The 72,089-nt window shown below is 36.1% G+C and overlaps 3 protein-coding genes across 3 annotated transcripts in view; 1 reads left to right on the top strand and 2 right to left on the bottom strand.

Annotated features, from left to right (window-relative positions):
• The window catches only part of CCDC191 (coiled-coil domain containing 191), a 21,944-nt gene extending 19,292 nt beyond the window's left edge, over positions 1-2,652 (top strand). Inside the window, exon 16 of the mRNA XM_015816858.1 lies at positions 1,401-2,652. Within this exon, the coding sequence (XP_015672344.1) occupies positions 1,401-1,533 (133 nt within the window). The 3' untranslated portion in view covers positions 1,534-2,652. The remainder of the gene's footprint in view (positions 1-1,400) is intronic.
• Positions 2,653-6,889: 4,237 nt separating this feature from the next.
• On the bottom strand, positions 6,890-12,552 carry ZDHHC23 (zinc finger DHHC-type containing 23). Its single transcript, XM_015816857.1, has 4 exons — positions 12,325-12,552; positions 10,504-11,208; positions 9,224-9,391; positions 6,890-8,160 (listed from the first exon to the last, which is right to left on the bottom strand). Exons 1-4 carry the CDS (start codon positions 12,468-12,470, stop codon positions 7,893-7,895), a joined length of 1,287 nt encoding a protein of 428 aa, XP_015672343.1. The 5' UTR covers positions 12,471-12,552; the 3' UTR covers positions 6,890-7,892.
• A 6,866-nt stretch (positions 12,553-19,418) lies between these two features.
• On the bottom strand, positions 19,419-56,405 carry GRAMD1C (GRAM domain containing 1C). The gene is made up of 17 exons (XM_015816862.1): positions 56,283-56,405; positions 52,295-52,379; positions 48,571-48,674; positions 48,083-48,178; positions 46,321-46,401; positions 38,276-38,394; positions 37,559-37,679; positions 35,011-35,182; positions 32,682-32,825; positions 30,827-30,945; positions 30,079-30,221; positions 28,938-29,041; positions 25,261-25,437; positions 24,316-24,373; positions 23,297-23,407; positions 21,186-21,288; positions 19,419-19,992 (listed from the first exon to the last, which is right to left on the bottom strand). Exons 1-17 carry the CDS (start codon positions 56,403-56,405, stop codon positions 19,915-19,917), a joined length of 1,938 nt encoding a protein of 645 aa, XP_015672348.1. The 3' UTR covers positions 19,419-19,914.
• Between the last annotated feature and the right edge of the window lie 15,684 nt (positions 56,406-72,089).

Below are 72,089 nucleotides of genomic sequence, written 5' to 3'. Positions count from 1 at the left end.
TTCCTTTGGAATTATCTGAACATTGTGTGCATGCATGCATGCATTTTTTAATGATTCTTTGTCCTGGAAAACAAGATGCAAATCATGCTTCTAGGATATATAATTTAGATGCAACTTATATGTTAAACTGAACTTTGTGTATACAAACCAGCCAGAAACCATATAACTATACCACTAAATAGAATGAGCCATACCAGTTAGAAAATCTGGTTCTTCCCTTCTTCTAGTAATGTGCTTAGGCTGCTGGCTGTTATTGGTTACTGTTCAGCCCATATTTTGCTCTACAGAAAGCTAATACTCCTAACAATACGATATTATTTAAAGGTATCCTTTATACTGAATTCAATGCTTTTTTTTACATTTTAACTTCTGCATAACACAATGTAGAAGTTTGGTTCTAGCATACGTCTATCCTCTTGTTATTTGGTGCAGATGCTGAGAATCACCAGCTATTGAATAAATTTGACAGAGAAAATAATGGAACCAATACCATGGTGGGGAAAAATTAAGATTTAGTAAACTTAATTTCAGTCCATTATATGTATCAACACTTCATCTGGAAAATCCATATTCAATTATCATCATAGAAAAAAATTCTAAGCAACAGCCTTTATATAAGACTTAAAAACTAAATAAAGTTCCTGTAGAGTTGTATATAACGCTTCATGGGAACAGCCATGGACTTTTTTTTGTAACAGAATAAATGTAGTATGCCATCACTGCTTTCTGAGGTGTTTTTTAAATTTCTGAATTAACCCCTAGCTTTGAATTATCTGGATATCTCAGGTTTGACTGATAGCTCCTAATTCAAGAAAAAGCCAGACAGATACTGTCACTCATTTACAGATAACTAAGTTTATCCAAATAAAAATCTTGATATTCAAAATGTATTGTATTCAGGTTTTTCTTGCAAAATGCTGAGGTTTACTTATCGAAATTTGTCTTGCATTGTTTAGAAGGCCCATTCTCATTTGGGCACTGTGTTTAATGTTTGGCTAAGCATATGTCTAATGGTAGATGCTTTTACTAATATATAGGTTTTGCTCAATACCAAACAGAACACAGGCTTATTTTAGACTGAATAAAATCAGAATCTTACTATTCAGAGGAAAAAGTGGTATTACAAAATAGAGACAGAATTCCAAATCCTTTTCTTTTAAATTTTAAAACTAAAAAGGGGATTAAAGGATTATCAGAGCAAACCACAGAGAAAACTAAAAGTATGTCTCAGTCTATTTGAGTGTATCACTTACTTTTAAAAAACCACAAATAAAAGTTATAAATGGAAGAGAAGCATTTCTGCATAAAGGTCTTTTATTTTAAATATTATTTTGATAAACATATGTGTGCCTGCTTACAATTCTACTGCATTTCCCCCTTTTATACATTGTGTGATACAGGAGAATGATACTACTTGCATTCAGTGCCTGGCAACAGTTCCCAGCTCAGATGAAAGAGGAAAGAAAAAAAGAAGAAAGACTAGAAAAGCTAAGAAAGAGAGTATCTGAAATTTTGCCAAATTTCCAAGCATGACAAAAGGATTTCAGAGCAGAGGACAAATGGAACTTGGAAAGGAAAAGACGTCCATGTGACCAATACTCTCTTGAGACTGACTCTGTAGCACCATTTCAGTAAACTCATTCCTGTGTGCCTTTTTCCTTCTATCAACAATTATGGCAGCATCTTTGGTTTGCAAGGAAATCCTACTGAATGTCTTCTTTGCAATCAGAATCAGCCTTAAGAACAGAACTTGTCTATTGCTGTTCAGCTGTTAAAAGCCCACAGCGTGAACATAGTAATAGTCCTCTTTACCTACATTAAGGCATTTTCTTGTTGTCTATGCCAAACAGCTGTAACATAAATGCAAAAACAACCAGTTAATCAATACTAGCTACCCTTGGTCTTATCCCTAGTTGCTGAGAGGCAATCAGTTTCCACAATACACGGATACACTTCTATGATCTCTGGTAATACAAGATCTTCTCAAGGGAAATAGCTTCAGCCCCTTCTATATGTAATTGTAAAGGAAGTCTAGAGTTGGTAGAAAAAACTAACAGACAGTGATTTCATTGGTAAAATATGTTTACAGTAGAAATCTTGCTCATTTCTGAATCTCCTTTCCTCCTTTCTAGATAATGGCCTTATTGCATGCAGCTTTTTTTTAGTTTCACATCTGTCACAAAACCAGATCATATAGGCAATTATTTTATAAAATGCTTACTCAGTTTAAGCATAAAGGTATGGAGGGTTTCTTTGTCCATTAGTGATGCAAATATGATTTTACTCTCAGATATATAAGGTCCATGTTGGTCCTGGCTTTCAAATTCAACTAGTACACATATATTTTTGGTAGTAGTCGGTTTGGAATAGAAACTTTGGCTATTCTGGGATTATCAGAAAAATGTTATAGGAATTTTTATAATTAAGACGCTGTCAGTTATGAGACAGCAGGTTTCAGGAGTTACAGTACAAATGCTCAGTGCAACTGAGGTAAATAACAGTATAATCTTATATATTTTTGTGTTTTAATTTCTATAAACCATATGATTTGTGAATACACTTGAAGGCCTTTCTCTGCTGAAGAAGTTAATTGGCTGCATCCAAAGTTGTTCCAGTATTATAATTAAACTTATTAAATGTTATGTTATACATATATATTTTTTAAATCTACGGATGCGGGTAAGAAGCCCAAATTATGTCAACCCTATACTAAAAAATACAATCATCTAAGTAGTCCACTTCAAAAAGAATACAGTAATAAATAGAACTTAAAGCTATGGAAAAAAACTCAGCAGTGATCATCTCAATCAAAGCAGGATCAGTATTAGAAATCTGCAATAAATCCAAACTAAAATGTAGTAGGAACATTTCTTATAGTTAATATTTTGTTGAAATAGTATCTTTTCCCTCTGAACAGGTTGCTGATAATCTTGGGTTTATATAGCCTACTTAGAAAATACCACATCCAGAGATTTACAAAACTAAATGTACTATTTGCATTGAAAGTTCACCAACTCGTAAGGTAATCTCCAAAGCCAGGCAAAGTATTTTGACAATTAAGGTAATTTATACAGGTGCCTTTCACTGGCACAGTGTACAGTAATAACTATTGTTTCAGCATTCACAACACACAAAATCAGCTGCCTAAAAGGGTCATTGTTCAATCTATTTTAAAAAGTGCAGTAGTCAATCCCAGATCTGAGGACTATGGTAAAGATATATGTGCTATATTTACACATTTGTAAGTTAGACACTTTTAAAAGAGAAATTTATGTTTCTCACATTCCTGTGTATCCTTCAGCCATCTGAAGCCCTGGGAATTTGCCAGTTGTCAGTCTGACAATCCTTTGTTGCAAGCCAATCATTATTGACCTCAACTTCTTTATCAATGTGGTTACTAAGAGTTCACATGAGCCTGTTGGTTCACAAACAATCCATGTATAAGTCCTCTAAATCCAAAGACCCCTTTGCTGGTCATCCACAAGTTTGCTTTGCCTCAATTTTTATAAGCAAGAAATTTCTTATCTCTGTTGGAATTTATTATGAGAAGGTAAACATGAAGTTTACACAAGTAGATAATAATCTTTAGTATGTATCTTATTTGCATATGTCCAAAAAAGATGTCAAATATCCCTTTAAATAAGATCCCGTCCCCACAGTTTGACGGCCGGACACCCGGCCTGCGCAGTGCACCTTCGGGCGCCCACCCCATTGCCAGCAATAGCAAAACCGGTCCTATACATTGCGTGACGTCATGTGTCGTGAGTTTGACATGCCTGTTCTAGGGAGATTACTTCCCTATTAGTACCCTAATTTTTTTCAAATAACTTTTGACTGCATAGTTAGTAATAATTACACTTTTTATTTCTAGCTTCAAAAATTCTGAGTATAAAACATCAGTTTAAATTCCCTACATTCCCTGCAACCTATTAGCAATTAATTTATCAATATACCTATAAAATTTAACCCACCTTCCCACCACCCTCATATTAAAAAAAAGATAAAAAGAACAAATGAAAAGGATAGCCACTGTGGTTTATTGAATCATTGTTTTTAATGGTGAAATTGTGCTATAGCTTTATTCACTTGAGTAATTACATATATTTTAAACATTTAACATTGTATTAATGTCAAACATTAAAGTTATAAAAAATAAATACTGCACTATGCAATCAAATTTATAAAATATTTCAAAATTAAATAACCAAAATAGTTCAGATAGAAGCAATTTTGTAATATTTATCACATATTCCAACTTTGAAAAAAATCTAAGAATTGTAAACCAACAAGAAAGCAAATGTCCTGTTTTCTTAACATTCTCTAATGTACAGTGAGATGGAAAAAAGATTTTGGAAAAGATAGTTATTTATATATGCCAAAAAACCTTTATTTCTATCCTGCAAGGGCAAAATACATTCATGATTTGATTAAAATCAGAGAACATATTAGATGTTAGGCAGTTATTACTTGCTTTAGAAAACATTTTCATCACAAATTATTTTAAAGACAAACTAATTTGGTATAAAAAAGCACCATTAAAATAGTTTGTGTGTGTGTTGATCCACTGAGATATATATTACTTAAGTCAGAAATATGGCAATGGACTTATAATTGCATAAATGCAAACTAGCAGCTTCTGCTTCTCAATGAGCTCACAGCAAGTTTCATATTACTAACATTTGATCTTGATCAATGAAAGCAACACAGGAAGCCTACTCCTTAAAAATTCACCATAACCTCTGGCCTAAAATTCACTGAGTAACACAGAAGAGATTTTAAATAGAAAATGCTGTTATACAATCTTAATTGTTTCAGAATTGTAGAATTCCAAAGGCTAGTTGGTATTTATCAAATTTAGGCACTGCTATCACAATATCTAAGTGACTCTGGGTTCACTCTAGATTATATTCTACTTTGTTGCAATACACAATAAGTGCTTAGGAATCTTTGTTAGCTTAATTGTAGCTACATTGAATTGTCTTTACATGGCAACTCTTCTTTCAAAAAATTGTGCTTTATGTTTCTGACATTCAGGAGACAATCCTTTCAACTTTCCCAAGGAAAGCTAAAAAGTTGGGGATTGTGTTTTTTTAATACATTCCATTGTTCCTTGCAACATTCCTTCATATTGTCAATGTCTAGCTTATCCAGATAGCGTTCTGACAGCACACACTGCGACATTGCACATTTTAGTGCTTTGGAGGGGGAGGGAATCCTCTTAAGCATATATCAGACATGTCAAACTTACAACGTCACGTGACGTCGCACGACGTATTGGGACTGTTTTGCCATTGCCGGCAATGGGGTGGGCGTGGCTTCCGCATGATGAGTCCGGCCCATGGGCTGGCAGTTTGACACCCCTGGCATATATCAATAATTTCTTCAGGTATGGCTATCTACACTAAAACATATTTTTGGTTGTATAGTTAAATATGCACATTTCACTATTTCAAGCAAATATTAAAAAGAGAAGCTGGAATTATATGCATGTTTTAAAAAATTGAGGATTTTGGTTCTTGTTACTGGCTGACTACTCAGAAGATTACATTTTATTGGACTTTAGCATGTACATAATCCTATAACAAGGTTAATATCATCTTCTTAGTATACATATGTTATATATACAACTGCTTTTTTCAGTATAATTGGACCTTTTTTCACAATTTGATTGCACTGTAGTTTATACAAATCATACTTGTATGATTTAAAATGTTTAAAATTCAGTTTGATGGATTTTTTTATAAGGCCCTAAAATAAGAAACTACATTTAGGTTGATCCATAATCAGCTGTGATTTTAATCACCACGTTAAACGTTATAGGAAAAAGTTAGTTTTTATCAACAACTAAAATACTAAAACTTAAACCCACAAAATTCCCGAACGAAAATGATTGATGAAGTAAATAAATAAATGATATACTTTCGAATCTCAAACGACAACACCAATTCTGTAGTCCGATCTTTCCCCTCTGACACTCAAGACAAGAACGGAATATCTGTGTTAGCCTGCTGGGTGTCCTGGCTAGTCAGTATCTCAGCCCTGGGAAGGAGGTAAAGGCCACTGAAAAAAACCTTGTCAAGAATGTTGCAGGGACTTGTCTAAGCAGTCTTCAAGACTCAGACACAAATAAATGAAGAAAAAAAATATTTATATGCCATCTGACTCTCGGCAACTCTGGGCAGTTCATATACATTTATAAACTACTTAAATTCATGCAGAAATAGCTTTTGCAATTCTGATCTTACATTGTTCATTATGAGCCATTTTGAGGCAAGGAATATTAATTAAAAGCAATTGTATTCTCAAAGTAAGGGGGTAATGGAAAAAAAACTATGCAACTTACAGCTTTAAAACAAGCCCATCCTATAGGCACTTATATATATCTCTGTTCTAATGCAAAGATATTAAGGAATACAATATTGGAGAACTCTTCCTTTTTTTTGGTAAAAGCATGAAAATGACGGAAGTTCTCTTTTTAATTCCTTGTGCCCATTAACAAAATTCAGGATTTATAATAAAGTTTTAAAAATTCAAATGTTTTGGCTACAATATATCATGATTAAACAACACTGAGAACTTTCTTTACTATCCAGTTAATAACTCTCTTTGCGTGAGGGGCACATGACATGGATTTTGTAATTTGTTATTTTGTATTTTAATTTGACTTGTTTTCTCTTTTAAAATAATGTTCAGATTCATTAGTTTGGAATGTAGGAAAGCTTGTATACTATGGTTGTAAGGATTGACTAGATAGCTTTTAACATTCCTAAACTGAAAAGATAATATACAGAAGATACTATCTGGATACTATCTCCTGATAAGAAAAAGTTTCTTAGTGTCAAATGGTGTCTGGTTATCTAACTTCAAACAAGCTTTGTAGTTGATTTACTGTGCAAGGAGGGGTTACTCTTATCTTATTCAACCAACTTTTCTCTTTCATTTTTCTTTGTTGTGTTAACTATAAAAAGGAATGTAAAATGGGTCTCAGGGTTCTTTTTCAGAGAAATCCCAGTTTAACAGGGTACCCTAATAAACTGCCTTTAAATGATCTTCCAACATGGTTGCTTATTAGGAAGGTAAACTGAGGCAGAACCTATGGCCAGATTTGGCTATCAGCATCAGAGAAATGCATAAAATTAAGAATGCAGCCTGTTAAATCTGGGGTATGAATCCAAAGAAGACAGGGATCCCACATAGAAAAATCAGAACCAGAAAATAGCATATTAGGACCACTCATATAAACAACCTGCTTCTCCACAATTCATAACTGACATAGGAGATTGGAAAGTTGTGGTGTGAAACTCTTGTGCTCAAAGCTGAATACCTTTGCCTTCACAATAAATGGTCCCCTTTTGAATCTTTAGTCAGGTTTCTTGAATCTTTCCTGGGAGATGTAGGGGGCTGCCGTACATATGAAGAAACCATGTATTAAAGGCAATTCATTCTGTTGTAACTGTATGACCATGCCTCCCTCAAATCTATGGCTTCCCAGCATAATACTCTGACCACGTGATTCATATGTCCATATATGCCACAGAATGAGCTGAGAAGAGAAAGTATGAGCTGCCTTCAAAGAAATGCTAAAACCTCAAGGTCATAGCAACCTCAACAGGGAAGTCTCTGCTTCTTTCACCTGTGATGGTTGTTTTTATATTTCCATTCCCTCACCTGACACTAATAGGTATCAAGTGAAGAATATAAGCAATCACGATCATACTGAGGTCTTCCTACAAAACATTTGGTATGTGTCTATTTCTGAGAAAGTGATATTGCAGTTTGCTATATGGCTTTAAACTATCCTCATATTCCAGTCTTCATTTGCAGTAGATGAGAGCTATTTGCCCAGAATGCCTTTAGGTACATAATGATAACATTAATAATTAAAAACTCCTTCATACAACATTTTCAGCAGTCTGCTGCAGATCAGATGAGCGCAAGGTGAAAAACTGGATCCAATTGTACAAAAAACCTCGATTATATTGGTCCGTGTCCACCACCATACCCCATAACAACTTCCGCCCAGTATTCTCCCGTAATGCAATACGAGCTTCCCTTTCAGTCATGTTATAGCTGATATTCAAGAGCTGAAGAAGAAAGATGTAGCTCATACCAGAAGTTACAATGGCACAATACCATACACTGGTGAATATCAGGGCTGAACTAAATGAGGAAGAGAAAGCAAGAATATTCTGTTTTAATATAGGCATGATTAATACAAAAGTTCATGAACAAAACTAATTTTCCAATGATAGTCTGGAGCATTCTCCTGCTTCTGGTAAATTTCAGTAGCAAGTAAACCACGTGAGTAACTTTAAAGCAGTGACTCCCAACCTTTTCTATACCCTGCACCTGTAGAAGGCTTCCGATACATTCTCGCACCCCTCACAAAATATATGCATATACAAATATATGCATATACACTATAATTTTGAAACTAAACCCAAGTTTTCGCACCCCCTGGAATATTGTCTCGCATCCCCAGGGAGAGCACCCCCAGTTGGGAACCCCTGCTTTAAAGCACCTAACTCTATATTTGTTAGATTAAATATGGGAATAGAATGGATATTCTTATTCTATTCTAACAATGTACAAGATGGAATTATTTGTAGTGACTCTCTGCCACCAAAATCACTTCTCCCTCAGAAGATGTGTTTGTTTCCCTTGTTTTAATATAAAACTGATCTAGGAGGATACTTCCGTCCTTCGGTATGCACGTGTTATCTTGCCAGTTGCCCTATTAATGCTATTGTCAGTGACTTTTTATTAATATTATCTTACTCTTTTTAGCACACGTGTCTATGACTACTTTCGGGATGAAAAATATATTTAAATGACTGCAAATAAGTGGTTTACCTTTTTTTCTCCAGAAATAACTTAAGTGAACTCAAGATTTTAACCCAATACAGAGTATAAAAAAAGTAAGCCAATGTGGAAGCACACCCCATATAAATGAAGCTAGAGAAATATACCCTTTTCCTTTAAAAAAAAAAAAAGGTAACAAAGAAGAAAGTATGAGAGCTCTCACTAACAGACAAAAAGAGACCAGGACATTTGAGATGAAGGAAATTTCATTGCATCATCTTGGAAAGCAATTACATTTTCCTTATGAAAGTGCAAAATTTCTCATGTAAATGAACAAATAAAATTATCATAGAATTCCCATAATTTTCTTTTTAGGGATTATCTTGACTTGATCCTATCAGTTAGTAAGCATTTCTCTCACCTGTATTCTCCATAGACACCAGGACAGTAGAACAGAGCACTGAGGGTGTTTTTTCCCGTACAAATGGTATCCAAAGTCAAAGAAATCCCATATACTGAAGTGAGCAGAAACAGGAAGAGAGCAAGGACAAAAGCTTGATGGTTCTGTTCTCCAACACAGTTGTTAATCCTCCAAGAAACAACGGGAAAATGTGATATGATAGTAACATGATTTAGAAAAAGCTAGAATCTAAAGTACCCATTAAGTACTTGGCTTCATTTTTTAAAATCTGAAATGTCTAATCACAGTTTACAAAGTAAAAAACAACTACTTGGCTAATTTGGACAAAATAAAGGTACAAGTCTAAAATCATAAAAGGAAGCAGATCTTTCTTGGGGGGGGGGGGGAGCAGGGTTCAAGAGACACTTGTATAAAAATAACTCAGGAACAGCATGCTGTACCCCTTAAGAGGAGCTGCTAGGAAGAAAAAAAAACCTCATTGCTGAAACAGGAACAGCCTCAACCAATCAGAAAAGGTGAGACCAGAATTGCTTATGATCTATATTCCAAAAGATTGTAATTCTATTTATATGCTTCAAAGACTATGTGCTTACTATTTAACAAATGTCTTGCACTAATCTTTATAAAATAAACTTGAGTAAGAATTGTCCAACTTAGCAGATGCTGCACACCATTCACTGTCTGCTTACCTTAAATGGCCCAATCGGTTCTTCTGTTCACCTCTGCCAAGTTCCATGTCAATTTTTTTTTGTAAGGAAATCATTCCAAATCTGTGATAGCCTTATATCCATGGCGACAATTTAAATCATAGAAAACAGGCCCAAGATGATGTGTGCAGATAACTCTGATTTTTCGCCTTACAGAAGCTCTGAAAGAAATCATTCTGGTTTCTTTCATGTGAATTGGAAAATTAGTGATAATGCTCTGATTTATTACATCACCCTGTTTATATCACTAAACAGGGTGATATAATAGATATTCAAAGTCCCTTATCTCTTACATCCTGATGGTATGATTTACCTGCAAAAATCCTGTATTTCAATTCTGCCACTTCTAGGTAGTAATGGGAATGCTGCTATTTGTAATTTTGAACAGAAATTCTCCAACTAATGGCGAATACAGGAAAGCTCAAAGATAAAGGCTTTTCAATCTGTTCAACAGAGATAACAAATCAGTGGAACCACTCACATACAGATAAAGCCAAGGTAGAGAAAAATATTTCAGAGAGAACTACAGCTTGCTGGCAAATAGAAGTGTAAGGAAAAAACAAAGGAACGTACCAGACACAGTGATGATCCAGTCTCTTCACACACCTGCCACATATTCGGCAGTGCCCGGCTCGAGCTGGTCTCACCAGCTGACACTTGGTGCACCAGTCCTTTGCGCCCTGACCTGTCCCTGCTTCCAATGTTGTGGAGTTGCTCTCAGTGTCATTGTGTATAGCAACACCAGAGGCAGGTACTCTGCAAAGCCCACTGGAGTTTCCCAGGCCATTCTTATTGAACATGTTATTACTGCAGCTATCTTGGCAAAGTGTTTTGTCACTGCTCATTTGGCTGAAAAGGTAGCCAGGATCTTCCTTGGCTCGATGTAAGGCTGCAAGCATCAAGATTAACCCACAAGTAAGAAGAGCCACCTGACTGTATTCCACATGGCCCCGGGGAACCACTTCCAGGAGAAATACATAGTACATGTAACCTAAGGAAAATAGCCCCAGGCTTAAGAAGAAGAGAGTCTGACCTTTCTTCCTATGTGTGAGGTAGTAATACCATAGTACTAGTATAGGAAGTGATATCAGAATGACGAGGGCCAAAAGAAAGTGCAAAGCTGCTATGTGAAGGGAAAAAGGAAGCAAGATGATTGGCGGGAGGAGGCTGATATCGATCTTTACAGCCCCTCGAATCCATGGAAAACGGAAACGATCGTTGAAGGTTTCTGTGATTCTCTCTAATATTCCAGGAGGTAAAGATTTGCAAGTCATCCACCTGTTAGGAAAAAGCACAGACTCTGCTCATATTAGACCAAACAGAGCAAGAAATACATTTTTGCTGTCACATTAACTTGTACTGCATCAGAACTTTATCTCCTGTAAAAGTAGAATCTAAACATGCATTTCTAAGGACATGTTTATACAAGAAAAAGCAGTAGCACCTTTGGACAATCACCAGCTGCAGACAAGTTTCTGTTCTTTACATCACACACAAGAGAAGCAGAGCCATAGTCCAGAAGAGAACACATGACACATACCAACATTTCTATCCTACCGTCTGCTAATTGATTTGGACCACAACTCCCATCACTTTCAAATCTAACAGTGATTGATACTGTAATCCAACAAACTTGGGGGATAGTGGTTTAGGAAACACCCAACTATGCTATCAGCAAACATACAGCTGGTGAGGAGTTCATCTTGTGCTTTAAAATTTTAACCTATGCAAGGCAACAGCATCCCTAGCCAACAAAGTTATTTGTGCAGAAAGAAGGGACCTGTAGATCCAATGAATCAGAAAGGCACCAAGATGGGAAGGCGGAATCTTTTTTTTAATCCACCTGGACTACCAGCCATGTGGGTTGGACCGACATTCTATCCTAACAGGTAAGATGAGATGATGAGATGAGATGAGAAGATAAGATAACCTTTATTGTCATTTTTATACTGTGGGCACAATGGCACACATCAAAAAGGAAATTTAGTTGCCCGCTCTCAAAGTAAAACACATACCTGACACACACCTAAACATACTATGAACAACATATGCATAGACCCACATCCCTACATATACGTAGCAAATAAATATTAAATATTGTCCATCTTGAATATATAACGGAAGGAGGAAGCTTGAGAGTTTGCAAGGTTAATGCTGTATGGAATGAAACTCTGGCTGAATCTGGATGTTCTGCTTCGGATGCCACGAAGCCTCCTCCCAGAAGGTAACAAGGAAAACAGGTCGTGAAGAGGATGTGTAGTGTCCCAGATAATCTTCTAAACCACGTGAAAAACCACGTGGCCAGTGAAATGCCAACAGCAAGGAATCTCCCCGCCTCCTCCCTAACGAAGTCCCAGCTTGAGGAAATTCTCAGAAAGAGCCCCCACGCCTTACCTTTCACAGCACTCATCGAGGTCCTCACATTCGCAGAGACACGCCGCTAGGTGGCTCCTTTGGCCCTTCCGATCGAGATACTCGCAGCAACAGAGCGTATCTTCCAGCTCCACGGCTCTCGCTCTTTTTCCCGCCCGTTTGACCATGTTTCAGCCACGTAGCAACAGTAACAGGACCTTCACCTGACCACGGTCCGCATTGAAAAGGAGCGTGAGAATGGGTGAGTAGAGACACCTATGTGAGATGTAAAAAGCCCAAATTTTGATACAATACGAAGACAAGTCTGGTTAACAAAACAAAGGTTTATTGGAGAATAACATAAAAAGAATAGAAAGAGAAGAGAAGAGAAGCGTTTGCAAACGGGCCTCCTGGATCCTTCCCTAATGGATTGGTTTCCAGGAGCACCCTGGCCTGGTTTCCAACTCTGCATCTTATAGCTCCTCAATGCATGCCACATCTAAGAAGCTCTTTCCTCTTTATAATGTCCTTTGAAGTTGTACTTAGTCATCCTGACCTCTTCCACCCATCTGCTGTTATCTCGTTTATTTGTAATTTTCACCTAAGGTCAACATCCCCCTCTTTGATAGTAGGATTTCTACTCAAAAGTGTAAGTTCCTGTGTCCGGAGGACTTTTAGGCAGGAAACAAGTAAACATTTGGTCATTTATTGGCATTGCATTGTTACATTTGCGTTACAGCGTTACATTTGTACTAGAGAGACAGTTTCATATAACGACATTACATTTCTGCAATTATTTCTACAATTATTAAAAGAATAACTTTTACTTCCTTCACCTACTTTCCAATCAGACCGAGAGGAACGTTCAACTCTAAAGAAGTCGGGTGAAAGTAAGCCGCCGAAGGCTGAATTTTGAAAAGAAAAATAAATTCGCGCAGACAAAAGATGTTAACTCCATTTAACTACCTGGGACCGAGCACCGAACAATACAGGCTTCTTGCAGGGATGGACATTAGATAAAACACAGGATTCCTCCCCGAAGGACACGCGACTGAATCACCCTGGCCGTTCTTATCAAAGCAAAGCACCACCGCTACCACCTTCACGGAAGCAACTCTTGCCATGTCCGTGACTCTCCCGCCCCGCGAGCCTTGTTGCCATTCTGACTCCCAACTCCGCGAAGGCAAAGAAGGGAACGAGGAAAGGCTCCCAGCCCCGCCTTTTCTTGGCCACGACGATTGGTGGGATTCTCTAATACCAGGGGTAGGCAACCTTGGCTCTTTTATGACTCGTGGACTTCAACTCCCAGAATTCCTGAGCCAGCCATGCTGGCTCAGGAATTCTGGGAGTTGAAGTCCACGAGTCATAAAAGAGCCAAGGTTGCCTACCCCTTGCTCTATACGGTCCGCCTCGAAATTTTATTTTAATCACTCCTGCTTAAAAGGCACGACCCCCCCCCCGTCCCTTCTTGCAGTTCTCCCCTAAGTGGCCTCACGGCAACCTGAAGCTTCCGGCTTCCTTAGAACGCCGGTCTTTTCCTTTCCCTTTGTGACGTCACGGAGATCGGCCCAATGCCGGGAAGGATAGCGAAGGTGTGGTTTACCTTGATCTCAATTAGCGCCGAGTCTTGCTTTGTGCAACAGCTGTGAGCGTAGACTTTAGAGCAGTGTTTCTCAACCTTGACCATTTTAAGGCATGTGGACTTCAACTCCCAGAATTCCACAGCCAGCAATGCTGGCTGTGGAATTCTGGGAGTTGAAGTGCACATGCCTTAAAATGGTCAAGGTTGAGAAACGCTGCTTTAGAGAACTCGTCCGCGATAGTGAAGAGTCCACTGACTATAAATAAAGAGAGCGGAAGTACAGTCTATGGCCAACTATCTTTTGGTCTGGTGTTCAGATCCAACCCATGTACGGTAGTTAAATTACGTCGTTAGGAGCTAAAATGCGTTGAATTGCTCCACGATTCGGCTCTTACTACTTTCATGCTCCAAAAGTTTTTGCTCCCGAGTTTCGCCGACCGATCGATTAGGTCCGCTTATTTTGGCTGTCTTGCATTTCCCCCCCCCCCCCATCAGATGAGTTAGGTTTATCGATTGATGCTTAAATTACTTCAGCAAATTTATATACTATGCCGTAATTACAAGAAGGATATTGGACGGATCGATTACATCTGTGACAGGCAAAAACTTTTCAGGCATATTTTGCTAGTGGCTGGCAAAAAAGAAACAAATACTGTAATTATAAGGAAGAACACAATGCCATAATAAAAAACAAACAAACCTATTTTGACTCAGTGGTCAAAACATGAATTTATTCTCAGTTCTTAATATTCACGCATAAAGGCAAAGCTAGTGGTATGTCTGCACTTTGTCCATTTCCTGCCACTAAGATGCACTACAACAGAAAAATCAATTTCTTTTAAAACAGTTCAAATTATAAACTAGTGATAGTTTTAGCCATGCCTTTGATAATGTAGGTGGATGGGTTAAGATCTCATTTCCTATTTTATGAATCCTTTCAAAAGAATTAAAACGATCTTAATGTACCATTTTTTTAAAAAAAAATGTAATTACAGGTTAGTTGAACAACCATTATGTTTATACAGGTAGTCCTTGGCTTACGACCACAGCTGAGACCAGAGTTTCGGTGGCTGAGCAAAGCAATTATTAAGTGAGTCACGCCCAATTTTATGATCTTTTTTTGCCATGGTTATTAAAGTGAATCACTGTAGTTAAGTGAATCATGTAGTAAGCAAATCTGGCTTCCCCCATTGACTTTGCTTGTTGGAAGACAGCTGGGAAGGTTGCAAATGGCAATCATGCGACACCAGGATGCTACAACTGTTGTTAATACCTAAGATAATTTACAACAGTCGTGTCCAACTCTAGGGATTAGGGTTAGCTGAGGAAGCCAGCGTTGGCCAAAGATGCTTCCATGGTCATGTGGCCAGCATGACTATACAACAGGGGTCCCCAACCCCCAGTCCAAGCATGCCAGAAACCGGGACGCACAAACAAGCAAAGCTCCATCTGCGGGATGCAGGCAGTACATGAAACCATGCCCCCTCCGGTCCGCAGAAAAACCTCTCCATGGAACTGGTCCCTGGTGCTCAAAAGGTTGGGGACCTCTGCTAAACAACAAAGTGCACCAAATGCTGTTAACTTCTCACCAATTATATCTGTTTATCTACTCAACTTTACATGCTTTCAAACTGTTAGGTGGATAGGAGCTAGGGCAAGTAATAGGAGCTCCAACTGCCAAGTCCCCAAATTTTGATCAGATGATTGTGGGGATATTGTGAGGAACAGTTGTAAGTCATTTCTTTCAGTGTTGCTGTAACTTGAAATGGTCACTAAATGAATGATTTTCAATTAAGGACTACCTGTATTCTGTTTTTTAAATTTCCATGAAAATGTTTCTATTTACCCATACATTTGGGGGAAGATAAACAATATGACAATAGATCCATGTAACAGAGGTAGATTATCAATATTTACTTACAAAATAACTGATCGCTATGAGTCCCTGCCCCTATTATGAAATGGCAGTAAAATAAATGCAAGTGATCTAGCTTTCTTTCACCTGTTCTTAATACAAGACAGCTATTTAATACTGGTAGATGGAATATGGAAACGTTTAGCCTAGGTCCGTGATATAAAGTAATAATTACATGAACAAATTCAGGATTAGCTGGCTCAATAATGTTTCTATATTTACCAAGTAGAAGCCTCATTTTCTAATTGCTTTTGGAATGGAATGGAATGGAATGACAATTGGAAGAAACCCTGGAGGTCTTCTAGTTTCAACCCCTATACCATTTCAGACAAATGGCTGCCCAATTTCTTCTTAAAAACCTCCAGTGATGGAGCACCCACAACTTCTGAAAGCAAGCCATTCCACTGACTGATTGTTCTAATTGTCAGGAAATGTCTCCTTGTTTCTAGGTTGGATCTCTCCTTGATTAGTTTCTATCCATTGCTTCTATCATGTCATCCCTAGTACTTCTTTTCATTAGACTAGACATACCTAGTTTCTGTAAGTGTTCATGTGTTTTAGCTTCCAGTCTCTTAATCACCTTTTTACTCATCTTTATACTCTTTTCAGAGTCTCAATATTTTCTTACCATTACTTGCGTATTTTAATTTGTATTCCTAATCTGTCTTTTATGGTACGGTTTTTGAGAGGTTGGACTGTTTTTTCCTTTTGTGTAAAGATAGATGCAAAGAATGAGTTAAGCAGTTAAGCAGTTCTGTTAAACCAAAAACAGATAACAATAAACAATGTGATATATTGTAGAACTAATTACATCGTCTAAAATCAAACAGTATTGCAAAAGGAATGCCTTTGGTTGGCCTGAAAATATCACCTTGTTGTTCCTTAGCAAGGATTTTTATAAGTACAAATTGGGCATAAGAAGGGCATGATAACTGAGAAGGCTCTATGGCCATTTCCTAGAAGGGAAAGCAAGGGATGGATCTTTTAGTCATTGTGGCTCTGCACAATGTCATCAAAAGTCATTTTTTTCATATTTGTTTTACATTTTGACCTTTTAAGCAGGAATAGGAGGTAGATGTCAAATATGTGCCTCTGAAGATAGTGACAGCAGGAATGATTAAGCCATGATCCCAATGCAGAAGGCAGGACCAAGATGTGAAATCTTCTAGAAGATGAGGTTTGGCAACTCTGCCTAGGGGCCTCAGCTATTCACTACACCATAAAACTTCAATTAAGACTAACACAGAATACCTACAAATATTTCAGGACTCATTTTTGTTTGCTTTGGTGCCTTCAAACCAATTTTGTCTCACGGCGACTGCCTAGACCAGGGCTTTTCAACCTTTTCACCCATTGTACCACTTTTAGGATATGGCAATATCAGAGTACCACCAGTTGTCTAGCAAGGTGTCAAAAACTTGATGACCAAAAAAAAAAAAAAGGAAAAAAGTGATAAAGTACAGGTAGTCCTTTACAACAGTTTGCTTAGTGACTATTCGAAGTTACAATGGCACTGAAAAAAGTGTCCCCCAAGCCACAGCCGAGCAAGACACCTGCCTGCCCGCCCGGCGGTGCTGTTCCTCCTGTCCGAGGTTTTCATTGTTGTGAGCATTTCTGTTGAGGATTGGCAGCGGGGGTGGGGTGGGGGTGTTTGGTTTTTATTCCCCCTGTCTGCTGGGTGGTTGCAGCAGGTTTTGGTCACTTCACATGACCCTGGGACACTGTGACCATCATAAATATGAATCAGTTGCCAAGCATCTGAATGTAAATCACAAGACCCTGGTGATGCTGCAACATTCCAGCTGATCGGCGCTTCTTCTGGGCTCAGCAGAAGTGCCAGGATCAATGCTGAGCTCCAGCTGGAGCCTGGCGCTGATCCTAGTGCTTCCGCTGAGCCCTGACAGTCCTGAAGAAGCGCCAATCAGCTGGAAAGCGGCACTGATCCTGGTGCTTCCGCTGAGCCCTGACAGCCCTGCAGCTCCAGCCATCTCTTGGTCAGGCTTGTGCGGTGCTGCGCCGGTTCAGCTCATTCCCCTCCCCCGCTACTTTTCTAGGATGGTCGCGTACCACCTGCCAGGTGCCAATGTACCACAAGTGGTACCCGTACCACTGGTTGAAAAGCCCTGGCCTAGACAAGTCTCTGATGTTTTCTTGGCAAGATTTCAGGAGTGGTTTGCCATTGCCTCTTTCCTAGGGCTGAGTGCGTGTGACTGGGCCAAGGTCATCCAGCTGGTTTGGTGCCTAAGGTGGGACTAGAGCTCACAGTCTTGGTTTCTAGTCTGGTGCCTTAACCATTACCCCAAACCATTAATTACCTGGTTTTCTGATAACACCCTTCATTTAGAAGCAACTGTTTGTTATTTTATTAAATTATAATCTAAGAAATTGTGTAGTAGTTTACCCTTATTAATACATTGCCATCCACATTAGTACAAGTTGTACTGCGATTAATAATTTTCAAAATCCGGTTCGTCAGTTAAAACTTGTTTTAAATATAAGAAATAAAAAGGCACTTTTGACAAAAGACAAATGAAAATTAAGGCTCATAAGCAGAAATCTTAAATAAGATTACTTCCTCTTAACAGAAAGATACATAGCATAATCAAAACTACACAGTACTGTATGTTCATAATTTTATTTGCATCACATTTTCAATGTTTTTATTTTTTATCAGAAATGCAGTAGTGGCCAAAATTGTGGGAATCTTTTGGGGAAAGTGTAGTAGTACCATAAAAGTATATATCAATGGAAAGATAATTTAATCAAGAATGTAATGCAACAAAGTTTGTTCAATTATCTGTACTGTATTCTATGAAAAGTTATAGCCAAATAATCAGAAAAAGGAAGCACAACTTGCTTAGGTTGATATCAGGTAGCTTTCCTTCATCTGATTGTAGCCAATGAGCATGAGTGTTTAGAGAGCCAATCAGGTGTCATCTTGTTTTGGCAATGAGCCAATCAGATCACAGTAGGATTCAGTTATTGATGTCATGTATTAAGCTGAGAGGAGGACATTTGTCAGTGTGCTATGTGATCGCTATCAAATTGTTGGGTTTTTTTGTGTTCTTTCATTTAGTGAGCTTGTAAAACACAATAAAATTAAAGTAATAGTGCAAAGAGTTGACTGGTTGCCCAGAAAGCGATGTAAAATAGTATTATTAAGTGAACAAGGCTACAGTTATAAAGAAATTAGAAGAAAATTGGTGGAAACTTAACCAAAAGTTTCCACAATTTTGGCCACTACTGTACAATTAGAACATTTTCATGGGATAATTTTCTTAATCAGAACAGAACACTTACATACATATCACAGTCTGCATCTCTAATTGTTGCAAGAGACATGATCCCCCAGGCCTTGAAAGCTATAAAATGATAAATCTATTCTTACAAAGAACTCTCCAAAGTTGTAATATGTAAATCAGATTATACATTAGTTACTTTTTAAAGATATGTAGAGTTGGACATTTTTAAACATGATTTCCAGGCATGAATAAAAATTCCCTGAGAAATTCTGAGAATTGAAATGATAGTGACTAAGAGGAAGAAATATTATAGTACATAAAACAAACTCCGCCCCAAACAGAAAAAGCTACATGTAAAAATTAGATTTATTCATAGATATCTGGAACCAATAAGCCAAACATTGCAACAATTTATTTTTGAAGATTTGTTACATAAATACAAGGAAGAAGATGAGAAAAACTTTGCATGTGATAAACCAAACATTTTGTATTGCATCTTTCATAACACTTAAGATTGTTCCCATCTAAATCCAGTGTTTATTTCTTTATACAGTGCGGTGCTTTGCTGAAGTGTATATCTGCAATGTATATATAATTATCAGCTCTCATTGTGTTCTCAATCAGTCATTTCCATCAATATTCACAGCTCAAGAAAGTGTTTTCACACACACACAAACATAAGAAACACACATATAAGACATCAAGTGGGTCAGGAACATTCACAAAGATTCACAAATTCACAAGAAAATTCTTTTTTAAAGAAGCTTATTCCAGAACAATATTTATTATATGTTAAAGTATTGTGATGAAAAAACTGTAAAGAAGCAGCTTTACTATCACAGCAATATATTTTTTATTGTATTTTCATTTCTTAGTAGCTGACTTTGTTGACATCAACTTTCAGGCTTCCCGTCTTTGGTTGTGTTTAGATGATCAAAACTACGCTGGAGCATAGACAATGAGGTCTTCAGCTGGAGTGATAAAGATTGCACAAGGATTACCCAACAAATTATACTTTAAATCAGAAATGAAATTATTTCCAACCCAAAGCAGTTCTAGGTTTCACAGGAAAGTATTTTTACATTCTATTTTCAGTTGGAGCTCTAGGTAGTGCTATTTTAATTATCAACACTGTCTCAGACTGAGATAACATCATTATTGTCCATCATATATAATACCAATGAAGGTCAGCCAGCATTTATTTAAGCTCTAGCTTTCTTCTGCACTATTATTGGTACCAAGGAAATTGTCTATTAAGAGTTCAGAACCTTTTAAGAAATCTCCCTAATTCTAACCAACACAAAATGAAAAAGGGAAAGGATAAAGGCTCTGCCATCTCTCTGATTTTGGCTTTACCAATCTCAACCTCTGCCCCCACTGTCCTGCTATTGATAGACTCTCCAATATTCTCTATGCTTAAGGACTTCTCTAGATCTGCTTCCTTAGCCTACCTTCTTATTTGTCAGGATAATCAGAAGGAAGACCTTTGATTGTTGCAAGATCACTATATTGATAGTTGGTCACCTCATATCCAAACTGCTTTTAAAAGCTGCCTCTTTCTGATATTGACTGGTTCTATGCCATCCAATTCTTTTAGGGTGGATTGCCAGTCATTAGAGCACTGAGCTTTTCATAATCCTTTTCTGCCTTTCACCCAAAATCACACCCTCCATTTTATCAGTTAGGCGGGCATCTGCTGAGGTCATTTGGCCTCAGATTTTAGCAACTATTATTGAACCATAGGAACTTTTCTCCTGTTCATCCCCAAAGAAGATTGTACAATGCAGCCTTCAACATTATTCTCAAATCAGCGGACTCAGTACAGCAGTGAGTTCATAGTGTTACAGCTAGGCCATTATTGCTAAATATAATAAGAGACTTCTGAACTAAGACAGTTTTTATACCATTAATTTACTATAACCATCAAGAATTTTTAGAAAATAAATGAAAAGGTATGTTGTTTCTTAATCCTCTAGATCAGTGTTTCTTAACCTTGGCAGTTTTTAAGAAGTGTGGACTGTAATTTCCAGAATGCTAATTTGGGAATTCTGATAGTCCATACATCTTAAAGTTGCTAGGATAAGAAAAGCTACTGTAGTTATTTATAATGATCTCTGTCCTTACATATACAAAGGCTCAAAACAATAAGGACCAGAATACTTACCTGTTCAAGCAATGCTATAGACTCCTTTAACACCCCTTTCATATGTTGGGCTTGATTCATGTTACGATGAGTTTTCTCCTTTGATGCCACGTTAAGGGCTAGACTGAGGAAAGAACAGAACATTGAAATATAATATATTTGCTTCATCAAGCATATAATTTAATCATGCGCTCATCTCCATATTAATTTTACTAGAAAAATCAGCAGTGAGACAGTTGCTAGATTATCACATGGTGGATAGAATTTTAGTTTTCTTATCAAAAATATTAAGGCTGAAAACTTTCAGAGAGAGAATATTACCATTTTGTACATTTTTTTTCAAACCAAAGATACCGTTCTATTATGAGTACCATATGGGTGCACCATCATTTCCTATATTGCTGTGAAAATAATTGATTATAGGATCATTCAAAATGACAGTCAAGTGATTTCCCAAGTGAAGTGCCAATACTGCCATAAAAATAAATATTATGCATTCAAATCTTCCATGCATTATCTAGTGAATTTATGTTAATGACAACAGTTGTACTCTCTATCATGACTTCCTGGCCTTCCCCATTACTAAGGACTTTCTCACTTGTGAAAAAAATACAATCCAAGCACTCTAAGCATGCAAGTTTTCTTTTTTAATAAAAACAAAGCTTAACTGAAAGGAAATTCCCCTTAGTACTGTTTCCCCAGAGTTGGATCGTTTGAGTGTGGCTGAATCAGAATTTACTTATATATTTATACACTATTTCTTCACTATCTCAATTTCTCTTAACTAAGAGCAATTTACAAAAAATAACAAATCAAAATTAATACAATAAAATACACAAGTCAGTCCCAAAAGGTGACTGGAAAAGAATGGTTTTCAGAGCTTTGAAATGTGAGCAAAGTGGACGAGACCCGTATCCTGACAGAAGAAAGGTCTAGATAATGGGTTTAGAATCTTCTACAGTTAAAATCCCAATATTTTTTCAAATTCTTTTCCCCAAAATGGAAGGTTAGAGATTGTGGATGCTATTTAATACAGCTGTATCAAGAGATAGTTACTTTAGGAGAGGACACATCTCTGCTCATTCAAGGTAGATGTACCTACCCTCTCTCAAAAAGGTTTAGATCACCTCTCAAATCCAGGCATATGCATACTATCTGGCATTAATTTTCAAATGAACGCAAGTCCTTTTATCCATGAAGAACCTCACATAAATATCATAGTGGCCGTTCTTTCTCCTTTCTACCAATAAAGGTTAAAGGTAGCATTAGGGCCACTAAACATCTAAAAATGCAGTAACAATGGAGATTAGTAAGAATACTTTGCCAATATTATTGCCAAAGAATATTAATAATCTTGAGTACATAACCATGTTAATTGCAGTCATAATTCATTTTCTGCAGCATTGATCTAAGCTTCATTTTCTGGAACTCCTTATAGAAATGAGGAATCCCTTTGGTATCTGTAATCTAGGACAGATGGCTTGGGGCAATTAGTCACCTCTGAGTTCCAAAGTACAATCCGGTGGGCAGCTGGAAAAAAAATCTAGACATCCCCAAGATACATCTGAACTGATTAGGGGCCTTCAGTGAAATATTTTAACTGGCCCACCACCAATCAAGCAAAGTGGCAATATACAGATGCATCAGGGAATATTAACAGTTTTCTGCCGTGGATGGATCAGTGTCCTCAATTTTTATGATAAATCATCAACCAATACCAAAAATTAACAAAACTCTGCAATATCAGTAAGAGAATATGGTAGTATTAAAGGAGACTTAATGCTTTTCTTAGATGACTGCATAGCAAATCTCTGACAAATAAAATACCATCCAGAGGCCATTTCTGTTGAATCTCAGTGGAGAAAGGTATCCATTAGATATCCTGATTGAAGAGCTTGATGGGCTTAATATGTCTAAAATCACCTGGAACTGGTTTGGTAGCATTCCAACTTCAATACAGATCATCTGAACAATTTTAAAGTATTTTTGTTAAGTTGTTCATTTTTCACTAGCTTCAATTTTCAGGTGAACTGCTATTTGTAAATCTAATGTTTTCAGTAACTAGATATTAGCCCACTGTGAGTATGGAGGAAGAGACAAATGACAAAACAAAACAAACAAAAAATACTCACGTTGTCGACACTTCTTCCTGAAGTTGAACATGGTACAATGACTGAGCTGCATGTTCGATCTTTGACAATTTCAGGAACAGTGCCACATTCAGAAAAACCAGTAGAACTAAACTGAAAGAAATCGACTCAAATATCAGTGGGCTAAATTAACTTTTTCTACATATTTGTTTGTTAAACAAACCATAAGCCATGGTAGATGGTATCAGAGGCCTCTGAGAGGTCAAGGAGAATGAGAATGGTTGCACTATTCCCATCCCATTCCCGCCAGAAATTTTCCAGAGGTGCAAACAAGGCTCTCTGGGTCCCATAGCTGGGCCTAAATTCTGACTGAAAGCGGTCCAAGAAATCCCTTTCATCCAGGACTCCTGGAGCTGCCAAGCAACCACCAATTTCATCACCTTTCCCAAAAAGGAAAGATGACAGACTGGATGAAAGTTGTCCAGGCAGGTGGGGTCGAAAGATTTATTTTTTTTTAAGGAGAGGACAAATCAGAGCCTCCTTAAAAGATCCCGGGAATGTCCCCTCTTGCAGTGAGGAATTTATTAGTGCATGAACCCACCTACCAGTCACCCTTCTAGAGGCTCTCACCAGACAGAAGGGATAAGGGTCTGATTGACAAGGGGTTGCATTAAAATTGCAGAGGACTCTGTCTACTTCTTTAGGTCCAACAAGGTCAAACTGTTACCATATTAGTGGGCAAGATATCTCCCTAGGCATCTCATACAGACTTGCACTAGAATCCAAGCAATCTTATCTGAAAGTGTTCAACAAATTCTTCTGCACAGCCCTTAAGATGATTATCTGAGCCCCCCTGGCCTAGGAAGGATTGGGTGATCCACAACAGGGTTGATGGATAATACTCTGCAGATGCAATAGGAGCAGAGAAAAGGTGTTGTTTCAGCACTTTTATCGCCATGCAATAGGTCTTAATAGCAAAACAGCTCTAAGAGTCAGAGTCAACCTTCATTTAGCTGCTGTAAGAAGGGTTAAACCAAAAAAAGTAACAAGCAAGTACTTACAAAATACTCATTCCCACTATGATGGTGATGGTTTTATTTGTAACATTCTTCTTTGTTCCTGTTAAGCAAGGAAAATATCTTTACAACATTCTAATTTTGAAATTCAATTAAACTGATTTTACTAAATCCCTTTACTGAAGATTTGTCTCACCCAAAGCAGAAAAACGGTTCAAGGTTTTGCCTGACCTGGATGCTTTTTGAACATAAGAAGCTAAAAACTTGCTTGACTTAAACTCGAATCTGGTGACTATATGGACAGGCCCGTGATATTTTTTTGTAACAGTACAGAAATGGTTTGTCTCTGTCTTTTTCTATGTTGTGTTTTGTTTTTAAATTTCCTACTCTAGCCTACAGCTTCATATTTTGGTTAGTCTCCCGCCCATAAATTTTTCGGAGCAGCCAAGATCACTAAATGCTGCTACTTAAATTGTCTAAAATTAGAGTTGAAGGGGCAAAGGGAGATGGTACATTAAATTATGCCATATGGATTTCAACACATTCAATTATCTTTTAAAGCAGTTAATACATGGCCAAGTCTCATTCAATCTGCTTTAACCCATATAGCAAGAAAAGCTTCAGTATTCTGGAAAGTAAGTAAAACATCTTTCAATTTGACAAAAAGGTTCATAATTATTTCAGAATTTAAACATGGTGGTACTAGAAAGAAAAATACACACATATCTACATAAATAATATACCAAGTAGTTTATGTCAATTATTCAAAATATAAGGCTTTGTATCCCAACAGCATTTTCCTTGAACTTTATTTACAGTTAGCTGCCCTACACATACTTATATTGAAATATTCTGGATTTTTGCATAGGGACAAGCAAGAAAAGCCTGTATGACACTTGTGCAGAAATACTATGACTTCTAGTACTAAAATGAACAACGCCTTCAGTTTCATAAATTTCTGGAAAAAGAAGTATTTCTACTTGAACTCACCTACATTCCCAAGAGCTATTGTTGTTTTGTCTTCTATAGAATCTTGTATAGAGTGTTTAGGAAGTATCTCTTCTGCATTCCGCTGTAAAATCCATCTTCTTCTTCTTAGGACTTCAAGTTTTGCAAGATCCTCAATAGGTTTGTTTATTGCATATTCTTCCATTAGTAATTCTGATTCTACAAATGACAGAATCAGTTTATAGTTTCTATTTTTTTTATTATTTTAAGCTAACCTTTTGAAACAGTATCCATGTGTGTTGAGATTTCTGTTGCCAGAAATCGTAGCTAAATTTAATGCCAGCTAAGAATTGTGGGAAATTGGTCTGATAACATCTGGTGAGCAAGTGGAAGGAAAGTGTTTTATGACATTTACAGTTAGAATCATGATGTGTTCCATTTTAATTATATTCTATTGAATTGCAGTTGCTATTTGTAAGTCAAGATACTTTTTCCCAATCCCTATTATCTACATATGACTCTGTCATCTCTCTTAAAAGCTGCTTCCATGGCTTAGTAGATTCTCTGGAAAAGAATGGGATAGGCAGGAGTTCGTAGGCAGTGGAACATAGTGTTTGTAGATTGTGAGTAGAGCTGAAGGGGATTAGAAATTTGGGAGACTTGCCCATGCAAGGCCAGATCATTGTGAAAACATGGTCTCACTTTACGTATAAAAAATGACATCCAGCAAGGTTCTATCTTTGCATATATAAGCCATGTCCAGAACACACTGGTATCTATATACACTTCATATTCACCTGCTTCTACACAGAGGATTTTAGAACCTGTACCAATCTTGCATGGGAAATGGGACAGCTGACTGTCAGATCACTGGATATGGAAAGAGAAAAGCTGTGTTTGATGCTCTCTGAACTTAGTTATTTGTTCACAGATGTTTCATTACGTGAGTGATGATGTTACCTAGCTAGATAATGGGCTCTGGAAATAAAGGTTGGTGGGATGAGCTGATTTGCAGAGTATCCTTGGAAGCCCCTGCTTTTTTCTTGCCCTATTCCTTTCAATGATCCAGGATTTCATGAGCCGCGAATTCAAGAAGAATGTTTCTGTCATGGATTAAGATCCCATGTCGGAGAGGAATAAACTATTCTCATGGCTCATTTGTCATGGCAGAAAATGTTGGTACAGTAGTCCCTATTTGCATAATGTACTTAACTGTGGAAACTTATAGTTGCTGCTTTTTTATAGCAGCCCAACTAATGTGGAATATCCTCCCATTTAACTGACGTTAGCCCCTATAGTTCTAGCCTTTCAGAGCGGTTGAAAACCTATGGTGACTTATGATGCCTAGGAAGGATGAGTATGGTCTGAGTTTTATAATTCTATAATTAGATAATTTTAATTTTTTATCTTAGAGATACACATACACATATTTCATTACTCTAAACCACCAAGATTCTGGAGATTGAGGCAGGTTATACATTGAATGAATGAATTTATAAATTCATGCATGGGGAAGGAAGATTTGCATGTGTGGCTTCTTGCAGCCATTTGCTGTTCTCTCTTTCTGCTTCGTGCCCCAGATGACAGATGATTGGACTGGGTGGGCTAACAAAGCTTTTATTTAATATTTTGGCATGCAGGGGTTTCACCCACATGCTCAAGTTTATAAGACATCATCTTCTCAAACTGAAAGGAGTTTGAGGAGATGAACTCTCTGTATGGCACTCCCTGCATTGTTCAGTGTGCAAATGGGCTTGCATACATAAAGCTGGACTGCAGCCAGAGTTCAGTCCTATTTTGTATGGACAAGATGGCAGCAGGACTGGGATCTGGCAAAATTCCAAATTTTTATGTGCTGTGGGGATAAGGAACTATTTGAACCTGAACTGATGGCTGGCCCAAGTTCATGACAAGAATCAGATCTGACTACTTAAATGCAGAAGCAGCACTTTTCACTTTATACTGATAAATGTTACATTCTAGAAAAAAGAAAATGAAGCCAAGATAAGCTTTTCTTTAAAAAACAAAAACCCTAATTACTTGATTTTGATCTTGAGCTTCATATAGAATCAGCCTGAAAATTTCATTATGATGCACATAAACAATACTGGAATACTAATATGATTGTATTTTATTTTTTGCTGTTTTACCTCGGAATTATCATAAACTGGTTCAAGGTTTCTAGGAAAGAAATGGGAAACTGAACATGTCTCCATTAAGACCATGATGGAATAAGAGCTGGTAAATACATCAGCTCTTCCTGATTCCTCTCTGGACAAGGAGAGCATTTGAGATCAATCAAGTGCTCCAAACAGTAACTCCTCACAAGAAGACTGCAAGATTAGTCTACACAGCATGTATAGAGTTCAGAGGAGATGAGGGAATGCCATCTCATCCAAAACATAGTCAGCTTCTTTATGGGTTTGTATACTTCCTTTTCTAATCACTTTTTCTTGAAAGAAATACAAGTTAGATTTAAATAATTCTGTTTTTGGAACAAACTGCAAAAGAAAATTTTAGAACGTTGATTTTGGAAAGTTAAAAATGGATAAATGGTCCAGATGAATTTGAAGTAACATTTTGAAATTAATTATAAAACTTTCACTTGGGAAAATGTTGTTTTAAATTCTTAAAAGAAAAAAATGATAGCTTGGAACTTTGAAGGATGGACACTAGAGGGATCAGAATGAGTAAAAAATTATAATTAAAGAAGAACATTTAAATTTGATGTATTAATACTAAATGGAGCAAAATACTTTCGCATTGCTGTATTGAAGAACATTTGTGAACAATGGATCCAGAAGTTGATTTTAAGAATATCTGTCATTAAAGATAAGCTGTGTTTATGAGATGTTATGGAAGAGGAACTTGTTTTACTGAACAACATTGAGCTGATGACAGGCTAAAGAATATATGATAAAAGATGTTACACTAGATATACAAATGAAACTGTCTGATTACTTCATAATTAAAAGAAATGTACAAATAACAAAACCAAAGGCGTGACTTGAATAGCTTTCCATTTTCAGATTTAGAAAAAAAGACTTGAATTTGAACAATTTTGTGAGAAGGGACAAAGAAAATAATGAAAAGAAATAAATTTCTAGGATATTATTTGAAAGGATAAAAAATCAAAATCGTTAAAAGTAAATTTGTATAGTTTATTTGATCAAGATTAAAATAAATATATGTTATCTCTGGTAACCTTTTATGAATTTTTGCTCATCAGGATTAAAGAATGGGGCTTTAAGGATTTTATATTAAGTAAGAGATGAAATATGGGGATAATTTTTTGTATTTTAAGAGAAGGTGATGCTACTAAAATTGTTTATATATTTCTTTATATATTCTTTTTTCTTTATTAAATTATTTTTTTCTTTCTTTTCTATTGATACTTTATTTTTTTTCTGCATGTAATATTTTAACTTGTAAGCCATAATGATTATTCTTTCTGAAAATAAAAGCAGAATGTAAACAAAGTAAAGAAATAAAATAAGAGACATGCTAGAGTAGACGCCTATCTGAGAATTGAAAGGCAGAGTACGTAGGTCATAAAAAGATACAAATTACTTTAAATTAATTTGGAAAACTAAATACATTGTTCTTTGCATTGTTTCTTTTAAAAATACAGCAGTTCACTTCACTATATCTAAATAGCCAAGCTAATTAAATATAAAAGCCCTGGACACCATTGTCAAGAATGATGGCAAAATACTTACCAAGTTGTTTAAAATTTTCCTGGATACCTCCCCATGTATTCTTCTCAATTATATTCTTGACAAGCCCCCACGGTTGTTTTTTGTATTTCACATCTGAGGAAATCCTATAACAAACAAGAATAAGGCTAGCGACTGATTGGAATACAACTATAGGTAAGGTCAGCATTTTCACCCATTTTGAGAGCACTTTTTCAGGTCCTCAGTTTCAAGTAAGAAGCTGCATACAGAAAACAAAGCATGATCACTAAGGTAACATCTTGAACACAAATGCTGAGAACTGAATGAGGAAATAGAGAAAATACTTAGTTGCTTCACAACTCTCTGTTGTAATGTAACTTTGGATGACAGATGTACACCACGATGTAAAAAAGATGTTGAGACTGTAGAAAGAGTATAGAGAAGAGCAACAAAGATGATTAGGGGACTGGAGGCTAAAACATATAAGGAACAGCTGCTGGAATTGGATATGTCTAGTTTAATGAAGAGAAGGATGAGGGGGGACATGATAGCAGTGTTCCAATATCTCAGGGGCTGCCACAAAGAAGAGGGAGTAAAGCTATTCTCCAAAGCACCTGAAGGCAGGACAAGAAGCAACGGATGGAAATTAATCAAGGAGAGAAGCAATCTAGAACTAAGGAGAAACTTCCTAAAAGTTAGAACAATTAACCAGTGGAACAACCTGCCTCCAGAAGCGGTGAATGCTCCAACACTGGAAGTTTTTAAGAAGAGATTGGACAGCCATTTGTCCGAAATGGTGTAGGGTTTCCTGCCTGAGCAGGGGGTTGGACTCGATGACCTCCAAGGTCCCTTCCAACTTTATTATTATTAGTAGTAGTAGTACACCTACAAAGTTTTAGGGCATAATAGATCATATAGCCAATCTTACTTTTTTGAAAAAAATTCTACTAAAACCTTCGTAGGGAAAGAAGTGAAACTAAAAAAATAGCAAACATTTTTTTTATCAAGAAATCATTTTCCAATCATCCAAGTGTACACATTAAAGTCTGGCATTTCTACACTACCTTGTTCTCCTAAACATATGAAATAAAAACATTGTGAAGAACCAGAATTTTACCAAACTGAGGAAAGCTGTCTTTTATGGTTTCCAATTTTCCTACTTTCATTAAATGAAATGTCTCACCGGAGTCTGCATTTTTGACTGGACATATGAGAGATACTATAACTGCTCACAGTGTAGAAGTAATCGTGGTAAGGTACATTGTGTGTCACCACCTCTGTGTCTACTTGATATGACCGATCTTTGTGGCTTCGTTTATGCAGCATCTATTAAAGAAGCAAAGAATAACTCTTTTTTTAAAAAAATACTGATGTTCAAAAACTGTGATAATTATTACATCACAATAAATATAGAAGCCCTGAAAGACAATATACTTTTAAAATGATCACACTATGTACCGGTAGTTGTGTATATCTTAACATGGCTTTTCTCAATCTATGGTCTTTAGTAGAAATTGGATTTCACTTTCTATAATTCCAAGTCAAAATACTGATCAGAAATTATGGGAATTGTTGCTCAAAGACAGCTGGAGAGAATTAGTCTTGGGGAAAGCAAGTCTAGAATAAGATTAATGATGCCCAACTTTTTCTATTTTTTTCCTGATATGCTGTCATAGATATCTCATCTTTGCAATCTTTTCTCTTAAAGCTTCATCTGCAGCAAAATGTGATGACATGAACAGTGATGGGCTTGCCTCAACATGTCCACATAATGCCTACACTCCACAAACTGTACTGTTTCTAATTTGCTATCAAGTGCAACTCAAGGTGCTGGCTATCACCTATAAAGCTCTAGATAGTATAGGGCCCAGCTTTTTGTATACTATAGTTTCTGCCAGTTCAGTGCAATCTGACGCAATTGAGTTTTATACCTGTTTTTCTGTTGCAGTTGTAAATTTTCCAATAAGTGGATTGTTAAGCATAATTGTGTAAGTCAGGGTCCTGAGTTGATTGCCTCTATTATCTTGGTTCCAAGAAGTTGATACAATATCTAAAGCCAAAAATATAGGTCATTGTTGCTATTCATTTATACAGTATCATTTAAACCATACATTTCCATCCATGCAAGGCAAAGTGAATTAAACTATGAAATTACCATATAACATGTGGCATACAGTAATGAGTTTTAAATAATTAATCCTCAAGTTTATCTTTCTGAAACTGGCTTGAATCATTATGATAAAGAATGAGAATTATGCCCATAAATTAGCGTGGGTCAGGTTTTCTTCTGATTTTTTTTATATGTATATTAAAATAAAATGTTTTTCTATTATATTAAAATAAAATGTATTTATGTACATAAAATATACATGTTTTAACCCCATCAAATTACAGTAGTGGTTAATTCTATATGTGTTGTGTTGAGGCAGGAAAATATACAACAACAAAAGAACAGAAAAGTAAATATGTAACCAAGCAAATAAACAATAAACAAAACAATAAAATAAAATAAAATAAAATAAAATAAAATAAAATAAAATAAAATAAAAAATAAAATAAAATAAACAAAACAAAACAAAACAAAACAAAACAAAATGATGGTGGTATTTTTAACAGCAGCCTAGGATTAATTGCAATGCCCTAAAAGAAACCTACTAATAGGGCTACTGTTCCTGCAACAGTCTATTTTTGTCTATATTAGAAAAAGTTCCTTAAAAAAGCACAAAACTTCTAATTAATTAAAAAAGCATATGAAACATTAATTATAGTAAAAGAATTTTAATTAATTAAAGTAAGATCAATCAGTGCAATAACAATTCTGAATATGTATAGTGGTGTTCTCTGATATCAGCTGAACTGAAAATACAAAATAATGGTGTTAATCATTAGTTGTATGCAAAATGTTTTGAATGAAAAACTGTTTTAACTTGGAATCACCTATTGTTTGGATGTACTTCTGCTTTATCTGCTCAGGTGATCAGCACTCAATTTTATAATTCTTCTATCTTCTATCTACATTATGATAATCTATTGCAGGGGTGTCAAACTGCCAGCCCGCGGGCCGGTTTCATCATACTGAAGCCACGCCCACCCCATTGCCGGCAATGCAAAAAGAGTCACGATACATCGTAACACATCACGTGATGTGGCAAGTTTGACACCCGTGACCTATTGTATCCAGCTACATTTTGTTAATTCAATATAACTTGCAAAAAATATCAAATTGTGATTTCAGATCCATATATTCTGGTTGCCAATAAACTTTAACTTGTGAACATATTTATATTCTGACAGTGACTGTGTTCAGATAATCACTTCCTAACTTAAAAAAAAGTCAAGATATGCATCTTTCTGAACAGGAAAACAAAGCCAACAAAGATACTGCAGTTAAAACCACATTGCATCCAAATATTCAGTTATATCTAAAGCTGAATAGCCTTCTCTAAAGCCAAGATCTGAGCTAAATTTAAACCATAGTTTGTTTCAGAATGATTATTAGTTATTAATAGATTCTCAATTCAGATGTTATCCAGAAGATATAATTGCTTATGGTTTTTTTACTTGCTTGCCCAGTCAAGCAAAGGAAAAAGCAAAAGAAGTAGTATATAGTTGCATGAAACTAGGCAAGATCTACTCATTGAATGCAACCATGGAAAAAAAATGGGTTTGCATTATATTTGAACCCAGCCTTTGTATCAGTTGCTTTTAACACAATATTCATCTTGTTAAAAAGGAAACTAACTTTTTAAACTCTCATTGTAGACAGTACAAATTAAAATAGTTTACCTGTTATATTTCTAGTCCTGAGACATGCCTGCATGAAATGGGAATTAGTGAAAAGCATTTCAAACATCTTCTCTGCACCAATACGGTAAATGTGATTAATAAAGAGTTTTCCATGGAGTTCACGCTTGAGGATGGCTTCCTCAGCTATTGGAGAAGGGTTTAAAACACGGGTTAAGATCTCTGTAACAGTTACGGTACATCAGAAAAAAATATATCCCAAAAGATGAAATTGTCTGCACTACTTAAAGGACAACAAAGGTAGAATTGTGTGAGACAATCTGATTCAAGATATCAAATGTAGGTAATGGCCATAGTAATTACTCTTCCCAGCAACTTTCCTGACAAAAAATCTCTAAATGGAAATCTCCAAGTATATTTTAGAAAACTCCTTAAGCATTTATGGCCCTTTAGAATTAGAATACTTAATGAAAATTTGTCAGTTTTCTTGCCTATAAAGTGTGTAGAATTCTACAAATCTACAGTTATACTTATGAAGGGCTTTAAAAAGCATCCCTTGATGTGGAAGGTAGTGACAGGAGAAAGAAACAAAAACAAAACTTATGAAAGAATAATCAAGGATACTATGAAACATATCTAGAAATAGGGAGGAGGAGGAGGAGGAGGAGGGGGAAGAGGAGATGGAGATTTTATCAGCTAACCAATTAATCTTAATTCATCAATGGACTGGAAAAGAAAGAAAATGGCTAGTAGTAACTGTAACTATGGAAGGAAGATTCTTCATCATAAAAAAAACCAATACCACAACAATGGGATTCAGTTTATAATGTCAGTATGATAATGATTACTGAAATAATAATATAACATAGAGAAATTGAGACGGTAGATTTTTCTATAGTAACAACAAACAATATTGGAAATACTTGCAAAAATAGCTGGTAGAATAATTAATAGCACTGGCCATATGATTAATACAAATGAATATAATTCACAAGTCGTGTATTTTCCCTTTAAGTGCGATGTGTTTATTGCTTTAAGAAGCTCACAAAAATTATATATCCACTGATATTTGCAGAAATGGAGAAATAGAATAACAGAATAACAGAGTTGGAAGATCTTCTAGTCCAACACCCTGCTCAAGCAGAAAACCCTATACCATTTCAGACACATGGGTTGTCCAAATCAGAATTATTTATTAGAATATTGGAATTATTTACTAGAAAAACAAAGCAAATAGTACTGTAGCATGAAATGTCTTATGTTCATTGCAACTTAGTGCTCTTGTCATGGAAAGCTTTAGCATTAGAGAAGATTTCAGTTTGGAACATTATGTGAGCTGTTACTGAAACTTCACTGTCTGTAAATGGGCTTATGGCAGTATCATCCCTATCTGCATCACCATCATTATATGTTGAACAGTGCCTCTCATCCATGGCTATAACAAAGGTTTCACCGATACTATAATTGTGGTTGGCCTTGGAGTAGCCAGGGATACTGTGAGGACAATTGATGCTATGTCTGCAGCAACTTTCTTTCTAATATATTGTGCAGATAACATAATGACATCACGTTGATGCAAAAGATAAAATAGCAGTCATTGGCAGAGTATGATCTCTGAGTGGTGAAGCATCAGGCTAGAAGCCAGGAGACTGTGAGTTCTAGTCCTGCCTTGGGCATGAAAGCCCAAGGCAGATGATTTTGGACTAGTCATTCTCTCTCAGCCTATATTCAGTGCACAGGGTTGTTGTGGGGAAAATAGAGGAAGGAAGGAGTACTGTGCGTGTTTATCCTTCAGTTATTTATTTAGCTATTTATTTGATTAGTTATATCCCACCTATCAACACATCTTCCTCCTATTTATAAAAATAATAAAGGCGGGATATAAATAAATCTTTTTAATGATCCTTAGACAATATTTCCACATTCTTGTTTGTACAGAAGCTCTCCAAACTGACCCTATTGTCCCTTTCTTTCAAACTTGATGCTAATAAACTATTGAAGGAGAAACAGGATGAACAGTTTACTGTACAGTGTCCTCCAACCTTACACTATCAACTCAAGGTCTTTAGGATCTATTGCCTAAGGCAGAGGTAGGCAAGCTTGGCTCTTTTATGACTCGTGGACTTCAACTGCCAGAATTCCTGAGCCAGCTGTGCTGGCTCAGGAATTCTGGGAGTTGAAGTCCATGAGTCATAAAAGAGCCAAGTTTGCCTACCCCTGGCCTAAGGCAACCACAACATTAAGCCATTTTCTATCAGTTTTACTAGCTGTAAGATGAGCAAGAGCAGATTCCATAGATAAGATGATTTATGTTTTCTTTGGTTGCTGTAATTTGTACTGTATGGAACATTAAGACTGGAACATTATTTACCGTCTTCATCGCTTTCAGAGGCACTGCTCTTCTCCTTAGGAAAATTCTCATTTACATCCAAGGATTGTACTGAAACTTTTTGTGGTACAACATCAGAAAGCTTCCTTTCTAAAGGAATCAAAGAATTTCTCTTGTCTTGTTTATCATAACGACATTCCTCTGGTTCAGCAACCTAATAAAATAGAAAGCCATTTTATTTAAGTAACATGACAACTGACAATCCCAGTTTTCCAAAAAGAAAATACAAAAAGCTTCTAAAAGCTTCTAAAACCACTTACAAACTCCTGAAAATACACATATCTATACATATTTCAAATGTAGATAGTCCTCAACTTATGACCACAATTGAGCCCAATGTTTATGTTGCTAAACATTTGTTAAATGAGGTTTGCTCCATTTTACAACCTTTCCTGTCACAGTTGTTAAGTGAATCAGTGCAGTTGTTCAGTTAGTAACACGGTTGTTAAGTGAATCTGGCTTTCCCATTGACTTTGCTTGTCAGAAGGTTGCAGAAGATGATCACATGAGCCCAGGACACTGCAACTGACATAAATATGAGTCTGTTGCCAAGTGGCCAAATTTTGATCACATGACCATGGGAATGCTGCAATGGTTTTTAAGTGTGAAAAATTGTCATAAGCCTTTTCTGAGTGCCATTGTAACTTAAAACTGTTGTATGTTGAGGACTACCTATACACATAATTCATTAAAGGACTTGAATAAATGTGTTTCCAGAACTATGAATACTACAAAACTCTATGCTATTTCCATGACACTGAAATCAAAGTTTCACAGTAACTACTTCTGAAGTACAGTTATTCCCAGTCTTTATCTAACCATCCAGATACAGTATGCAAAAAAACCACAACAAAAACCAAACAAAAAAGACCTCTAAATGAAAATCATAAGCCTGTTTCTACCATGTCATTTGTAGCTTTCTGAATGACATGACTGCTAATAGTTTGGCTGGTGAAAATGAATTATGATCCAATAAGATCCCATTTCAGATTTTGTAATGACAGACAACGTTCAGATATTCAACTTGATTCTATTTTGCCATATTTATAGTATGGTGAGATGGAAGACAAACAAATTTAATAAAAAATAAAATCTTTAATTTATAACAGGGATATTATATTATTGTCTTAGTTGCACAAATTATGTAAATTTTATATCGGGTATACTCAAAGTCAGGCGCATAAGCTAATCACAATACGTCTTACTATTTTTCAGAAAAAAGGTATAGCTGTACTTAGAAATGCTAGAAGTTCACGTATCAAATGAATAAAGAAGTAAATGAGTAAAAATGACAAACAATTCAAACAGTTAATATACGTTGTATAATATTATACATGGGGCCTGACATTTGGTATACTATGCCATATATAGAGATTTGTGGTTGTGTGTGTGTGTATTTTAGCAGTATCAAATGCCAAGAAAAAAGCACTTGATATTCCCATTGGAGTGAAAGTATAACAATATAATAAGTAATAACAGGATTTTGTTATATATGACAATATTTTAAAATCTGTTAAAATCTAAATTTCTAATTATATACAAATTATCATTATGCTATAATGCTACATATTTTCAGTATATCCACAATAATAAGAATTTTAGTCTACAAGAACATGATAATAATTCACTGCTTGCTTGATTTCCATTTCTCATTTGATTTTGTAGGTCACTTTTTAAAAATTCACTGAATAATAGCAAGTATGTTATGTAAGATTAGAATTCATTTCAAACAGAAAATAATGGCCATAAGTAACTTGCTATCAGAAAAGGTAACAATAAAGAATATAGTAACAAAAATGTTTTAGGAAGTACAGCGTGTGCTATTAAATCAGGAGGACTTATTTTTGAACCAGCAAGGAATTCATTGAATTACTTTCAGTCTAGAAATCAATTTATTTTATTTATTAAATTTGTATACAGCCCAATTCACTAATACAGTAACTGGATGGCTTACAATATAATAAAAAGTTTTAAAGTGCTGAAAACAATTAAAATTAGAATAAAAATATTTAAAGTAAAGAACCAAGATGATGGGCAGTCTGGAGATGAGAATCTTCTCCATCTCATCAGCCATCCCCAATGTATAGGCCCTGTCAGCCTGCAAGCCAACCAGCAGAGCAAAATTTTTAGATCCTTCCAGAAGGCCAGGAATATGGGTGTGGATCTCACTTGTGATGGGAGAATATTCCAGAGGATGGAGGCCATAGCAACTATGTTATCATAGTTTGGATATAGCTTATAACACATTTCATTTAACCAAACTGATTTCTCAAAGAATGAGAAATCTATAAGTAGCGGATAGAAGGCAATATGTGTTTTTGTAAATATGTAGCTTGCCTTGCATTAAATTATTTGAGTATATTTTTTATATTCAGTTATGATAAGTTCTAAATATTCTACACAAGTTAAAATATTGCATCCAAGTTTAAACTATGGTGTTTAAACAATATATATTCATATGCAAGAATATAAACAAGTTAATAAAGTAAATAATGCATTTATAGTGAAAAGGAATGTTTTAAAAGCTTACTTCTGAAAGTGAATTTCCAGTAAGAAATTCTGTCTCATCTTCAGTCTGAGCAGTGGATTCTTGAACTAGACCAACAGCTTTAGCTGGTTCCTTATCTCCAGATTCATCACTAAGGTTAGATCTATACAAAAATAGAAACAGTGTTACTTCGTATTTATTCTAAAACCATTTGTTAATACAGTGTTATATTGGATTTAAAGCATAGATTGGAAAAAAATCTGCCTTAAAATATTCAATCATTCTACCATCAAATGATGTCTTTATCTTAGAGATATCATTTTACAGAACTTGTCAAAAAGTAGTACCATTGTGTTATATAAAGATGAATACTGCTATTTTGTTGTATGAATGAGGAAAAAAATCCCTTTGCTTATCTATAGTTTTATTTTCCCAAACATCTTCTGTATAATTACTCACAGCTAAGATGACTGTTGGGTTTATATGACCATCTCTGAAAAGATTCTGTAAAATGAATCTTCTGTATATAACTGAACATTTTGCATATTAAAAAACATTTAAATACTACTGCTTCATTATATAGTGATACCAAAGATAAAAAGTTTTCACCAACCTGGATAACAAGAATTAATACATAACATATCCCTGACAGAATAATTATACCAAGTTTATATCAATAGATGGTCCTAGCAACAAAACACAATCTGCAAAAAAGCAAAAATCACAGTAACAGTGTGGCAATCTATAGTATTTCCTTACCTTAATTGTCCATTCTCTTCAGATGATGCATAAATGTTTTCCATCTCTTCTATATTCAAGCCAAGCTCAGAGCCATAGCTCTGGTGTACAAGCTGCCAGAATTCCTGTTTGGTTAATTTCTGAGAAACAGAAAAAAAATGTACACTAAGAACAATGGCAAGTTGTTTACAAATTAATTATTGATTATTATCTAAGTCAAATCATTCTAACAATCTAAAAGGACTGTTTCATAACAGCATTCAATAAACCCAGTATTAGCATACACAGACAGCTTGTTTTGGGGCTGCCATAACTATTCGTTTTTGCCATCCCAACAGTCTTACACCCTCCCATCCAATTCCTGAAATAACACCCCAAGACATTTTAACTATTGAGAACAGCTGCAACTTCTTAACTCATGTTAGTTGTACAAGGCCACATTAAGTCAGCTGTCTTTGGTTAGAAGCTTCTCTCCTCAAATGTTAAAGAGGCCCTGATCAAAGAACTGCAGCAAAATAGCAAGTGAAGCAGAATGATGTAGACTTAAGAGCAATGTCTTTTCTAAATCAGCAATTTCAGAATATTCTATTGTTATCCTAACCACTACTAGATTGTTTTCCTCTGCCTATCTTGTCAGGAGAACATCTGGTCTCGTGCTGCAGAATAAGACAGGACATGTATTTGACCTTCTATAATGCTACATTTATACCAAATTATCTTTCAGTAGTCTTGTCTTAAGATTAAACATATCCAGCTACTTAAGTCTCTTTTCCAATACAGCACTTCATTTTATCTTTAACCACCTTCATTGCTGTAATGTTGGAATGACCTTAGGAGACTTGGAGAAGATATGCAGCCAAACAAATGGTCAGATAAAAGGCAACTTAGCCCAGAACAGGAATGGGATGGGGCAAGCAGCTCAGAAGGACCCCTAGTTTTGGGGGGTATAAAGAAGATGTGAGGAAGGCACATGTTATTTCAAATTTTGCAAGTTTCTGTTAATAAAACCTTACAATAAAGTAGACTTAGCTCATCTTGTCATGTTTCCTATCTGGTTTGCCTCTAAAGATGATTGCCTTTCTCTGAACCCATTCTAATTTCTCTGACTTCTTCTAAAAACATACTAAGCAGAACTAGAATTTGAGCTCAAAGTTCGGGCTAACCAAAGTACAATAAATATTATGACACTTTTGACTCATTTTATCTTTATAATGTACTATTGTTCCAACTTTTTCCCAATTACCAATATAAGCCAGTTTTATATGTAACATGTGCTATATGTGTGTTTTTCATTTTAGCTTCCTACATGAAGAATTTTGCACTTGCTTCTGTTAAATATCCTTCAGTTACTTTCAGGCTATTTCGCTAACTAATGAAAGTTTTGAATGTTATTGTTCTTTTCTAGGATAGTTATCCCAGTTTCGTTCTTGTAAAAAACTGATAAGGATTCCCTCCATTTCTTCATCCAAGCCATTAATAAAAATAGATGTTTAGAGGGCCCAGAACTAATCCTTGGGGACGCACACTCAAAAATCTCTCTCAAATTTAATGAGGAATTATTGATGAGTGATATTGAGCTATTAATTAGTACCCTAATTAATACTGACTATGCCATGAATGCTAATAGTTTATACGAGTTAAGATCTATTTGAAGACACATATAGTTAGCAAATGTTTAGCATGGATGCTCTTTATTATTCCCAAGGCTTATCATATGTTTTTATGATTGTAACATAATCCTACTATCAGTCATAAAATAATGAAAGCAGAGCAAACAAGCCATAAAAATGACATGTAAGCAAAAATGCAATTTACACAGTACTACACTAAGCCATCTTAGTAGAATTAACTAGGAATTTTTACAATAAATGCTAATACAGTGGAACTCATTATCTGCAGGTTTTGAGTATCCATGGTTAAAAAACAAAGACTCAAATAAATTGTCTATAGTAAATGGTTTAGGTATATGCATTTTTAGGTTTGCAGTTTTGTTTCATCCATCATTTGGCACATTCACAGAATTCTCCTTAGATTTCCTGGTAATCCTACCAAACTGCTACATTCTGATGTTATATTGTCATTCTCTTTCTGCAAGTTACTTCCCCACAGTGAAAATGAGCAATGCACAGGGGAGAACTCTGCTGAGTAAAGTAGCATATGATCACAGAAAATATTGCCATTTATCAACAAGATTAAGCAGATGATTTTTCCATAATTATGGAATTTAAACCACCAATTAGCTTAGGCTCAAACTCCTGTTATCTGCAGTTGCACTATACATGATTGCATGGGGCTGCATTGTATGCTGAAGCAAAAACATGCACAATTAGTAGGATCCACTTATAGTTATGCAATAATTACATTATTACACAGACATTCAACAACCATTTGTCTGAAATGTTATGGGGTTTCCTGCCTAAGCAAGGGGTTGGACTAAAAGATCTCCAAAGCCCCTTTCAACTCTGTTATTCTGTTATTTTCCTGAGATGTAAAAACTGTCCTTCAGCCTCGGAATACAAAAGTCATCAGAAATTGTGATAAAGATACTCTTGTATGCAATAGTTAACAGTCTAATATAGAGAGATACTAAGCAGGACAAATAGGGACCACTTTAAAAAAAATGTATATTGGCCTTCCCATTATAGATGAAAAGTAGAAGAGGAATTTTCCAAGGCGCCTGAAGGCAGGACAAGAAGCAACGGGTGGAAACTAAGCAAGGAGAGAAGCAACCTAGAACTAAGGAGAAACTTCCTGACAGTTAGAACAATTAATCAGTGGAACAACCTGCCTCCAGAAGCAGTGAATGCTCCAACACTGGAGGTTTTTAAGAAGAGACTGGACAACCATTTGTCCGAAATGGTATAGGGTTTCCTGCCTGAGCAGGGGGTTGGACTAGATGACCTCCAAGGTCCCTTCCAACTTTACTATTATCATTATTATTATATAAGAAATAAAGAGAATATAAAGTATTTATTCTCTTCTGAATGAAAAGAGAAGCAGAAATACATAAAGTTGAGACTCTACTCAAATTTTGCTGAGCATGCAACAAATAAAGACTCATTTGAATGCAGGTGGAACAGATTTATTCTTGTGATGTGCTACAATCTTCACCACCCTTGGTGCTCCCTCGATATGATGGCTTATTTTGTCATGGTTGAAGGCAGCTATCTTTGCTTTGTTCCCACAATGCAAATAGTGTGGCTTTTGTTGCCACCTTGCAATACCACACTTACTGAAAATGGTTTAGTTTTGACTAAGCATGATGTAGGAAACAAACTATTGCCATAAAGCATGTTTTTAAGTTAGAATTACACATGATTCAGGACAATATGGCTCAATAAACCACAGTAAAACCTAACAGTAGCTTAGTGTATTAAATGAACCCAGTAGCGACACTGCTATTATTCTGCGAAGATACCATATAATTAATGCATGACATTCAAGAAGGAGGATGTGATATACCCAGTCATTCCATAACTTTTTCTATTTTCTTAATTGCCAACAACAAGCATTTCAAGCAGAGATCTCTCATTTATATTTGGAGATGTTAAGAATTGAATCTAGAGCTTTCTGCATTCTAAGCATATATCTACTATTAGGTTATGGTCATCTTTTAATGATACCCAGTCACTCCATAACTTTTTCTATTTTCTTAATTGCCAACAACAAGCATTTCAAGCAGAGATCTCTCATTTATATTTGGAGATATTAAGAATTGAATCTAGAGCTTTCTGCATTCTAAGCATATATCTACTATTAGGTTATGGTCATTCTTTTAATGATTCCCTTTAATAATGCAAAGAAGCAGTATCAGTGCTTGCTCAAAGGCAACCCATACCATCATGACAATTCTACACATTGAAACACTATGGCTATGTTCATACAACTTGCTTATCTAAATTATTTACCTAATCACTTTCTGGATTTGCACAATCACTAAACCAAAAACTTATTAAATGTCCATAAAAACAAAATTAAAAGTAACCGTAATTAATATACAAATGTAGCTATGTTAGCAGTGTTGGTTAAACTCGATTAAGCCATGCAAATATTTTTCTTCAACTCAAATAACAATGATATTCTTTCTAACTTAAGAATAAGAAAATCTAACTCTATAAAAAAAAATCTATTGAGTCTAAAGAGACTATGGATTTAAGAGCAACAAGTTTCTCATGTAAGCCTGAAATCCTTCTTTCCTTCCACATTCATTTACCTGCAGTCGTCTGCATGAAAAGAGATCAGATTCATAGATTTGCAATACCAAAGTACAGTGAACTTCATAGTGACACTCAGGAAACTGGACACATCATCAGAACAAAGTTAACAGAAGCAACATCAGGGTTGAAGCAACTTTCCGTCACTGAAAATCAGCACTTCCTGAAGTGTCATAATTCTTCCTCCTCAAGCCATTTAACTAACAAAGCAAACTAGAAGCCGGCAAGGTAGGTAAAATTTAATATAAGCTTACCTTGCCTGCACAGAAGTATCTATCAAATAGTGGCAAAATTTACAGAGGCCCCATTTAAAAAGACTCAAAACAAAATTCCACTTTGAGAGAAAAATGTTGCATTTATACAAATTCTACTCCTGGCACTCGGAAAGCTGTGAAAAAGTGGGCAGGTCTGATTTTAGTTCTTAAGTTGTTCCTTGTACCAGCCCAGTTTCAGCTCCTCCCATCAAGGAAACAAATCAACAGTCTGTGAAGCACACAGGTTAAAATTTCTAAAGATCTATCAACTGAGGCTTTTTTTTCCTGTCTCTTGCACAGGTTTCTGGAATATACATAAGACTGAACAGATTCAGAGGGAAATTTCTCTTTTGCTCCTCTCCTAAGAACTGCATTAAGTTATTACAGCATCTCCTGGGAGCGATTTTAAAGCTGCTTGTGTGCTAATGTTGCTGAAAATTCCACTCAAAACTGGTCAAGCTGTACTTCACTGCAAGAGAAGAATTCAATCTACATTCCTAGGTATAGCCTCATCAGATTTCTCTTTAAGCCTTTTGCTAAGATGCACATAGATACCAGCTTGGTAAGCTGTCCCACGCCTCTGGAGAAAGAAACACCTTGAGTTTTCCCCTGAAGGTGATCAGCAGTAATAAGATGCCATTTGATGTATCTGTCCCCCACCTTCCCATTTTCTTCCTGGATTGATGCATATTGTTGGCTGTTTATTTTTCATTGTTTTAAATGTGTGTTTATATTCTACGTTTGATAACATTTGCTTCAGAAGTATTTTCTTTCAGAAAACTGCTAAGTCTGAAATTTTGTGCAGATCATTTAACAGAATAACAGAGTTGGAAGGAACCTTGTATGTCTTTGAGTCCAACCCCCTGCCCAAGCAGGAGACCCTATACCATTCCAGACAAATGGCTGTCCAATCTCTTCTTAAAAACCTCCAGTGATGGAGCACCCACAGCTTCTGAAGGCAAGTCATTCCACTGACTAATTGTTCTCACTGTTAGGAAATTTCTCCTTAGTTCTAAGTTGGATCTGTCCTTGATAAGTTTCCATCTGTTACTTCTTGTCCTGCCCTCAGGTGTTATGGAGAATTGGTTGACCCCCTCTTCCCTTGACAGTTCCTCAAATACTGGAACATTGCTATTATGTCATCCCTAATCTTTCTTTTCACTAGACCAGACATACCCATCACCTATAATTGATCTTCATATGTTTTAGTCTCCAGCCCCCTAAGCATCTTTGTTGCTCTTCTTTGCCCTCTTTCTACCATCTCAACATCTTTATTGTATTGTGGTGACCAAAATGGATGCAGTATTCCAAGTGTGGTTTTGCCAAAGTAGTATAAAGCAATGCTAACACTTCATATGACCTTATGATTCCTTTGTTGATGCACCCTAGGACCACATTGGCTTAGGGTTTTTTTAGTTAGTTTTAGTGAAAGGTAGTTAGTTTCACTGTTAGAAATCTTTGTGGGAAGAATGTATGTGTTTGCAAGCAAGATTGTTATAAATCTGCACACCTTAAAGGATTATTAATTATCTGGAAACATCTGACCCTGAAATCTATTGAATTTTTTCTTTTCCTATTTTTTTCAACTATGAAAATCTTAGAATATAACAAAATATTATAGATTGGGAGTATACAATACCACAAAGAGTTCTTAATTATCTATCCAATTCCATCTAAGTACTAACTTCCTTATTATGTAACCTATTGTTTTCCAAATATAACCAACCACTATAATAATGACCTTTTTTTTTTTTAAAAAAAAAAGGCTGCATTACTGTCTTTTAGAATTCGAGTGCATTAAATGCATAAAGCATTTCAAATTCTAGGGTTAGGGTTAGGGTTAGGGTTCACAAACAAGATATATGTATATTTCTCAGTGACCCCTAGGATATGTCCAAATAACCCCTTTGGAGATAATTTCCCACTTCCCTAGTTTTAAGAACCACTAAGGTAGGAGATAATGTTTTTGAAGTCTTTTCTGAATTGGGAAAACCCTGCACACATAAAGGTTTATTCAGGGAAGGTACATTGACATTATTTTACTAGTATATAGTTTTTATATCAGCAATCTTTCAAACTTGTGATCGTCTATACACAGAATACCATCTGAAAAATGCAAATTACCATTTTGTTTCCCTCCAACATTTGGATCTCAAAATGTGTTACAGGTAGTCCTTGACCCACAACTACAATTGAGCCCAAAATATCTGTTGCTAAGTGAGACAGTTGTTAAGTGAGTTTTACCTCATATTACAACCTTTCTTGCCACAGTTGTTAAGTGAATCACTGCAGTTGTTATGTTAGTAACACAGTTGCTAAATGAATTTGACTTCCCCACTGACTTTGCTTCTCAGAAGGTCACAAAAGTTGATCACATGATCTCAGGATACTGCAACCATAAATAGTCATAAATACGAACTAGTTGTCAAACATCTGAATTTTGATCACATGAAACACGGAGATGCAGCAAGGGTATTAAGGTTGAGAAACAGTCATACATTTTTCTGTGCCATTGTAACTTTGAATGGTCACTAAATGAACTGTTATAAGTCAAGGACTACCCATACTTAATTGCAATTGTTAATATGACAGAAGAGGAATGTTATTAAAACATAATAAAAGTAACTATAGTAATTATATTTAACTTTAATTACAGGTACATATAAATACATTTTGGGTTTTGATCTGGCCCCATCCATTACTTTTGAAGTTCTGTCTCACCTAACCCAGAATAAGCTCTTCACTCTTAGGTTGAAATAATACATCTGATAGAAACAAGGCCATGCAATATTTCTGAATTTGGATCAGGTGAAAATTTAGCATAAAGATGCAAGCAGAGAAGGATAGAAAGCTGCTTGTTTTTGATGAGTGATTCTGGAATTTCTCCAGCTAAAACCATTCTAAATCAGCCTAAAATTATCTACGTAAAAGTGATTAAAATCTATATCAATCCATGATAAAGGGCAGATGATAGATATAAACACATAGAAAAACATACAAATTAGCTATCTTATGCTTTCCTTTTTCTTGAACATACTGTAGGTTATTCCTTGCAGAACCCAGTCAAATTGTCAAATCAAGATAAGGTTCAAAATTTTCACATGGTACTAAAACACATTATACATTGAAGCCAGGAAAATTCTCAAACAGATGTCCATTTTTTAAAAAATAAACTTCATTTGCCCTTATTTTGTCAGATGTTAATTTGTGAATAAATAAATAAATAAAATGTGGAAATTTAAATTTAAAGAAAGATTTTAACTTTGGGAGTTATATCTAACTCAAAATATTTTTTAAATAAATACTCAGGCCAATTTCATTTATTTATAAAGTACATCAAGTCTACTACCCCTGCCATCCAATGTTTATCCGTAGATTATAGAGCTTCAATTTTAAAATAATTATTATGTAACAAAAAAAATCTTACATCAAAAGCTGTGAAATATCAGTACAAATTACCAATGTATAAATACAAATGGTAAGGCAACAGTTTCAAAGATATCTGACTGGTACTGTTTTACTGATATTGGTACTGTTTCATTACAGCATTCAAAATAAGTCAGGACCTCAGATATTTCACAGCTATGTAAAAACTTACCTTCTCCAACAATGCATTTTGCCATAATCGAAATATATTGAGGTAGGTTCTGTCTCTGGCACTGAAGGAAGTGAAGAAAAACTGCAAAACAAAATGGTAATTTGCATGAAAAATATTAAAAGTAATCTACAAATCAGTCAACCCTATTTCAAATAAAAAGATATTAAATCAGAGTCAATGGATTTTTAGAAGTCTCTAAGAAGGACTAAATTATACAGTGTTCAGCCGTTTACAATCCTATACATATTTACTTATATAAAAGTTTCATTAAGTTCAGTCAGGTTTACTATTATTTATTCTATCTGGTTTTTTGCCTTTCTGGTTACAGGGTATTTACTCCCAAGCAAATGGATATACTCCAAATGTATATTTACACTATCATAAAAGTAAGTCTCAATAAACGTAGTAGGTTCATCAGATATAAATGGTATATAGTCAAGTTCTAACATGATTTGCAAATTATTACTATTATTATTATTATTATCCAATTTATTTGAGGGCCACCTCACAGCAAAACTAAATAATAGTATTTAAAAATTCATAACTTTCCTTTCCAAGTGCAACATAATAAAGCATTTTTTGGCTCTTACATGCACATGCCCATTCACATGTTCTAAAAGCCTAGATGCATTCCTGATTGATAGAGGAAGAGCCTCAATGCAAAGTAAGCATTCATACCTTCTCAAATATTACTTTATCCTTCCTCCTCCTACTTTCCCCAAAGCAACAATCCCCTTAGATGGGTTGGGCTGAGAGAGTGACTGGCCCAACTGACTTTCATGCCTAAGTCAGGACTCGAATTCAGTATCCTGCTTTCTTAACAGCATCTTAACCGCACACCAAACTGGTTTTGTTTAGTTTAGTTTTGGACAGTTTCTCCAGCCCCCTAGACATATAGACTAGAACATCCTTCATCAGGCACATAGTACAGGTAGTCCTCGACGTACAGCAGTTCATTTAGTGACCGTTCAAAGTTACAATGGCACTGAATAAAGTTACTTAAGACTATTTTTCACATTTATGACTGTTGCAGCATCCCCATAGTCACATGATCAAAATTCAGATGCTTGGCAACTAACTTACATTTATGACATGATCTTTCCTGCAGAATCAACTGCAGTGATTCACTTAACAACTGTGGCAAGAAAGGTGGTAAAATGGAGCAAAATTCACTTAACAGCTGTCTCACTTAGCAACAGAAATGTTGGGCTCAGTTGTGGTGATAAGTTGAGGACTACCTGTAATGGCCATGTCAAATTAGAGTAATGGGAACTGAAGACCTATAACTTTGGAGAGCATGGTGAAAAAAAGATAATTTGGTGTTGTGGTTAAGTCACCAGGCTAGAACCCGGGACACCATGATTCTAGTTCTGCCTTAGGCACAAAGACAGCTGGGTTACCTTGGGCCAGTCACTCTCTCTCAGCCCAAAGAAGGAGACAATAGCAAGCTACTTCTGAAAATGTTGCAAGAAAACTTCACTGACTAGTCTAGGGAGTCACCAGGAATCAACATTGACTCAAAGGCATATGCACACACACCCTCACAGGGAAAGCTAACTAACAAGAAAGACTGGCTTTTGTCTGTTGGAGGGAGGGAGGGAGGGAGGAAGGGAGGAAGGAAGGAAGGAAGGAAGGAAGGAAGGAAGGAAGGAAGGAAGGAAGGAAGGAAGGAAGGAAGGAAGGAAGGAAGGAAGGAAGGAAGGAAATTGGCTGCCTCAAGAAATGTCTCCATTAAATAGAGATACAAGTAAGAATATTGTACCTTCTCCCCTTCTGTAGCAATTTGGATAGCATTTGGAATAAGCCGAGCCGTCTTCTCTTTTGTCATGAAGGTTATGTCCTTCAGAGCGATAGAAATCTGAAGTTTGAAATACACATAAAACAAGCCACTTAAAAGCTAACGCTGAAACAACATATAAAATGAATATAATTAAAGCAATAGTTTCCACATGATTTCATTTAATTTAGCATTACTACTCATATCAAAACCCTTCCTTTAAAAAAATTGGAAGAGTTAGAAACAACCTAAACATATTGGGTTTCTTTATGGGTTTCCTTATGAAAATCATACAAACTAATATAGAAATCTTATCATAAAAATGAACACTTAAAATTCTTAGCGTGAAAATATACTCTCTGTGCCAATACTGTCTGTACATGTGTATGAATGTATGTAGGTATTTATGTGTACATAGAGATATATGCAATGTATTTTGGATACACACATTTCTTAAAGCAAACATGCCTTACCATAGTCTCCCATCTGAAGATGTTGCTGTAGAAACAGATCCAGTTTTCAGACAGATATAAGCGTCCTTGAAGGAGGATATCTTTTTGGAGGGCACAGGCATAATCTAAAGAAAAGTATTATATTTTTATAACATTTTAAAAGTGTAGCCAAATGCTTAATTAAGTTCCTCAATAATTATTTTTATTCATTATTTATTTGTTGACTATTTTGTTAAATGATAAAACCATTCCTACATTGCCTGTGTGCACCTTTTTTTGAACAGCTTCAAATACAGATCCCTGATCTTTACATGCATCTTAAAACATACCTTGATGTTAGCTTAAAGTCAAGATTGCCTAGAGGCAAAACTAATCTTGAATGGAGAGCCTATTATGGGTGTGAACTCATTGGACATTATTATAATGTGCAATCTTCTCTCTCATAACTAAGTTCAAGAGAAACTAGATTTTTTTTTAACAGCAAATGGTGGGTGTGTACTATAATTGACACTAATGATTCCAAAAAGATGACTTCACTTAAACTTCTCACTCTTTCCTAAGTAAGTTTGTTAAATGATTTGATTTTCTCACCTTCTATCAGCTATGGCATTCTTAGACATGTGAGTCTAAATTATTATCAAAAGCAATAAACTAAGCTTTAGAGTTAAATTACCCCTCAAGAAAGCTCCGTAATTTTAACAATTATATTAATTTCAAGAACCTTTTCTCAGCTATATTAGAAAATACTATAAATATTAAGTAAAAGAGTTTTTAATTACAACTTTCAGCTTCTAAATCCTTGCTGTGTTATTGTTTGGGAAAATTAGTACTGTGAAACATGATTCAAAGGATAAAGCCAAAGGATTAAAAATACATGGAATAAGACAAAGATGCACACCTGCTTGCATAATTTAATTACAGTATTTGTAGGAAATGGTTACAGATGTACTGGCTAGGAACATGAGTGTGTGCATACTTTGGGATGCAAAAATATCATGTTGATTGAGATTTGGAATGATTTGCAGTCTGTGATTATATCATGTAGTTAGGAATATAAATCTATCGAAGACCAAAATAGTTGTGTTTGACAGGGAAATGGAATGGGTAACTGCAAATTATATACAAATGGTGAAAAACTAAGCAAGTAGACAAATGCATGTTTCTGGGAATATTTATTAAAGATGGAGAAATACAAATGCTGGTAGAAACAGCATTAAGGAAAATTAATGGCCTATGTTGCTGGGAATGTAATGGGAATGAGTTGCTGTGTAAAAGACTCAAGAATGAATTTGCCCTGAAAGAAGGTGGGTTGAATACAAAAGTGAGTAAACCATGTGAAAATAAATAGTTTAGTCACAGAGAAAATGAATGCGAGTCAAATTATGAAACAAACACATGAAAGAAAAATTATATACAAGGTCAAGATAAAGGGAAAGATTTGGAAACTCATGATTGGATGGTGTTGAAAAAGAAAGATCAGCATCTTAAAGAAAAGATAGGAAGGAAAGTATAGATATGGTGGTTTTCAAGAATGGAAAGATACGGAGAATATAAGAACAGTGTTGGTATAAATTAGATATATTCCTTCTTTTTTCTTATCTCATATCTTTAATTTGTTTGGTTACTATCTCTTATTTGTTTTGTACATGTTGCACAATGTCTTTAACCCAAAAGGGAACAGCATGATGAAAATGTGTGTGTGTGTGTATCTTTTGCACTAGATGGAATCTGTGTTTGGCTTCCACATTTTAAAAGTTCTAAAGTGGCATGTTAACCCATCTGTGTAAGTATTGCTAGTTAAAAAATATCAGCTATAAAAGAAAATTTTCTGCCATTATATTTGACATAGTTACTGTTATGAATAAAACAGGACATCAAACCTATTGTGAGTTTTAAGATACAGAGTCAGGGTTTTAACAAATTGTGGATCCAGAATCATAAACCCTGTCTCCTTTTACCTGGGAGCTACATAGGTTTCATATTCTTTCTGTGCTATATTGTCTCTATCAAAAAAGAAATTACTTCTGACCATTACACAAGTGTTAAGAGGAAGGACTGACTTCAGGGAATCCTAAATTTTTCTTATTGTTTCTAAAATGGCTACAGCTCTTTTTGTTCTTGAAAAACTTAAAAACACGAAAATAAATACTTACAAGTCCTTAGGAATTTCAGAGTATATTTCTCTCTTTTTTTAAAAAAAAAATCACCTGTAATAACCTCAGACTCTGCATTACATGTTAAATGGCTGATGAGTATGGTTGTGAAACTAACCCAGATTCACAACAATCCTGACTGTCATCTGTATGTCTGGCAGATTACATGCATTCTCAAAACACATTCACTTACCTCAAATATAGAATCTACATCATCAGAAGGAAGAGTGATATGCTTTGAATCATGTTTAAAGTCAGATTAAATGAGCCTTTTTAACAAAAAGGAATTCAAGTTGTTGAGGCCTGTTTTTGTTTTAAAAGCAAGAGAAACTCTGAACCCAAGGCTGAACATCCTGGAATTCAACATTTCTCCACAGCTTTGAAATTAGCTGATTGGCATTTCTAATGGAGGAAGAGAAATCCAGATACAGTAGAACCAGAAATATAACTGTTTCAAGAGTTATTTTTAAAGAAATATAGAAAGATTTGGTTAGGAATCTGCAATTAGTCATTTGATTTATTTTGATGTATCCACATTAGTTAACCTTTTATTGACTTTTGTCTTCCTATCTCTGCATAAATTGGGAAATAGAATACAGAGCATTATATTTTGAATTATGTTAATGAATATAGATTTACTGACTTTAATAATTTTTCCTTGATAAGTTCCAAATGTGCTTTTTCAAGAGGCAACTTTCTTGTTTTTCTTTGAAGATGTTTCGCTTCTCATCTAAGTAGTTTTTTAGAACTGAAAAACTTATTGGGTGAGAAGCGAAACGTCTTCAAAGAAAAACAAGAATATCCAGTTACCTCTTGAAAAAGCATCTTCGGGACAACTATGATCCAGATGACTGAGAATCTCCACAGACATTTCCTTGATAAACTGTAATTCTGTAAAATTTGAAATCAAACAATAAGCAGTTTGTAGCAGGCTAGCACCATCCTGTGGTCTTCGAATAGTATTGCACATTATTTTAAATTTTGTACATTCTACTAAATTAACAAGTTGTCTCTTCTCTGTGAGTTAATCAGATCTGAAAGGTTTTTTCCCCTTAACTTTGAATATCTGAATAGTGATATTTATAAATAAGATATGTACATAATAGACTTTTTCTATTTCTTTTAATAATGGTTGATTTTGTTTCTCTCTTGTGAAATTGGCCCATCTGCCATATCTGTGGGAAAAAAATGGGCTAATATCCTCCCTACATGCCTCAATTCTACAGGGTCAGAGGCAGAACTGTATAATTTCTTTTCCTTTTCAACTATAGTTCATACTAATAAATATTTACATGTCAGGTCCAAAACCAAGAATGATACATGGTGATTCTTACAAGCAGAGTTCAGACTGACCATTCTACTAAGTGCATCTACAATATAATCTGTGATTATTGGGGGAGGAGGGCTGTCTTCACTCTCTTTTTCTCACACATAATACCTGGACTGAGTTGTCTCTTACTCCTCTGGAATGCAGGCCCTGCCTCCTGAAAATCCACCTCCTTATTTCATTCCATCACATTATCTAAACTTTTGAATTGGAAAGTTCAGTTATATTTTACTGCCTTTCTACTCAGTAATGTCATTTTTCTTACCCACTACGAGCCTTTCCAAATCTGGCAGGTGTGAGAATTGTTTCTTGAATTCTTCATTCCGATATTTGTAAGTAGAACTTGAGATCTGCAGAAATAATGAACTTTAAGTATAAATCCAGCTTTCCTTTGATTTATTAGAGACAATGCTATATTCAGAGTATTGTCAGGAAGGGTTATAGAAATTATTTTGGATCATGAGTTTTTTTAGTTGATAATTTAGTATTTTCTAATATCATCTATTTTTCATTTATACTATTGCTATTGAAAGATGATATAGAAAATAAGTTTCAAACATTAGTCCAGACTAATTTTTCTCTTAGATGACAGAGACAATTAAGAGCATGCACTTATACATTCAATAGAAGAAAATAATTAATTTCCAATATTGCAAGAAAGATTCTTTCAAATTAAAGACTATTTTATTCTTTTAATAGATTGATTTGGCCATTTTTCTTTGTGTCTGGGGAAAAAATATCTGCCCAACCCAAGGAAATATAGGTAAAAATAAAAAATCTGGGGAGCTAGTATTCTAGATGTCCAGCTTTGTGAGCTCTTAATATCCCTATTATAATATATCATACCCTAAGCCAGTGGTGGCGAACCTATGGCACGCGTGCCAGAGGCAGCACTCAGAGCCCTCTCTGTGGGCACACACGCCATGTCCCAGAGATGGCAACTGTCCCTATTCAACCAGCCGTCTGCTAACTCGCTGAGGTCCTACATGGCCAGATGCATCCCAGCACCCATGTGCTCGCTGGCCTCTGTGTGCAGGGGCTGATGGTGTTAGGCAGCCACCGCCCCGGCCCATCTCACCTTGCCCTGTGACAATGGCACCCCCACCTTGCCTTGCCTCACCCCACAGGATGAGCCTCCTGCCCACCGCCCCACCTGCCAGAGACCCCCTGGATCTCCCCCAACTGTGCCCAGACCCCACAGGTGTCCCTCCCCATGAGCAACATCAAGGTGATCACGCCCACCTTGGCCACACCCACCCAATCTGCCATGACCACCACAGCCACACCCACCCAGTGGGCCATGCCCACCTGGCATCCAGCGATAAATAAGTGGGTTTTGGGTTGTAGTTTGGGCACTCGGTCTCTAAAAGGTTCACCATCACTGCCCTAAGCCTTTATAGCATTGTGTCTTTTTCCAGTGAGCTGAATACAAAACCTTTTTTAAAAAGTTCATTTATATAAGGATATGCTTCTTTTAAGTAAAGAATACAGGTTATCCATTCTTATCTCAAGAAAAGATTGTGGAATGTGAAGTAGCTCAAATTAAGCTTTTGTTTTCTTAGAGACAAGTTGCATGCCTTGAGAGTAATCCACAAGTTGATTTTTCCATGCACAATAATTTTTGGTAAAAAAAACCCATATAGATTGGAAGGACAAGGAAATAATTCTTAACACAACTGCTTGAACAATTAAAAGGCAACTTTTTCATTTCTAAGTATAAATGTTTCCATCTAGCTCAAGGACATATGAATAGAATTAAAATGATGTATAATTATATTCTCCCTTTTTTTTTTTTACAATCATAGCCATACAGAAATGAGACCTCCCTCTTCATCATTTTTCCTGATCCTAGTGCACTCTTAAACTTCCAATAATCCAAGAAGGGAAAAATGCAAGCCTCTGTCATTTTGCTTGGAAAATAGGAAATCGCATCCTTGAAATCAGTTTCAAGCAAACTGTCTCTGCTCTGTTTACTCCCACAGGCTTAATGTGCTTTTCCTTCAAATAAAAAGAAAACCACAGAATGAACACAAAAACCAGACTAAAGATAATCCTGGGTAAACTTCTCTGACCTCACTACCACAGGAGGCTCTGGTCTACCTCCCAAATATCCCACATTGATAGGTGCTAAAAGGGACAGCAGCATCCAGAATAATCTCATGGAGCATGTAAAATGGCATTCCACCCCCACACAGCTATACAACGTTTATTTTGGCCAGTGCAGAAGAAAGCCTATTAAGACATTTGAAACAGAAACAGCAATATGTAACTGGGGTAACCTGACTTTCTTTCAAGGTGTAAATCAATCTTCCCATTTTTTAATACGTAAGTGTGCCACTCTTTGAAAAGAGCATTAAACACATAATTTAAACCAGGTTTAATGCTCTTCCAGAAAAACACTAGATGCAGATATATAAGGAGCCTGCATAATTAAGCCACCAAGAGTAGTCTTGTGGTGAGATGGGTGGCAAATAAACTTAATAACAAATAATCCCTATATGGTCCTTTGAGAAGCCTGTATGTATGTATGTATGTATGTATGTATGTATGTATGTATGTATGTATGTATGTATGTATGTATGTATGTATGGTATGGTATGGTATGGTATGGTATGGTATGGTATGGTATGGTATGGTATGGTATGGTATGGTATGTATGTATCACATTTGTATGGTTGCCCATTTCATGTAATAACTCTATCTTTTATAGAGCCTGATCAAAATATTTTTGAATAGCTATGCCAAGTGATTTGAAGGAGGGGGCACATCAGCAACACCAAAAAAAGGTCAGTGTTTCCAGCATTGTAAATGAGGTGTTTCAGAACATTCCGCTAATGAGGGTTGTGCTGAATAAACAGTAATGGCTAAAGATCAGTCCACATGAGACATATATTCATATTCATGGAATCCAAGTGTGGTGCAAGGTCCTTGTGAGATACCTGGAGAAAGATCTTGCTCAGTGATCTGGAAATAGTTCAGTCCTGTTGAATCTAAGTAAATATTCAGGCTCCTCAGTGTTATCAATGCAACTACCTTTCAATCAGACTCTTGTTCCTCCTGGTTGGTAAAAGCTTCTAGGACAGTGATTGGCAGGGTTCACGCAGTGATAAATTCCTCATTGCAAGAGGGGACATTCCCAGCACCTTTTAAGGAGGCCCTGGTTTGCCCTGTCCTAAAAAAGAATGATTCCACCTGCCTGGACAATTTTTATCCAGCCTCCCAGCTTTCCTTTTTAGAGAAGGTGATAGAAAAGGTGGCTGCTTGGCAGTTTCAGATGGTCCTGGATGAAACAGATTTCCTAAACCACTTTCAGTCACGTTTCAGGCTGGCTATGGGACAGATCATCCACTGGCCGCACTTATCTCTGGCGAGGGCGGGATGGTAGTAGTGCAGTCATCCTGGCTGTTCTTGACCTCTCAGCAGCCTTCCATACTATTGATCATGATAACCTTTCTCCAAGGCTGATCCCAATTGGTATTGATAGGGAATAAAAGATCCAGCCCTCAGCCACTCTCTTATGGCATACTGGAGGGCTCAGTACTCTCTCCCCTCCTGTTTAACATTTACACGAAGCTGCTATGTGAGATCATCCATCACCATGGGTTGAGATGTCATCAATATGCTGATGATATTCAACTTTACATCTCCATATATGGTGACCCAAGTGATGCTGTCGCTACCCTCTTATAGTACCTGAAACCTGTAGGGGCCTGGATGGGGGACAATGGGCTACAACTGAACCCTGGCAAGACTGAGTCGCTTTGGGTGCATGGAGCTTCAAGATCCAGCTCTTTGACATCTTTAGTTCTGGACAACTTGCATTATCTCATTCAGGCTCAGTTCATAACTTAGAGGCTCTCCTGATTTCTGCTCAAAGAACAGGTGACAGTTGTGGCTAGGAGATCCTTTGCACACCTTTGGTTTGCGCATCATTGCAGTCTTTCCTAGAGCAGGACTCCCTGCTCTCAATCACTCAAGTCCTAATCATCTCTCATCTGGATTGCTGCAATACAGTTTACATGGAGCACCCCTTAAAATACATTAGGAAGCTTCAACTGGTACAAAGTGCAGCAGCATGAGCAATCTCTGGGGCCCATAGAATGACCAGTGTTACACCACTGCTTCATGAGCTGCATTGACTGTCGGTTTGCTTCCAAGTGCAATTCAAGATATTGGTTATGACTTTTAAAGCCCTCCATGGCATAGCCCCAGATTACTTGATGAACCATCTCGTCCCACTAAGACAAGAATACCCTACTCGTGCCAACAGAGAAGGCCTGTTGAGGATCCCACCGTTTAAGAAACTCCAACTGACAGAATCCAGGACAAGAGTCTTTACTGCTGTAGCGCTGGTCCAGGATAAAGTTTGCCGCCATCCTCCTATCCTCCCGCAAGGACCTCAAGAGCTGGTTCTACTGTTTGGTCTAGGGACCAAATAGGAGAGTACCACACTGGAAGTAGCTGCTGGACTAATTAGCTGATCTCACCCCCATCTCCCCATGCATCCTGCTCTCCCTCCGTCCATCTTTTAATTCATATTATTGTAACAGATTTTATCTTCCTGGGCTCCAAGATCGCCACAGATGGGGACTGCAGCCAAGAAATTAAAAGACGCTTGTTCCTGGGGAGGAAAGCTATGGCAAATCTAGACAGCATACTAAAAAGCAGAGACATCACCCTACCAACAAAAGTACGTATAGTCAAGGCCATGGTTTTCCCAGTGCAATGTATGGCTGTGAAAGTTGGACCATAAGAAAGGCTGAGCGCAAAAGAATTGAGGCCTTTGAACTATGGTGCTGGAGAAGACTCCTGCGAGTCCCCTGGACTGCAAGGCGCAAACCGGTCAGTCCTAGAGGAGATCAACCCTGACTGCTCTTTAGAAGGCCAGATCCTGAAGTTGAAACTCAAATGCTTTGGCCACCTAATGAGAAGGAAGGACTCACTGGAGAAGAGCCTAATGCTGGGAAAGATTGAGGGCAATAGAAGAAGAGGACGGCAGAGAATTAGGTGGCTGGATGGAGTCACTGAAGCAGTAGGTGTGAGCTTAAATGGACTCCAGAAGATGGTAGAGGACAGGAAGGCCTGGAGGAACATTGTCCATGGGGTCGTGATGGGTCGGATACGACTTCGCAACTAACAACAACAACATTGTATTTTCATTATTTTTATTGTTTCAATGCTTTGCTATTGTTAACTTTACATTTTTTTTTTATCATTTTTTTCTATTTTGCCCTTGTAAGCTGCCTGGAGTAGCCCCAAAGCGAAAGGAGCAGCAAATAAAATTTAAAAATAAATGAATAATAAATTACAAAAATGATTAATTAGGCTTCTTTGTTTCATGATTTGTAGAATACATGGATTAACTGAGCCTTGACTCAGTGATCTAGCTGCTGTAAAGAGTCATAGGTATTCCTGTGCTTTCTGTGCCATGCATTTATACAACAAACCTCAATATAAATAGTTTATACTTACCCATTAACCTTTGTGTCTTACTAGATGATACAAGAAAATAAAGCTTCACTAACACTAGAATAAAGTCTGAAGGTTGTCTGGAGTTGTTTGAAGGTTGAATCATTGCAACTGTACTAATTTTTTGTTATTAGTTTGAGAGAAGTTTCACTGCCCATCTAGGCAGCTACTTCAGTCAGACCAAGGCAGTTAGGCAGAGAGTCGTTGGAATGTACCAACTCCTGCCACATCAACCTCAAGGGTTTCCTCCCCAGAGTGTGTTGCAAAACGTGTGTTTCAGTGTTTCAATCACCCAGATCTGAAGATTATCTGAAGTTATTTGAAGGTTCAACTGGACTAATTTTTTGTTGTTAGTTTGAAAGACATTTTACTGCCCATCAGCTAGCTTCCTCAATCAGATCAAGGGAGTTAGGCAGTGAGTTGTTGGGATGTACCAAATTCACCTGGATTATTGAGTATTGAGGTTGGTGTGGCAGTAGTTGGTACATTCCAACAACTCGCTGCCTAACTGCCTTTGTTCTGTTTCAGGAAAAGAGGCATTGAGACGAAGCAACGAGTTCCAACAGTTCTCCTTTATTGCAACACCAACAGAACAGGTTTTAAAATGGTGCGGCCCCCTTTTATTGTCCCCCTGCACAATGCCTTGCTGGCCAATCATTGCAAAGGCTGGGAGCAGCCTTTCTTGTCCCGGGCATCCACATGGTCTGCCCGGGCCAATCACTGCAGCCTGTGCCTGCTGGCCCAGGACATAACAGCCTTGATCTCACTGAGAAAGCTGCCTGGATGGGCAATGAAATGTCTCTTAAACTAACAACAAAAAATTAGTCCAGTTGCAATGATTCAATCTTCAAACAACTTCAGAAAACCTTAAGACAACTCTATCTGGATGACTGAGAATCTTCATTAACACTAGAATAAAGTCTTCTGTAAAGGACATTCTATGGAGAGCTACAGGGAATGTGGGGGAGGGGAGGATACTAAATGTGACATATCACATGATTTCCTGACTTGGCCATCTTAGTGATTCATATTTAGTTTATATCATAAATAGAACTAATTTCTTACCAACATAGTTATTGGACATTATGGATGGATCATGCATGGAGATTTACAACTACTTGATGGCTCATAAACTTTATAATATTTGCTATCGGTATGGAGATTCTGGGAAACAAGCGTATTCCTGAACGATATATCCCACACTTTATACTACTTTCACTTCAAATTTTCCAGTTTAGTGTTCTGTTAAGACTGTGCACGTTTATTCCTTGCTTTAGCAACATCACAGTTTAGATGTTATGTGTAGGGGTGCTATTTGCTTTGCATTAATATTTTAATATATTTTATTCTTAAGGCTATATTTTAAATTGAATTGCTAATTTCCTTACTGGAATTTGGTGCATTTTGGTTGTGGTGCAAAGAAATCACTTGCTTATTTTGAATGTATGTGACATGTGTGTGCTGATCTCAGATCCTTAAGACCAATCACTCTTTGTAACCTACTAGCTATGGACTAATTATCAATTGTTTGGGTTCTCTTCGGTTTATTACTTTTTTTCATGGCTATTTTGCCAGAACACTAAAAACATTGTGGAATATGATTTCTCTCTCTCTTTGTGTGTGTGTATGTATGTGTATTGTGTTTGTGTGCTTGATTTGCTGCATTTCGGATAAGTAACCGAGAAAATTATGCAAGCTCAGCTAACAAAACTGCAAGAAAATAAATATATTCAGGAAATATTTTATGCAGCACTATAAGATATGTGTTACCTTATACAAATCCACAGTTCTGTGCAACAATGAATGTAATGCCCCACACCCAAACAAAAACTCTTTTAGGCAGTGCTTTTTTTCTAAAAATAAAAAAAAAAGGTGCTGGAACTCACACACGTCATACAACCCGCCTTGCCTACCCTACAAGGTTCCATCCAAAAAAGGTGCTGGAACTCCGTTCTGGGCGTTCTATGAGGAAAAAAAGCCCTGCTTTTAGACACTTTTAGCTTAAAAGAAAGAAAGCAGCTCTACCCATCTTCTTCTTGTCTCTAGAGAATAAATCAGAAAGTTTTTTTACCTAGTTATTAAAGATAATTCTCCAAACCATACCCAATTTTTCTACTGACAACATTCCCTTTGGGTAAAGCCATCACATATGCTTTGAGCAATGTGTTTACTTTCTTGCTCTGCCTAAACAGAGGAATACTTTAGACAAACTGTCAAATGTTCCCAACTTTCTGGAAATGCTGCCCAAATACCATAGTTCCAAACCACAGTTCTTGCCACAGTTCGCCTCAGGTTACCTCCTTCACCATAATTTCCTTCATCTCTAGCACTCGGTCAAAAAATCAGGATGGTATGTAAATGACATAGAGAATAGCTTAGAAGGACAAGAAGAAGAGATGATACCAGATCAAGGAGTCAGGCCAAAGAAATTATGTGAACACAGCAAACATCTCAGACAAGCCTTCCTCCCCCAGTTCACAAAGACAAAATGAGGGAGGGAAAGCACATTCAGAGCTGCAAGATTCTGTTACAATAGCTGTTACAATAAAAATAGTACTGACCCACATGGCATTGCTTTCTTAGGTTGGTTTGCCTTATTGTGCTAACATACTCCAATCATGTTTGCTTAAATTCTCACCATTTATCAAACTGGTGAGGGCTGGAACCCAGCAACAACTGGAGAACAATCCACTTGTTGCCTTTTGTATATTGAACTGATCTGTAACATCCATCTTCTTCTCAATCACTAATGGAAAAGTGTTTCAAGAGTTCAATCTGGATACTTTACTTACAGTCATTTTCCATGGCTCTTCATTTCCCCAGAGTTGCTCTGGGAAGAGCAGTCTCCTAAGCAGAAGATATTCTTCCTGTGGGGCACTGGCAGACAGAGGTCTGGACATTAGTGAGATTGGGTCTCCGTCTATGGCCCAGCCTCACTCTTATTTGTAGAGACTGGAGAAGAAAGATTTTGAAACATTTCAGATTAACTACGTACCAGTTGGGCAAGCAAGAGTTTTTGCCTTCTGTGTGACTAGGGAAAACAATGCTTACTGGAATCAGATACTTCTATGACATTATTTTTCCAAGATGCAGATTATCGGATTAGTAATGCAGAAACATGATTCTTCACCCAGTAGCAGAGATGCAAAATAATTGATGTTGAATTGTAAGATATGGGCATTAGATGTTGAATAAAATGAAGACAAGAAAGAAAGGGTTATATATGTGTAATAATAATGGAGAACGGGACATTCCTTGTATATTAATATTAGTATTAGTCTTCTTTCTTATTAACATCCTTACCTGTAGTCCTGTGCTAAATGTCCCAAAGACATCATAGTAATTCCTGAAAATGGATATTTTCAGTAGTACAAATGTGTTAACAGTTTGGTTGTATTGTAGAATCCTTCTACTGTGTAGTAAGTAAGTGAAAGTCGTAAGTAAGACTTGATTCTGGAGAAAACTTTTTGGATTAGTTTCTTTGAATGATTTTTTATGGCTCTTAATTTTATAGATTTTTTTTCATGGAATCATACAGTTGGAAAGGGCCAGAAAAGTAATCAAATTCAACACTTTTAGTGACAGATCCGCGACAGTTTATCTGACAAAAGACTGTCCCGCTTCTGTTGAGGACATCTAATGAACAACTCACCACATTTGTGGCAAGCAGGTTCCACTAGCTGACAATGTGTATAGTCAGGATGTCTCTTCTGAACCTTCTCTTTGTAGTTATAACTCACTGGTTTTGATCTTGTTCTCTGAGACAATAGAACAGGGGTGTTAAACTGCCGGCCCGCGGGCTGGTTGCATCATATGGAGGCCGCATCCACCCCAGCTCTGGCAATGCAAAAAAAGTCACAATACATCGTGAAGCAGCAAGTTTGATACCCGTGCAATAGAGAATACCTTCATTCACTCAGATATATCAGATGCTTGAAGAGTTATATCTCTCCTTAGGCATCTTTTCTGTACGCAGATTGTTTAATTATTCTTCTCAGTGCTTAGTTTCAGGCCCTTCATCTTGCTAGCCCTCTTCTGAACTTACTCCAATTTGATACTGTCTTTTAGAATTGGATGCAATGTGGTACTCCAAAGGGATCTGAACAAGGCAGAATTTCCTGAGATCTGGAGCCTGTGTTCTTGTTATTACATCCCAAAATAACATTTGCCTTTTTAGTAACTTCATATCTCTCTCTCTCTCTCTCTCTCTCTCTCTCTCTCTCTCTCTCTCTCTCACACACACACACACACACACACACACACACACACACACACACACACACCTTACATATTTTTCTGACAGTTAGAACAATTAATCAGTGGAACAACCTGCCTCCAGAAGTGGTGAATGCTCCAACACTGGAAGTTTTTAAGAAGAGACTGGACAGCCATTTGTCTGAAATGGTATAGGGTTTCCTGCCCGAGCAGGGGGTTGGACTAGATGACCTCCAATAATAATAATAATAATAATAATAATAATAATAATAATAATAATAATAATAATAATAATAATAATAATAATAATAATAATAATAATAATAATAATTTCCTATTAAGATATGGTACTTGACATTTCTCCTGTTGAATTCCATTCTATTCATTTAAGTCCACTGCTCAGGCCAGCCTTGGTTTCTCTGAACATTACATTTTCCATTTAATACATGATTTGCAAATTTAGCAAAAAAAATTAAAAGCACAGGGCCCAAGGTAGCGAATTGTGCTGATCCACTTGATAATTCCTTCCAAGTTGAAGTACAGCTACTAGTGAATCAAGTGTGATTCTATCTAACAGTAGTATCATATTTTACTATTTTCTTAGCCAAAACATAAGGCATTGTTGAAAGTTTTCCTGAAGATCAGGTATACTGTGTATATTATATTATTGTTACTGTCTTCAGTCAGTTCTTAGGTACCTTGAAGTCTCTCAGATTATAAAATCAATCCCAAGAAGGGGGAGATTGTAATGATTTACCAAACAAGAGCAATAGAGATGATTAGGGGACTGGAGGCCAAAACACATGAAGAATGGTTGCAGGAATTGGGTATGTCTAGTTTAAAGAAAAGAAGGACTAGGGGGTGACATAATAGCAGTCTTCTAATATCTCAGGGGCTGCCACAAAGAAGAGGGAGTTAAGCTATTCTCCAAAGCACCTGAAGGCAGGACAAGAAGCAATGGATGGAAACTGATCAAGGAAAGAATTTAAAATTAAGGTATAATTTTTGAAACAAGAGAGCTGCGTCACAATGATGAAAGCAGAATTGCCCCACAGGTTCTGTCCATTTTGAGCAGAAGTAAGACATCACAAAACTTGCAGAAAAGGGAGCTTTTACTCATCTCACCTCTTTCCTTACCTCCCCTTGGGTGCCTAGTGGATCAGGGAAAATATGTGCTCAAATTTCCAAGCACCCCATTTTATGTGTTCCAGTTTCCTCTCAATTACATAGTATTCCACATTCTTCCCATTATCTATTCCCATTGTGCTATGTTGTATATATAAGATTAGAGTTTGGCCTTATATGAGGGAATCTTCCTTATCAGAATTGAATAGTCTAGACTAGAGCAGTATTTCTCAACTCTGGCAACCTTAAGGTGTAAGTTACCAACTAAACTGATTGAAAAACTTTGCTTGTTGGGTGAGAGGTAATAGAGTATCCTTACAATTCTGTGTAGCAAATATCCAGAACAGGAAAAGTTCCCATTGCAATGAATATTATTGCATTTAGCCCTTGTAGAAATTAATCTCAAAGATAATCTGAAAAAGACTTCAATTAATAGAAGCCTTTTATTTCCATACAACTCCCCACATAAAAGATTTAAATTAGCAAAACAAGCCTTCTTTAAGTACCCTTAGAGGTTTCCATCATGTAGAACAGGGGTGTCAAACTGCCGGCCCATGGGCCGGTTTCATCATACCGGAGCCGCGCCCACCCCATTGCCGGCAATGGCAAAAAAGCTCCGATACGTCGCGCGATGTCACGTGACGTCGCAAGTTTGACATGTCTGATGTAGACGTTTCACTTTTAGTTCCTTTTTTATATTTTAACCCAATATAGTATGGAAGGCAAAACATTCTGTCTCTACTAGTGGAGGGATAAGCAGCTGGTGGCTATGGAACTTAATCTGGACTCTAATTTTCAAAATGCCATCCATCCCTTATTGTAGTGCATGATATCTGTTGCTTTAAGATACACATTCACACGGTGCTTCCTCATTCCTCCTCTACCTGGTGGGTGGATGTTTTGTCTCTTGGTTTTGTTTCAACCAGTCTTATTAAAGTTCTGGATTTGGCATGAGAAGGTGTAGTGTTTAACACCACCTTAACCGAGAACATAGTTGAATTCCAAGGACTTTCCTGCTGTCTAACCTTCAGGTAGACTTCAGCACCCAAGAAGCTCACAGTGAGTATAAATGAGTAGGCTAAGCTAGAGAAGAATTCTGTCTTTATTGATTAGCATGGTGAAAATGTTAAAGGAGATGCCTCTAACTATTCACAGCTGGAGATTAGATTAAAAGATGAAATGTTGCCTATGCTGTTGCCCCTCAGCAGAGGGATTTTTCCTGCTATTGAATTATATCACTTTCCACCCATCTTTGAATCAGCTGTACTGCATTGCAAGTTGCTATCCCACTGCCAACTCTTTATTTGACTCTATAGCAGGGGTCTTCAAACTTGGCCCTTTTATGACTTGTGGACTTCAACTCCCAGAATTCCTCAGCCAACGTCCCTGGCTGAGGAATTCTGGGAGTTGAAGTCCACAAGTCATAAAAGGGCCAAGTTTGAAGACCCCTGCTCTATAGCCTCAGTTCTTTGTCACTGCCAGTCACTTGACATTCCTCCAAAGTAAGGGGTGACAAAGCCTAACTAATTTTTTACTTCTTGAGGTAATCTTTGGACAGTGTCAGGATAAGGGGGAAAAACACTAAGTCTATCTCACTCATGGGTTGGGGAGAAGATAAAAGCAACAGATAGAAAATGTTCCAAGCCATGCATATACGGTAGTTAGGCACAAGTGGCATAATAGTGATAGCCTCTGATTAGATTATAGTTTGCTACAAGTTACTCAGCCCACAGCCATAATGGCTAGCAAAGCTTTATTGTTTCTTGCTACTAGGAGCAGGTTATTTAGAAAACCTCCAAATGTCGTAAACCCTATAAATTAGTTGATGTAAAGAGGAAAAAAAAATCTTCCACTCCATTCCTTTTTGACAGTTAGAATAATACTTTATAAATGGCCCTTTTTCAGCTTATATAACGGTAGATTATGTGAATGACAGTTTATTGAGAAATTGGTTAATTTTTAAAATTGCACAAATTTCTTTGCCCTTCTGCAGAGGTGAAAGGTAGTAGTGAAACTAAATCCTCCATTTTGGAACTTGTCTACTTTCTAGTTTTTCTGGGGAATCACTACTAAGTGTTCACAAAATAACAGATGACAGCATTTTCTACAGAGAGGATTTTAAGAAGGCAGAATTCCCATTTTTATTTAAAAGCCTGCATGGAGTTGTCTTGGATGTGTAAGATATGGCAGAAAGACAATTTTAGGTAAATATTAAAAAAAAATGAAAGAGAAAAAGCCTAAACATATTCAACAAGCAATCTCTTTGGTAGTACAGTACTTCTATTTCTGGAGCATCGGAATCTATCCTAAATACATTTCAGTCATAGCAATCATGTTCCCCTATGGCCTATGCCAACTGAATGTGACAAGAGTATCAGCTGAGTGTTTTGCATAATGGCCGGTTGCTTAAGGAAATCAAAAAACAAGTTCTTCCAGATATGCAGAAAAACTTTATCCACCTTCCCAAGCCTACTATTTTTTTATTTATTTTTTTGCATGATGCAGAGATGAATATCTCAAGCTCCAGGTTCACATGTGACTCTCAATGTCTTTAATGCAGAACCAAAACCCCATCTGTCCAGGCACTTTAGGTATTCAGCAAATTAAAAATGTAATAAACACATTCGCACTTTACCCTACCTATAAAATTATTAAACTCTTATCTGCATTTATATATACTTGTATTTAATCACTTTTCACCATTTTATGAAAGTGATAAAAGGCATCTGAAAATAGCTTTTAAAATGTGTTTCATCAAGTCTTAACAAGCTAGTATTACACACAGTAGCACTGTTGTAATGACAACACAATCACACTTCCTCCATAATATAATTATCTGAAAAATATCTCATTTGGTTTCCCTACTTCATTTACACAATAATTCTCATAAAACCTCTACATTTCAAAGAATATTGTGGAATTTTAAAATAAGATTTTTAAATGCATACATTGATTTTAAAATGTTCTTTCTATAAATGGGACATGAGCAACAGTATGTTGGTTTCCATGATTGACTATTTTAGATATGTTAGCTTGTACAGAATAAGTATGCTTGGATTTTGGTTGTGTTTGTGGAGTACTGTCCCAAAGGGATAAAATGGGTGAGTTTATGTCATTATCACCAGCAAAGAATGCTTCATATGAGATGGGTCAAAATGCTGTAAAGTTCCTAACCTACTCTTTTATTGATAGAAGAACTCTGTATCCAAGATATATGGAGAGAAAAAAATCCAAAGAAATTACAATATACATTTTACTCAAATAGATATAAATCATGGTCTAGAATTGATATGATATGGACATCTTTGGAACTTAATATGATGATACAAGACATTGAGATAGAAACTAATGTTTGGGCAGATCATAACCCAATAAAGATGACTTGGAGAGGAACTAAGAAAAAATTAAAATGGTCCTTGAATAAATCTATATTGAAAGAAAAAGAATTTTTAGAACTATCAACAAAGGAAATGGATTTTTTCTTCAAAATAAACAAGAAAGAAGAAACATCGCTTCAAAATGTGTGGGATACAGCTAAAGCATATTTCAGAGGGTTGGCTATAACTTATATCGCTAAAAAGAATAAAGAAAAGAAACAACAAGAGTTAAAGTTGAAGGAAGAATTCAGAAAGTTAGAATCAGAATTACAAATAGATCCACAAAAGAAAATACTTAAGAGACAAATGGAGATAACAAATCATAAATTAAATTTAGCCAAGATGGAAATAATGGCTCAACAGATTAAAAGGACTAAACAGAACTTCTTTGAAAATGCCAACAAGCCGGGGAGATGGTTAGCATATAGACTGAAAAAAGAAAAAGAGAAAAAATTGATAAACAAGCTGCAAGATCCAAAAGGTGAATTATAGTTTCAAAATGATACAATTAAAAAAATTAAAGATTATTATGAGATACTTTATAAGGCAGAGGAAATTCCAAAAGAAAAAATACAGCAGTACTTAAAAAAGCAGACTTACAAAAAATTCCAGAGAATATTCGAAACATATTAAATGGAAAAATATCAATGATGGAGATTATAGAGGCCAAAATAATTGTAAATAGAGATCTTACAGAAAATTTCAATATTAAAAAGGACACAAGACAGGGATGCCCACTATCTCCATTACTACTTATACTAACATTGGAAGTACTGAATAGAAACATTAGACAAGATATAGAAATTAAAGGACTGGAGATAAAAGATGAAAAATATAAACTATAAGCATTTGCAGATGATTTGGTTTTCATATTGGAAGATCCATTGGAAACAAACACTAAACTTCTGGAGAAAATAGAAAAATTGGAGAAGTGGCAGGGTTGACAATAAACAGAGAAAAGACTAAAGTGCTAACAAAGAATCTAACGGAAAAACAAAAAAATTGACTAACAAAAAAACAAATCTTCAAATAGTTAAAAAAGTTAAATATTTGGGAATTTATCTAACAGCAAGATGTGTAACAATAAAAGAAGATAACTATGTAAGACTGCTAAAACAAATAAAATTGGATTTGGAAAAGTGGAAAAACTTCCAACTTTCAATGTTGGGGAGAATAGTAACAGTGAAAATGAGTATCTTATCAAAAATACTCTTTTTATTTCAAACGATTTCTGTAAGGCTGGGAAAAGCCCTTTTTGATGAATTGAATACAATAATATTGAAATTTATTTGGCAAGGAAAAAAAGCTAGAATTAGGGTGAAAATGCTACAAGAAGTGAAAGAAAGTGGAGGATTTGGACTGCCGGACTGGAGGTTATACTACCAAGCAACTATTTTAACATGACTTAAAGAATGGATAATGCTTAGAGACAAAAGACTATTGTACCTAGAGGGGCATGACCTACAAATTGGTTGGCATGCCTTTCTGTGGTATGGGAAGAATAAAATACAAAGTTATATAAAAGTTTTGATTGACTAAAGCCATGATGGGAGGCAGAAATCAATATTTATGGCCCTATCTGGTATTAATTTCTTTTTCTAGTTTTCTGCAATTCCTGGAATGCGGCTTTAAACAAAGGGACTATGTGTATCTGTGAGAGAGAGCATGCACTGGTCCTGGAATGCTCCTTTATTCTTTAAAAAAGGGAGAGACAACATTGCCCTCTCCAAGTAATCTGATACTTTGCAATTTTCAGCATTTCTCAAATGAGAAAAAAGAGGTTTGTCAGACAATCAGCAAATTCCAAAGAAGTTCTAGAGATTGGAATCATATGAGGTAGACAGATATTCCCTGATAATATATCTACAAAGTTGAGCTTGAAATCCAAGCTTTAAAACGTTCCTCTTTACAATCCCCTCACTGAGCAAAGACAAGGCTGGACTCCTGTTGACGTAACGAGCACAACCAAGCTGTTTTCTTAGCAACAAGAGAGAGGTGATTTGCACCTGCCTTCTGGGACATTTTCATGACTTCTCAGCCTGGTTTAGAGTCCTCAGCTTTCCTGGACAACTCTCCTTACTTCCCATTTTAAAACAAGGATAGCCATAATAGAGGAGAATATTTGTAGCTTAGGGTTGAAATGTGGAGTTGCCAATGCTCTTTGTGCTTTGTTGTTTTTTTGCAGTGCAAGATGATGTTACCTAGGTTTAGGTAATGAAACATCTGCAAGAAAACAACTATGCTCAGAGACACCAAGGAGCCCTCAAGGATAGCCCCACCTCATTAGTTCTTTTCTAAAATTCTCACCTTTAAAATCCTGTTATTAAATTAGGAAAAATAGCTGTCTACCAATAACAGAATTAAAAAGCATTTAAAAGAGCAGAGTATTTATAGCAGATGACACTAAATTCTTACCTTCCCCAATTTTTAAACATCCAGAAAAGCTAAATGTACATCAACAGACATTCTAAACTGACTTCAAACTTATGTGTTTTCTATATAAATACAGTAGGCATGGAAAGTCCATACAAAATTTTCAATGGGTCTTTTTGCTTTTCTATCACCGACTGAGAATATTCAGGCAGAAAATGTCATGTAATCACTAAAAATAGATCACTATTTTGCAGTTTATTATCCCTAATATTGAATCAAATGCTATGCATCCAGACAAACATTTATAATTTATGCATTATAGATTGAATATTAAATGTCATAATTTCTCAAGAGCTTTTGCCAATTATGATGCATTAAATCACATAGTTTTAGATATTTATCAGTCTCAAATTATCTAAAATATCCACATCCAAATAATATTGCCAAAATATTTTCCACCCCCATAAAAAATAACAGTATTAAAAGCTTCCTCTAAAATATAAGAAACAATAAAAACAGCATACAACCAGCAGAGAGAATAAATGATCAGCAATATTCATTATCACATAAGTATACTCCCATAAATACCCAGTTTAAAAAATGCCCAAATCTTATTTAGAACATTGGGAAATTAGTACCAGGTACGGTTATTGGGTAAAGTGAATTTCTGACTTGGGATTCCCCTACTAAGAAGGCTCTATCCCATCCAATGTACTTCTAATGGCCTGACAACAAGCTAAACCCCCTTCCTCATTTAAGAACAATGGCTGCTACAGAGTCATAAGATTTCATAGAACCTACCTTGAAAAGAGAAATATATCTTCTAAAAGCAAATCAGCAACAAATCCAGGGAAATGACACAGCAAATATTCCATTACATAAACATATGGTAGTGTATGTGCAGTGGTAGGCATGTCAGGGTTCTAGAGGCATGCTAAGTACCAATACACATAAGATATTGTTCTTTTTTGTTTTGTTTTTTCATCAGATTGACCAGAATTGCTTTTAGGAACAGCTGAGCTTGCCATAAAACAACATACAGTTTATAGCATTAGAAACTGACTGCTTTTTATGTTTGAGAATATACAGTCAGATTATTAACACTCATGGGTTTGTTATGAATCCAGTGTAAGAACATGCAGTAGTCAGCATCTAATCATCTGGCAAATGTTATAGAAGCATCTAATTAACATCGTGTAAGATGAACGAAATGAACAGTTTACTACAATTAGACTGAGTTTAAAAGTTAATACTGTATTTTAAATGAGGAATGTTGGCACCTGATCTAACTCATGCTAGCTCACTTCCTTCAATCTGTTTTTATGACCAGTCTAGTCATCAGCCACGTTGTCAGGCAAGAAAGGAATTAGAAATCATTCCTGATTATCCCTTGACATCTCTTTGGGTCAACAGAGGGGTGGGGCAAGGGAGATGGGGAGATAATCAACATAGGGGCATGGTTTGGTGACTTATACGGAGACCAAAAATTTGCATTTTTGTTTCATGGTATGATGATAACATGGACAACAATTAAATACTTCTAGAAGAATAACCTGTTTGCAATGGAGAACATAAATATAGAATTGGGCTTTAATACTTAAATTATCAAATTGATCTTTTATATTTTAAATAATCAAGAGTAATGATATATCATAAACTTAGTCTCATCAACAAGGCACTTTAATAAGCCATTCATAGTTTTAGACAAGATAAAACTTTCTATACAGTAGCCTCAGAAATATAAACACACACATATACACACACCAAGCAGAAGACAGTTGGCTTGTCACTTATTTCTCATGATTATTTCAAAATTCTCTTTTGAAAATTCATATCTGTTAGGTTGGCAGCATTGTCTCTTTCTAATTTCTAATGGACTAAGCCACAGTAAGTCTCCAAGGGAGCAATTACAGTTTTATGAAAACCTTTAAAGACAGTCTGGCCTACCACAAGGACTTAATTAAGAATTCTTGTTCTTCCTTTCTACACAGTTATATTGGATAGCTGAAAACAATGTTCCCTGCAGAATATTTTCCTAGTATTCCATTCAAGAATCATCATTAGTAAACATACAAAATTAAACAAATCTTCAAAAGATCTAGGCAGTTTTTCTGAGTAAATAAATTTAAAATTTTAAGAACTTGTCAGGGGTCTCTCACAAAATGGCTCCCACAGAGCGGATGACTGGTCACAGAACATTTATTACTAAAAAACTGTTTCCCCTGTGATATGTGTACTCCATCGTTGTTACTTACCTCTGATTTTCTGGACAAAGCATGTTGCAACCATTTTTATTTTCAAACTGAGTTGATGTGTCCTATCAAGTGGATCTCATAGCATTTTAGGAAAATAAAAGTAATCCTTTTTGTAGCATGCCAGCTTCCAATGTAATTTAAAAAATCTTTTAAAAACAACATTGCTGGGCAGGGAGCTTGGTTAACATTGGGGACATGCAATATCTCCAAATCAGTGTTTCTTAACCTCAGTAATTCTAAAATGTGTGGATTTCAATTCCCAGAATTCCTCCAGACAGCCCCTAACTCTGAGAATTGAAGTACATACATCTTGGAACTGCTGAGGTTGAGAAATACTGTTCCGAGCAATCCTAGGCTCATGGCCATTGCACTGCAATCCCATATAAGATATTGCTTTTATTTTAAAGAATACTGGTAATCTCATTTCTACATATTAGCCCAACATAGCTTAAGTAAAAGGTCCACCTGCCAGGAAAAAATGACTAAAGATGAGGAGCTTTCATAAATGGGCATTTCTATTAATTCTCTAGCATCATTATCTCAAAAGCCCAACTGTGCTCCCACCTGAAGGTTTGCTTACCTGTAGCTTAAATTCAGGGAGTAAACTAGTTCTTACTGTTAATCATCTCATTCCAGCCCAAGAGGACCTGTGGGATGCTAAGAAACAAGCATGGGACTAAATCCCAAATTGCAGCTGATTCACTTCATCAACTCGGATAACTCACTTAACTGCTGACTCAGATTTCCCATGCCCAGAGTATGATTAATAATTCAAAACTCTAATCAACAGATAGCTCAGATAATGCTTCTATGCCGGGAGCAGTTCAGCTTTTGCATTGTTAGAGCAAACAGATCCTGGGTATTGCATGGTTTACAAAAAAAAAAATACATATTTTAAACTTGAGAGATTCTTGCCATCTTGCAAATGGAAATCATTTGGAACTTAACATTTCAAACTACAGCTGACATTTATATAATAATGATTTTTAAAAATATATAATTATCAGGGCTAGGAAAATAGTATTGGAGGGTTGAGTTAGGAGAGATTAACCTACTGCCTGTTTTAGCATAATTAATTCTCATATATATATATATATGATATAGCCTATTCTGTAATAATACTAGTCTATAAGAGGTTTCCAATTCCACCAAGTTTGATGAGAAGCTTTCAGTAAAAGATTTTTGTCAACAGATTTGTAAATGCTTAAGTATATGAAACCTATTGAATCACTTCTACCCAGTGCTT

This window comes from Protobothrops mucrosquamatus, unplaced genomic scaffold (genome assembly GCF_001527695.2).
Source record: "Protobothrops mucrosquamatus isolate PMUCROS unplaced genomic scaffold, P.Mucros_1.0 scaffold514, whole genome shotgun sequence".
Lineage (NCBI taxonomy): Eukaryota > Metazoa > Chordata > Lepidosauria > Squamata > Viperidae > Protobothrops > Protobothrops mucrosquamatus.
This window is presented reverse-complemented; position numbering and strand designations above follow the sequence as displayed.

What these genes read in the sequence shown, in the direction of transcription:
- ZDHHC23 (XM_015816857.1), bottom strand. Translation starts at nt 12,470, where the DNA reads ATGGTCAAACGGGCGGGAAAAAGAGCGAGAGCCGTGGAGCTGGAAGAT. An exon ending in CTCGATGAGTGCTGTGAAAG is followed by an intron (nt 11,209 to 12,324) that starts GTAAGGCGTGGG and finishes TTTTCCTAACAG; the next exon opens with GTGGATGACTTGCAAATCTT. An exon ending in GGTGTCTATGGAGAATACAG is followed by an intron (nt 8,161 to 9,223) that starts GTGAGAGAAATG and finishes TTCCTCATTTAG; the next exon opens with TTCAGCCCTGATATTCACCA.
- GRAMD1C (XM_015816862.1), bottom strand. Translation starts at nt 56,405, where the DNA reads ATGGCGGCAAACTTTATCCTGGACCAGCGCTACAGCAGTAAAGACTCT. An exon ending in TTTGGAAAGGCTCGTAGTGG is followed by an intron (nt 48,675 to 52,294) that starts GTAAGAAAAATG and finishes ACTTTTCTTTAG; the next exon opens with ATTATGCCTGTGCCCTCCAA. An exon ending in CAACTGCAACAGAAAAACAG is followed by an intron (nt 30,222 to 30,826) that starts GTATAAAACTCA and finishes CTTCTTTAATAG; the next exon opens with ATGCTGCATAAACGAAGCCA.